Source organism: Lynx canadensis, chromosome B1, assembly GCF_007474595.2.
Source record: "Lynx canadensis isolate LIC74 chromosome B1, mLynCan4.pri.v2, whole genome shotgun sequence".
NCBI classification, from domain to species: Eukaryota; Metazoa; Chordata; class Mammalia; order Carnivora; family Felidae; genus Lynx; species Lynx canadensis.
In genome coordinates this window covers 201,467,463-201,531,352 of record NC_044306.2, presented here as the reverse complement: position 1 = coordinate 201,531,352, position 63,890 = coordinate 201,467,463, and the positions used below count along the sequence as shown (strand labels likewise).

Below are 63,890 nucleotides of genomic sequence, written 5' to 3'. Positions count from 1 at the left end.
GCCTTCTTCCTTCCTTCCTTCCTTCCTTCCTTCCTTCCTTCCTTCCTTCCTGGTTTTGATCCCACCCTCCCTCCCTCCTTCCTGTCTGCAGCTAGGGCAGGGGGGCAGGGAGCCCTCCTGGGCATATTATGGGAGGAGCCAGGTCCAGGTTCTTGATAAGCAGGAGCTGGGGTACTCTGCCTGGATGGCTTAGGTCTGTCATGAAAACGCTGTGCTGTCATGAAAACGCGAGACTCCCCTCCTGCGTGAGTCATTGCCCCTGTGGGTTCCTGTCCCAGCTCTGAAGTTGGACACCCTCTACGAGGCACACAGCACGCGCGATGGAGCCAGGAGGCCAGGGAGCAGAGTAGCCCTTTCTCCATCAAGCTCCCATGGAGAACGACCACGTGCCAAGCACGGGTCCCAGAGCAGGTAACCGGAGCAAACATGGACACTCATCCCGTCAGGGCCCCGCCCACGCGCACCTCGCACGACCCTGGGGGAGCCCGAGCGCACCTGTAGGGGTACTGCCGGATCTCGGTCCTGAGCTCCCCCGCCACAATCTGCATTCCCACTGGTTTCCGGGGGCGCTTCGCGGTCTCATTGGGTGCAGATGCGTAGTTATTAGAAATGGGCTGCAGATCCGTATCATTGTTGCGGTTACTCTCTCTGCAGAGACGGGAAAAGGGAAACAGTATTATGTTTGTGCACACGTGTCCCCAGCACGGACCTCGCCATCGGGGAGCAGGCTAACGAGCCCTCTCCGCAGACGCCAGCCTCGACCCGTGAACACGAGTGATCTCGGCAGAGTAAGTGACAGGCACGAGGCCGCTCGGTGAAGCTCGTGCACTTGCATCAGATAAAGCCGGTGAGACGCCCCCTCCTCCCCGAGCCATAGTGGCCTCAGATTCCTCCCGTGTGCCAGAGGGGACCCGAAGCTGGAGGGCGACAGAGGCTACATAACAGGGCTCTGAGAGCATAAGCCGAGGGGTAGCTTCCCGCGGAGGTGGTGCCTGCTCTCCAGGCGGCCAGCTGGGCCCACCCTACTCCTTTCCGCAGGACCCCAACCGGCACAAGCGGGGGCCTTTGTCCTGCTTACCCAGATGCCCAGGTGTCAGGAGCCAGCGCCCTCACTCACCTTACCTCATCAAGTTCTCCAGACGCCCGAGGGCAGAGAATATTAACCCATTTCACACTGAGTCACGTAAGGCTGGGTTTCCCGACATCACTGGCCTCAGACCACATGCACTGTAGACATGGTGTAGACACATATATGGTGTAGACGGGTATATGGTATAGGCAGGTATATGGTGTAGACGGGTATATGGTGTAGACGGGTATGTGGTATAGATGCATATATGGGGTAGACAGGTATATGGTGTAGACGGGTATGTGGTGTAGACAAGTACGTGGTGTAGATGCATATATGGTGTGGACTGGTATATATTGTAGATGCATATATGGTGTAGACGGGTATATGATATAGACAGGTGTATGGTGCAGACATGTATAGGGTGTAGGCATGTACATGGTAGATGCATGCATGGTGTAGACATGTATATGGTGTAGGCAGGTATATGGTGTAGACAGGTATGTGGTGTAGACAGGTATATGGTATAGGCAGGTATATGGTGTAGAAGGGTATGTGGTGTAGATGCATATACGGTGTAGACGGGTATATGGTGTAGATGCGTACCTAGTGTAGATAGGTATGTGGTGTAGATGGGTATACGGTGTAGACACGTATATTGTGTAGATGCATATGTGGTGTAGACATGTATATGGATTGTACATCTGTGTGTGTGCTAAGGCACAACCATGACTGGGACCAGGAGGTGGCCCTGCCACAAGGCAGTACGTGAAGAAGTGGTTACTTCTGACCGATTTCGAGAATTTCTGTGCTACTGTGGTGGGGATGGACAGGGAGGAAGAGGAGGTATCCAAGAAGGGGCCCATTCGCCCTTTGAAGAGGAGAGAAAGAATCCTTGTCATTAGTCTGGCCCCAAGGCCTTTCCCTTCTGGCCTTGGCTGCGTGCCCCCAACATCCCTTCAGAAACTCCACTGCTGTCCCCGCTCTTCACTGACCACCCACACTGGCTGCGCTCGGCCCGTCCTGCCTGCTCCGTGCTCTCTCGAGAAGGGTCTGTGCAATGACCAAAGGGCAGAGCTCCTGATGGGGTGCCATGCAGTGACTGCTTGGTTGCTCTGTGGGTGCACAGCTGTGGACAGCCGGCTTGGGGCTGAGCCCCAGGTACCACTCACCTCACAGCCGTGCTCCCCTTCCCTTCTCGCTCCTTCACTCTGACGTTCTTCCAGATATTCCCCCCAGACCTCCTGCTTCTCCCGCACTTCCAGTGCTGTTGGGAGGTCACTTCAAGAAAAGCAAGTGGCTGTTCTAGCAGAGGCAGGTGGGGTGGAATGAAAACTATCTGGATGTGGCCTGAGTATGGACAGGGCTGGCTCTAAACATCTGGGAGGCCCTTTTCCTGGAGGTCACCTGCCTTCTCTGCTGCCAAGAATTAGTTGCTGAATGAGTGGATATGTAAATAGATGGCTGGCTGGATGAGTGAGTGGGCGGAGGCGTGGATGGATGGACACGTGGTTGGGTCAACATATAGATGAGTGGGAGGGTGAGTGGGTGGGCGGGGCAGATGGGCGGATGGAGGGGTGGTTTGTGTGTGGATACATGGGTGGATACGGGGCTTAGTGGATGCATGGGCGGGTAGGTGGTTGGATGGATGCATGAACAAGAGGGATAGTGTATGTATGTAGGTAAGTATGTAGGTATGTATGCAACATGTAGGTATGTTGTATGCATGGATGGATGGATAGATAGGTAAACGGGAGGTAAGGAGATGGATGGATGAGTGATTTAGCAGTTGGTGGGCAGACGGGATGATTTATGTTGCTTTAAATTTAAGAAAATGCATGATGTGAATATCATATATTTTCCCGGAGTGGGTCCTCAACTTCTGTTAGGGACCGACAGCCCTGGAATGATAAGGTTCAAGAAGGGCTTTCTTGTACTGGTCTAATCTGACAATACAGAAGTCAAGACGCTAATGCAGGAAGGGCTTTCGCCACCTTCTGGTGGTTCCCATAGCAGGTGAGGACAGAGACAGGTGGGGAGTGACAGCTCAGGTCCCAGGACACGCCTCTGCCTCAGAACCAGCAATGGCTGCACCTCACCTCTCCCACATGCTGTGCATCAGGTTGGTGTCATGGTCCAGGAACACGGTGTTGTAATGTCATTCTTCACCCGCAACAGGTGCCTGATCCCTGGACCAGTGCACGTCCACGGCCTGCTCCCAAACTGGGTGGAACTAACTATGGTGGCAACTGGTTCGTGGATGCCCGTCTGGGCCCCCTTGGTACTCCTGATGCCGTAGTGCCGGCAACTGAGGCCCGGAAGGTGGTCAGCGCATGCAGGTCGTATGTAGGTTGTTTCTCCCTTGATTTCTGGACCTGCAAGGCCAGTGGGACAGGACACAATGTGGGTTTCAGGGCTGGAAAACCCCTCAGTCTCCTCCGTAACCTGTGGCTTGCATACCTCCTGGACTGGGTGCTCACTACCCACGAGTCAGCAGGGTCTTTCCGTCATGGACTGAGCTGACTTCCCTCCAGGCACCTCCCTGCTCGACAGGACCCGGCCCCAGCCTCATCTCCCTGCCTGGCCTCCCTCACTCCTCGGGCACCAGCATCAGCAACTGCCCTTCCTTCCAGGCACCCCTGCTGTTCCCTGCTCTGAGCATGACATTCGTGCCCAGGGGCTCAGCACTCAGCCCAGCTGGACCAGAATGTGCATTCGGAGGGTTTGCTGAATGATGTCAGCACCCCCTGCACATCCCCAGGAAAACAGTGGCCCCGGGGGACAGGCAGGGTACCCTGGGACACCCCTGCAGCTCTAGGCAGTGGAAAGGATGAGAACAGACCTCGCGCATCGGGTGTCTGGGTGTGCAGGCACAGGCAGCTGGGCCAGCCTGGAACACCAGCACCTCCTCGAGGCGCCCCTTTCAAGACTCCTGAGGGCCTTTCCCAGAAAAGGTGGAAATTTACATGAGAATATCAACACACCCGAGGGAGGGGGCTGAGGAGAAGCCGCCCAACCAGGTCAGACCAGCCAGGAGGTCCTACAAGGAGGGGACAGTGGGGGGCACTTCGGGCCACTTCAGATGCCCAAGGCCCAGTGTCTGTCCCATGGTGGATCCCAGGACCCTCACTGGATATGGGTTCCCATGGGGATGTCCTCGAAGCGAGGACCCCGTCGGTACATGTTTCCTTTAACTTCTCCCACTTCTGGACGTGCCCGCCATGAGCTGGTGTCACTCCCATACCTGTGCAGGCACCGGGTGGCCTGACGCATCGGTGATGCTGACCCAGGAGGAGTCCACAGTCAGGGTAATGATGGTGGTGACCGTCCAGGCCAAGGGGTTGAAGACCACGCCAACGTGTCCCCCACGTTCTGGGTCTAAACGCAGAGACCTGGCTTTACCTGCTGCCCTTTGACTCACCCTACACACCTGGGTGCCCTTGTCACAAGGAAATGGAGGCAGGTGAGACACAGCCCTGAGAGCTCCCAGGGGGCCTGTGTATCGGGACCGGTGGGCTAGTCGGCTCCTACACTCGGCACCCCATCCTCCGCTCAGGGCTCTGTTCCCGGTCCCCGGGCAGGGAAGGCTGGAAGGGAACACACAGGGTCCCTCCGGAGAGCTGAGGTTCCCCGTGCTCCTCTCACATCACTCCCTGACAGCCCCACTTGACTGATGAGGAAACTGAGGCCCAGAGAAATACAGTCACCTGCCCAACATGACCTGCTACTAAGATCTGGCTCCCAATTTGAGTGCTTGGTATCGGGAAGGACTGGAGAATTCTCGGGAGGCTGGCGGGGCCAGTCGAATCACCTAGCCCAGCATTTGAGCCCCAGCGATGCGGCCTGGATTCCATGTCTGTTCTATCCTTACTCCCAGCGAGGGCAGTTCTGGCCATGTCTGATGATTCCCAGATCCCTGAACACATCACACACCTCCCAGCCCCCGCCTCTGCCCAGGCTCTTCCCTGTGGCCGGGACACCTTTCCTGACCTCCTCTGCCAGTTCATTCCTCGGGGAGGCCACCCTGGTGAGGACATGGGAATGGATGGCCCCACCTGGCAGGGAACTCAGACCCCAGACTCCAGCTCGGCTGCCACTGCCTCCCCCACCAACCCCGTGATCTGTGGGCTGTGACCCTGTGTGCCGCAGGTCTGGTCCCTGGGGCCCTTCCCCGGTCTGACGGTCAGATGGCACTACACACAGACACGGGGGGAGGGGGGCGGCCAGGTGTGCGGTGAGGTCAGTTGTGAGGACGCACCGTGACCCGGTCTGGCTGATGTGTGGAGCTGGGGGAGGGGCAGCAGGCCTTGTGCACGGGACGCGTCGGGCACGTGAAGGGAGACCAACGTGTGCCGGTGCCCCCAGGACCTCCTGGTTCCAGAAAGCTCCTCGGTCCCAAACTGGCATCACCAGTTACTCTACACCCACAGAAGCCTCCCTTCAAACAGGCTGGAGATCCGCGCCCAAACCGAACTTCAGAGGGCGCTGGGGATCCAGGCTGGGCTCAGGCCCCTGAGGACCCCTGCATCCTCTGCAATCAGGGCAGCGCGGGGCCGCGGGTTCAATCCCTGCTCCGCACTTCCTGGCTGAGCGACCCTGAGCCCGTCCACAACCTCTCTGCTTCTGCCGTGTGTGCCCCTACACGGTGAGGATAGCGGAAGTTCCCAGCTTCCGGACTTTCCAGGCATTACGTTAAACCCTGCGTGATGCGTGCTTAGCAGATGCCAAACCAGGTTGCCGCTTATCAGTCTAAGGGTCACACATCGCAGGCAGGACAGGAGCCTCCGAGCAGTCAAGGCACGTGCCAAGTTCAGGGGCACACAAGGGCGGTGGTTCAAGACTGAGACTCAGGTGTTCCAGTGCCGCTCCGTGACCCCGCGGGCTCTCTGGTCAGGACGGCCACAGCCTCCTCCCAGGTCTGCAGAAGCATCCTGTGGGGGCCTCGTTTACCTGAGTGGGCTGGGGTCCTGTCCTGGACGATGGAGGCCATCAGCTTGTGCACGCCGTGCATCCCCGCGCTCAGATTCTCCACGTACGTGTCCCTCACCTTGGGCGTCTCAGTCCCAGGGATGGTGTCGTGGTGCTGCACCCGTAGCCCGACCAGAGTAGGGGAAGCGTGGGATCGGGACCCGCCTCTCCAGAGCACCCGCTCACCTCCCAGGTGCTGGCTCTCCTTCCCTCTCGCCAGGTGCCTGTGGAGAAGGTGAGGGTCCCTCCCACTTCTCACAAGAGGAAACTGAGTCTCAGAGGGGCTGGTGACCTTGTGGACACCCACTGCCTGAGTCCCCTGGCTTGGGCAAGAAACAGACATCTGGATGGGTCCCGTCCCAGGTTCGTCTCTGCCGCCCAGTCTTCCTATAAAAGCTGCTGGAATGCTCCAGGCACCCTCCCGTCTCTGTACCAAGGTGGGAACGGGCTCGGCTCACCTTCCCTGAGGGGAAATGGAGGCTCCACCTGGTGAAGCCACTTCTCCTGCCTGCTCTGATAGACTCTAAATTCTATCCACTTCACCCCCAGCACACATTCTGCCAGCAACTCCCTTTAGGTGAGTGTGCAGATGTCATGGCCAGCGTGGCTCTTTTCTGGCGGGTGAGGACAAGTTACAGGATTTCTTGGGCCTCAGGTTTCCCATCTGTACATGGGGGACAGGTGGAGATAGAAAGGTGGGACAACTTCCTCGGGGCAGCCGCCGTACCGGGCAGATCGTGTCCGCCATCGTATTCTACTGCCCCCACCCTGGGGTGGCCACATGCTCTCGCTGCCCTGGGACGAATTTGAGCTCAGCGAGGGCAAAGGTGCCTGAGGCCACACGGCTGAGCTGGGATTGAGCCCCGTCTTGCCCTTTACCCTCTGCATAAATTTGGCCCGAAAGCTTCCTGAAGCCCCCAGCTGAACACTGTCACTGTCCTTGCCTTGGCCCATGTCCACATGCACTTGCCTGTGACCACAGGCCTCCTCAGTGTTCTCATCTGGAAAGTGGACGTCTAGTGACCAGGGGTTGGGACAGCACACCGCACAGGGGGTTTGCAACCTGGTACCGTCACCGAGACGTGTGACGTCACCTCGCAGACCGCTCAGGGGGCCACTGCAGCTGCTTCAGGGCCCGGTCCAGGCCCAGGTGCTGCTGGGGGGCCGGCCACACGTAGCGAGTGGACACGGACTGCCCGGCATACAGCAGTGTGCTGACTCGCCTCGCCAGCCCCTTGAGCCCGCTGTAGGATGCGTAGAAGCCGGTCCAGGCCTGAAATGGATCTGGATAGAAGCGCTGGTGGTTGGCAAGAGTCTCTCTGCCCTGGGGTCTTGCTGAACCAAAGCCCCAGAAAAGCTGGGGAAGCTTGGGGCTGGGAGGCCGGTCTGCCTGGGTCACCTACGGAGGCAGCCACAGACCCCTGCTCTGGCCAGGCCGGGAGTGGCCCAGGATCCCTGGGAGGGGCTGGGGAAAGTGGGAGAATCAGGCCGGGCTGGGCCAGGCCTGGGTGCTGAAAGACTGGGTGGGGGACCTGAGAGCCGACAGTAGACCTCGGAAGCCTGGAACAGCATGTGAGCAAAGGGTCTGGGAGACTGGGGGGGAGAGGAGAGCGCGATGGGGGCCAAGTGGGCTGCCCCCGCCTGGGATGCACTCTGAGCGCAGGCAGAGGCCTTCGCATGGGACTCGAGGGCAATGGGGGGTCCCGGGACAAGCCTGCCATCAGCGCGTCCCTCTGGCAGACCTGGGAGGTGGGATGGCGTGGGGACCTGAGGGATCCGGTAGCTGCCGTCCTGACCTGCACAGAGGATGAAGCCTGACCAAGGCTTGGGTGGGAGCAGGGTGGGGCTGGGTGCCTCCGGGGGCGGCTGGGCCTCACAAGGTGGGTGACAGTTCCTACTGTTCTTGCCTCCCGCCTCCTCCCTGGCTGGGCTGTGCCTGCCTTCCCTGACCTTGCCCCACGGGACCCGAGCCACACCGGGAAGGGTAGCCATGCTCTCCGGGGAAAGGCCGCAGGCTGTGGGGACCGCTAGACCATGTTGCCCACAGCTCCTCCGGCAGGCTGAGGGTCCTGGTCGGGCAGGGGCACCCCACAGCCTGAGCTCTATTTTAGGCACCAGGCAGGCCTATTGCCTTCCCAAGGCCCCAGTGACTCAGAGCAGGGCCCAGGGTTCACCTCACCTGTCCAGTGTCCACATAAAATTGTCTCTGCCCGGGGGGCCTTCAGGGAGGGAGCCAAGCCGATTGAGTACGCCTGCAGGACTGTGCCATATCTCCGCCTCCTAGATGCAGCCCCGCCCACTGCAGCCACTCCTACCTGGATTGTAACCCCGCCCACAGGGATGTAGTCCTGAACTTCAACGATGACCACGCCCATACCAAATTTAACCCCTCCCACCTCTACTGTAACCAAGCACACACCCAGGAAGCCCTCCCACCTGAATGGAGCCCAGGCCTCACGGATGTGACCCTTCCATCTCACTATCTCCCGGCCCACTTCCGTGCGGCCACACCCACCGTTACAGTAACCACGCCCACTTGAATGTATCCCCTCCCACAGTGAATTAACCTCCCAGGTCAATGTATCCCTTTCCACTCAACTGTAACCCCGTGTACTTCAATATGTCCTCTTTCTTCTGGGCCGTAAACCCTCCCACAATGCAGTAGCCCCTCCCACCTAAACTGTGACCACGCCCACAGCCATGAATCTCCTCTCATCTCTACATTCAGCCAGCTCTCCAACCACACGCTCTGAATGGTAGCGTCCTCAGAACAATTTGCCCCACATTCTCACCACCCAGACAAGAGACCAAGGTGACAAGAGACTAGACCAACCCGTCTCATGGCCGTGTCAGCGCAGGGCTCAGCCCAGTTCCAGCCCCGCATGGGGCTGGAACCTGACATCTCTCTGGAAGGGAAGGAAATGGAGAGATGGGAAAATGGGTGCTATGGAGCCATTATGTGAGTATCCTGTCTATACTAAGATGTGTAGGTGGGACAGCCAGGCGGGACAGGGCCCTTCTCGGCCCCAGTGACCCTCACAATCTCCATCAGCAGGGCAGAGCCGACACTCAGGCGGGCGCCCTCCCTGGCACCAGATCTCCACCCCAACCTGCAGACGCTCATACCTGAGGAATAGGGCAGGAAGTCCCGTGGTCGTGGATGTTCCAGGTGACACTGTGAGTGTGCATGGCACGGAAGTAGTCAGCCAGTGTGGCGTGCTCCACAGAGATGCCAAGCTTGGAGGCGGAGAGTTAGAGTTGATGAATTCCATCAGAGGTCCATGTTGGTGAACTGGAGCGAGGCGTTGAAGAACTGCTTGTCACAGCCCTGCGGGAGGGGCATGGCACAAAGCCTTGTAATTCCGGGGAGAGCCCGGCCCAGGCAGAGCCTGCCCCTCATCAACGGCCATGAAGGGCCCTCCCACTCTCCCTAGAAGCCTCAGAACCCCAACCAGCTCCCTGACTGCAACCGTTGATCCTTTTTTTTTGTCTTGTCTTGTCTTTTTTCTTCTCTTCTTTTTTTCTTTTCTTTTGTCTTATTTTTTCTCTTTCTTATCCTTTTCTTTCTCTTCTCCTTCCTTTTTTCTTTCTTATATTATGTTTTTTTTTTAATTTTTTTTTTCAAAGTTTATTTATTTTTGGGACAGAGAGAGACAGAGCATGAACGGGCGAGGGGCAGAGAGAGAGGGAGACACAGAATCGGAAACAGGCTCCAGGCTCCGAGCCATCAGCCCAGAGCCCGACGCGGGGCTCGAACTCACGGACCGCGAGATCGTGACCTGGCTGAAGTCGGAGGCTTAACCGACTGCGCCACCCAGGCGCCCCTCTTATATTATGTTTTACATCTCAAGTATTTGTTAATCTTATAACTGGACTTTGGACCTTTTGAACACCATCATCCAATTCCCCCACTTCCCCACCCCCACACCTCTGGCATCCATAGATCTAATCTCTATTTCCATAAGGTTTTCCTCAACTCCACATATAATTGAGATTATATAGTGTTGGCATTTGTCTAAATTATTTCTCTTTCTGGGATTTTCTTAAAGCCTATCAGTATTATTGATACAAGCATAATAATTATTTTTAATAATATAGTAATTACGAATCACAGTGATCACAGCCACGACTCACGTTTACTGATTTGGAAGTTGCTTTCAAAAAGACGAAGTCAATACATTGATAAATTCCTAGAAATATACTACCTATAAGCACCGAATCAGTAAGAAATAGGAAATCTGAGCAGACCAAAGACTACTAAGGAGATTCAATCAGATTCAGTCAAAAACCTCCCAAGCCACACGTGTTCAGGACCCGACAGCTTCACTGGTGAATTCTACAAAACCTTTATAGAAGAATTAATACCTATCATTCTCCCACTCTTCTGAAAAAACTGAAACAGAGGGAATACATCCAAACTCATATCCTAAAACCATTACCCTGATACCAAACCACATAAAGGTGCCACAGAAAAGAAAATTACAGGCCAGTGTTTCTGATGCACACACATACAACGATATTCAACAAAAATTAGCAAACCAAAGTCAACCATCTATGAGAAGGATCATCCACCATGATCAAGTGGGATTTATTGCAAGAATTCAAGGATGGTTCAGAATCCACCAATCGATCAACACGATGCGTAATGTTAACAATAAAAGGATAGAACACCACGTGATCATCTCTATAGCTGTAGAAGAAGCCATTGACAACATACAACATCCATCGATGATAACACCTCTCAAATAGTGAGTATAGAGGGAATGTGCCTCAACATAATAAAGGCCATTTATGACAAGCCCAAATGTAGCATCATACTCCATGGTGGGAAGCTGTATGAGGAAGAAGACAAGGATGCCCACCTTGTACATATTCATTCACCGTTGCATTGGAAGGCCTAGCCAGAGCAAGTAGGCAACAAAAAGAAACTAAGGGCACCCAAATTGGAAAGGAAGAAGTTAATCTGTCACTATATGAAGACGGCATAGCATTGTTACATATAAAAACTTGCACACACTCTTCCTAGACACAGTTAGAACTAACAAATTCAATCAAGTGTCTGTGTACAGAATCAATATATGAAAATCAGTTGCATTTCTGCACACTAACACTGAACCATCAGAAAGAGAAATTAAAAAACAATCCCATGTATCAATGCATCAAAAAGAATAAAATATCTAGGAATAGATTTAAGCAGGGAGGTGAAAGACCTATACACTGAAAATTCTAAGACATTGATGAAAGTACTTGAAGACGACACAAATAATGTCTCACGTGCTCTTGTGCTCATGGATGGGAAGAATTAATATTGTTAAAATGTCCACATCACCCCAAGTAAACTACGATTTCAATGCAATCCCTGTTAAAATTCAAACGGTGTATTTGCAGAAATAGAACAATCTTCAGATTGGTATGGAAACACAAAAGACTCTGAACGGTCAGACAAATCTTGAGAAAGAAGAACAAAGCTGGAGGCCTCACACCCCCTGATTTCAAACTACATTGTAAAGCTATGGTAGTCTGAACGGTATGGTATTGGCATGACACCAGACATATAGATCAACAAAACAGAATAGAGAGCCCAGAAATAAACCCACACATATGTGGTCAGTTAATTTGTGACAAAGGAGGCAAAAATATACAATGGGGCAAGCACAGTCTCTTCAGTAAGTGGTGGGGGGAAAACTGGACATCCTCACGCAAAATTATGAGACTGGACCAGTATCTTACATCATGTACAAAAACTAACTCCAAATGGATTAGACATCTGAATATAAAACCTGGAACCATAAAACTGCTAGAATGAAACAGAGGGGATAAAGTCCTTGACTTCATTCATGGTGATGATGTTTTGGATTTTACACCCAAAGCAAAACCAACAAAAGTAAAAGTAAACAAGTAAGACTATATTAAAAAAAAAGCTTTCTGTGCAACAATGGACACCATCAATAAAATGAAGAGGCAACTTACTGAATGGGAGAAAATGTCTGAAAATCAAACATGTGATAAGGAGCGAATATCCGTAACATATAAGTACTCATACGACTCAATACCCCAAAGCAAAAAATCCATTTAAAAAATACGTCAGGACATCTGAATAAACATTGTTCCAAAGAAGACATACACATGGGCAACAGGTACATATGTGAAAAGGTGCTCCACATCACTCCTCATCAGGGAAATACGCTTCAAAACCACAATGGGATTTCGCCGCACACTCGTCAGAATGGCTATCGTGAAAACCACTAGAAATAACAAGTGTTGGCGAGGACGTGGAGAAAAGAGGATGCTGTGCACGGTGGGTGGGACTGTGCATTGTTGGAACCATGATGGAAAACAGTATGGCAGACCCTCAAAAAATGAAAAATAGAACCACCATGTGACATAGCAACGCCACGCTGAGTATTTACCCAAAGAAAACGTAAACGCTAATTTGAAAACGGGGGATATGCACCCCCATGTTCACATCCAGGCAACTCAACGTTCATTTACGCTCATTATTTACAATAGCCAAAATATGGAGAGAACCCAAGCATCCATCAGTGAGGGACGGCAAGTAGACTTATTGGGCCTGTCATTTTGCAATACAGACAAATACGGAATGGTGTGTTGCAGGCTGAGACAAGCATAATGTGATCTGCCAATTACATCTCAGTCAAAGGAGAGAACTGTGTCATTAAAAAGAAGGTCCCCCCAGAAATAGTCGCGGTAACCCTAAATGAGCCTTGTTGAGATTTTGCCATGGGGCGGAAGACATGAAATGACGTCTTCTGAGACTGCACGTGAGAGACGGAGTCCGGCCCAGGGGAGGTGAAGCCTGTAGTTGGGACAGAAGGAGAAGCGTGAGCCTGGATGAAGTTGTTCAGTTGCTTCGGATGTGCGGCCCGTGTGATGGCCGCATCCCAGCAGCGCTCTGCAGATTCTGCCGGAACATCTGAACACCTGCGGTTCCTGGTTCACCGAGGAGGGGCCCACCGAGCACCGACGAGACAAGAGGGGAACGAGGAAAGTTCTCACGAGGTCTGACGGGGGAGCCCAGGCCGAATCAGCCCCACAAGCTGCCCGTGCGATGAGGCCGCGGATGCGTTAGCTCTCGCGTCGCCCGAGGACAAGGATTCCTCATCATCCCGCCCGGGGATTTTGGTGTGAGCTCGTGACACAAAGTGATGGGGATAGACAGCCTGATGGGCAACTTCCCTTCGCTGTCGGACTTGCACAGACCCCTGGGCACAGGGCTGCAGCGGCCCCACAAACGCCTGCTGCTGGGTCTAGGGTCCTGAGGCAGAGTGGGGGCAAGGTCATGACCGGCCTCCCCGTGTGCTGACAGCAACCTCCACAGAAGAAGCATGGGAACGCGACATGTGTCAGGATGGCCTAAACTCACGCAGCTCTCTGAAAGGCCTCATGGTGCCTCTGAAGAAGGAGGTCACAGAGCAATCCTGACAGGGTTGTGTGATCCGGACACAAGTCATGTTAGGCGGGCCTTTCTGTTCTCCTTGCCAACAGCACATTCTGCATTTGAACTGTTGGGAAAGTAAATATTTCAAGTTCTTGTTTCTTTATCGTCTAGTTACGACTTCCGCTCTGCTTCAAGACCCAAGTGTAGTTATAGTATTTTGATTGAAATGCCTATGACATTTTGACTCCTGGCATGTGTCCAGGGCTGTGCTGTGGACCCCGGGGCCGGGACCCCGCAGTACCCAGGGCCAGAGGACGTGTGGTGTTCGGAACCAGGCGGCCCTCTCCTTCACGTTGTTCAGTAGGGCCATGGCGTAGTATCTGATGTGCCGAGAGACGGCACGAATCATGCCGGGATATATCCTAATGACAGGTGGTTCTGGGAAGATGGCTGAGCCATCCCAGGAAAAGCCCTCCCTGCAGGAGAGGGAAGGGTTAGGGGAGCCCCGCCCCAAGAAGGCAAGGCAGCTTGGCGTCCAGGATCCTGCACAGGCAGGCTGCGGGTGCAGCTCAGGGACTTCGGACTGTCACTCGGGCCTCCTCCCCCACCTGTGTGATGGGCAGGTCGGTGGTGGCAGACAAGACGGGGCTCAAATCCCCGGGTTACGGTTCGCCAGCTGTGGCACCTGAACACATCATGTTCCCTGGGCTCACACTGCCTCAGCTGTCTCGTGGAGCCCACACCCTGTGCGTGGCATAGCCCCCAACTAGGCACTCAGGGTCTGGATGCCCCTAGTTAGGGTCCTCCCTGCCTCACTCTGGGCAGCAGGGGGTGCCATGGGGAGATCGCGGGCCAGCCTCCAGGAGTGGCCGCTTGGATCCTCTCTGGACCTCAGTCTCTTCATCCGTAAAACATCCTGACCGGGGTTGGTTGATAAGATACATGAACGACATCACTGGAAACCAGCTGGAAACCAGCGTTGACACAGAGCAGGGCTAGACGAGTGGGGGTGACTGGTCGTGAATCCCACATCTGGCATCCACTCACCAGCTGCCCATCCTGGCCCACCAGTCTCTCCTGTTCAAGGAGTGGGGAGCCGGCTCCCCCACAGCCTCCCAGGTACAAAGGGCCAGACTGGGTGGGACCCAGGGACTCCCACCCCAAGGAACCCAGAGGCTGATGGCTCCCACGATGGAATTGGCCAACGCAACTGTCACTGACTCTGCCAAGCTGACCACAGGACCCTGGCTGAGTGGCCCTGCCTCAGTTTCTCTATCTGTAGCCGGGGTCCTGAGAGCTTCTCCCAAGGGGGTGGCTGGGAGGGTGTTTCTTTTTTTTTTTTTTTTAAATTTTTTTTTCAACGTTTATTTATTTTTGGGACAGAGAGAGACAGAGCATGAACGGGGGAGGGGCAGAGAGAGAGGGAGACACAGAATCGGAAACAGGCTCCAGGCTCCGAGCCATCAGCCCAGAGCCTGACGCGGGGCTCGAACTCCCGGACCACGAGATCGTGACCTGGCTGAAGTCGGACGCTTAACCGACTGCGCCACCCAGGCGCCCCTGGGAGGGTGTTTCTGAGGCGACGCAGGCAGAAGGCCTAGAACGAGGCCCCCCCCCCCCCAAGGAAGGTGCCGCTCACGAGCAGTAGCCAAACTGGTTCAAGACGCACGTGCAGATTTCCTGCTGAGCCAACAGGGATGGGGACCCTCGCTACATGAACTGCTGCCCCTGAAAACCCAGGGGACAGAGTGAGGCCCGACATGACAACGCGGCGGCCTTGGATCTGCCTCCCCGGCCACCCCTGGGTCTCTGTCAGTGGTTCACGACGCCATCCCCTCTGCCCCCTCGGTAGACCTCCTCTGACCACCCCAGGGCCATGTATGGTTGTGGAAACTGCCCTCCGGCAGGCGCGAGCCAGCTCCCTCACCCACCCCGTCCTCAGCGGGGGACTGTCTCTGCTCAGGCCCCAGGAGAAGTTCCTAGTGGCTGTGCTGGAGGAGCCCCTGCACGGGGAGCCGCTCATCTCCCACTAAGCGTGCGGTCTGTTTCTTAACAGTCCTGATGGTGCGAAAGCGTTCGGGGTTACCAAGCAGGGGAATCCTGGTTGTTAGCACTGACTGTGGTCCCCGCACTGCACCTGTTTCCTGAATCCTCCGTGACTCGGTTTCTGCACCTGAGATGTGCGGGGGCGGGGGGGGGGGGCGCACCCAGCTCACAGGGTCCGCCGCGGGTGAACCGGCAGCGACACGGGATGTGCGCTCCGCGTGTGGCGGGGCACGTAGTGAGGCTCAGGACGATGTCACTTCTCTTGCTCAGCTAGAGCCTGGTTCCACCCGCGGTAACGGCTACCGGCTGCGGCTAGCCTTTATGTCGCACGCTATCAGCCGAATACTCCCGGACAGAGTGCTCGACAGAGTGCGGGGGGGGGGGGGTGCTTTGTCACGTGCCCTGAACACGGAGGGAAGGAGGCAGCGGCCAGAGGCGGCAGCGGGTGTGACTCAGCACTCACCTGGGCCTCCTGCATGGCGTCCTTCAGGTCACGGTCGCTCAGGGAGACGACGAGCGCGTGGATGCCCGCCAGGGCAAATCGGGTGGGGGTCGTGGGGGAAGCACCAAAGGAGGCGACCTGCCAAGAGAAACGCGGCCAGACCCCGGAGGTTTCATACAGGAACCCGTGTCCTTCTGCAAAGAGAGCACGGCCTTGCTGGTGATGCCCGCTTGCCCAGGGCCCCCTGCCCTTCCAGGGTGCCGGAGTGCCATCCGGGCATTGGCTGCAATAGATCCGAACACAGAGGGCGCCACGCCAGGATCCCCCGGCACTTCATCTATTCATTCATAACTTGAGAGCCACCGCATGAGCCCGATGACAGGTTGAGTGCTGCAGGGGAAGGACAGCCCCAGACTCACGTCAGCCATTGATTCCTGATTCCCAGTCCTCCCCCCAGTGTTGTCTTGGAACCGTCCCAGAGCTGAGACCATGGCCTTCGATCACACTGCCTGCAACTACCCACCCCCGTGACTTGGGGACGCTGCCTGCGGCCCACATGACCCTGGGGTTCTGGGACAGAGCCATGAGCAGACCCAAGGCTGGATCAGGCCAGGAGAGGTGACTGCTGGCAGGCGTGGGTGGCTGAGGAAGTCGGGGTCTGCTGCACGCAGGAGGGTATAAGGACCAGCCAGGGGGGATGGATGTGGTGTGGGCTCCTCGCCCTCAGGGATGGTGGGGGAAGAGGCAGAGGGTGTGGGGGCAGCAGAGGAGACCAGGAAGGAGCCACAGAGGGGCTGGAAGACTTGTGTGGAAGGTAGAGTTAGGCCTGGACCATGGTTGGAGCCAACAAGTCATGTGGGTTAAGTCGGCTTGGCTCTCTGGGAAAGATTCCCCCCCTTCACTAAAAAGAGTCAGGACGAATGCCCCTTTGTCCCTTTTCTTGCCTTGAGTGGGGATGTATGGCAACATGATGCCTGGAGCTGTGGCAGCCACTTGGGACCTGGAGGGGAGGTGCCCAGAAGTCGAGGAAACATCAAAGAGCTGCCCAAGCAGACCCCACACCAACCCCAGTTTGGGCAGTGAACAGAAATGTCCTCAAGACTCAAGTCACTCCTGCTCAGGTTCTCTGAGCCTCCTGCACAAATCATCCCTGAGCCCCAAGTGAAGAGGTGATTAGTGAACGGAACCGCTAACTGCTCCCAAGGAACAGTGTCCCCTTCGTTCTTCTAGTGAGACGAGCACGCCCCCCTCTTAGCCTCAGCGAGTTGCAGGGACTCCTAGCTAGATCCTGCCTCCCATAGCAGGTGCCTCCAGCCTGACCAATGGGCTGTGAGCTAAATAATGGACTGAATTCCCAGCATCCCTTGGGGCTCTCTCAAGTCACATGACACCATCCTGCCCAATGAGACACGAGCAGGAATTGTGGACTCCAACCCCCAGCGTCCCCTGCATGCAGCTGACAGACCCCCAGGGTGCAGGGGGCTGCGGGAAGGGGCCGAGAGCCGGGGCTGGACTATCCCGGGACAGGAGTGCCCCCCTGACAGTCCCAGTGTGTCCTTCGTTCGGGACCGGACTTTCCGCTGCCCTCCACGGCGGTCGGTGGCGCCCCAGCACCCGAGGCGGGAGCCGGGCTCTTTCCCACTGGGGACCCGGTGGGGGCGGAGCTGTCCCTCTGGCACCTGCCTCTCCTTGGGCCTCCGCTGAGGGTCCCGGCTGCGGTGCTGGCCCCTCAGCGAAGGGGAGGAGGGCTGCCATCTGGCCACACTCAGCTTTTCCTGGTCACCGAGGTGCTGAGGACAGATGCCTCTCCCCGCAGAGAAATGTCCGGTCCCAGAGTAAGGTGAGTGTGGGCGGCGGTCAGAGCAGGAGGGAGGAGGAAGGGGTGAACACAGGTTGCTCACTGGCGGGTTGGGCGCCCCCAGGATCCCCCTGCCGCCAGAGGAACCCTGTCTGTCGTGCAGAAGAAACAGCTCAGAACCCAGCTACGCCCAGGAGAAGGTCAGAGAGCAGGGTGGAGGTCAGCGGCCAGAGGCCCCAGCCCCTAAGATTCCGTCCGTCCTGAGTCCCCCCCTCCCCGGGACTCATCTGGGCCCGCCTGGCCTCCTGGCTTCTTCCCTCTGGTCTGGGCCTGACTCGAAGCTGGGGACCCGCAACGGGTGGGGGAGGTTAAGGACCAGGAGCCGTGCAGGGCGGGTGGCCAGCACTCCTGGCTACTTCCGGAAACACTGGCCCCGGGTGCACACAGGTCACAGCCAGGGGATGCGGACAGCGGGGTCGGGGCTTTTGCAATGTTCCCCCCCCCCAACCCCCACCGTGGAGAGCCCTACAAACGCACTGTCTGTCCCCATCCTGCGGGTACAAGTTAGACACAGAGCAGGGCCCGGCCGGGCTGGCTGTTTGTTCTCGCTGGGAGCATCACGACCCAAACCCAAACCCGGGAGGTGTTGTCCTTGGAGCCGGTAAAGGACAGGGAACGCGAGGGGAGACCCCTGCAGGGCCAGGAGGGGAGGCGCTGAAGCCTCTGTAAGGGGACGGGGAGGTTTGCGTGAAGGGACCACAGAGGCGGCCACATTCCCGCTCACCTTGCTGTGGCGTCACAAGCGGAATGCGCGCTCAAAGCTTGCTGGGAACAGGGAAGAGGGGGGCTCGGAGGCAGGGATCCAGGCGCCACGCTGGCCGCGCGGGCTCCCCCTTCTCGGGGAAGGTTCACTCTGTAAGCCTCGCCGCCTCCGTGGCCACGATGGCAACAGGCCCCCCTCCTAGGGTGTGAGCGCGGGCCAGGGGCACAGGACAAGCTCCCCGCACAGGGCAGGGGAAGTCATGGTGAACAAGAGAGAGATGTGAGGGTCTGAGAGGAGAGGGTTCTGTCGGCAACACCACCTTCTGGAGGGAAGCCGCAAAGTCTAGTGTTGCGTGAAGTCTAGAAATAAGGCGTGAGAGCCAGAGGTGCGACAAGGACCCCAGGAAAGAGGGCAGAGGGGGGAGCCCCCGGGGAAGCGTGTCTTCCGCAAAAAGAAACAGAGAGTCAGGAGCCCCAGCAGCCTGCCATCGGGACAGGGGGAGGCTCTGCTTGAAAGCATTTGGTGAGTGGTGAGGAAGTGTCTCCAGGACAAATGTGGATGGTGATGGTGAAGGGGGCGGGGATAGGGAAAGCCTCAGCCTTCTGACCTATAAAATGGGAATTTTTAGGTCTATCCTTAGGGATGGTGTAAGTATTACGTCATCTGGCGGTGTAAAGTGACCGCCCATGTCTGACCCAGCGTGAGCACTCAGCTAACAAACAGCAGGTCCCCCCACCCCAGGTTGTGAGGCCAGCTGCTCCTTGGACATGATTTTTGATTTTCACCCATTAACATCCACTTGCGCTGGCTCTGTGCCAGGAGGCCAGAGAACAGATGTGCTGCTTCAGGATGCCCTTGGGTGGGAGCTAGGCAATGGTCTGGGTGGGGTGCTGCCCACAGGAGACGCTGCTCTGGCGCTTTGAGGTTCCTGGAGGATCCCCGAGGCCTTCTCGGAGGAGGGGGTGAGGGAGCTGGGTCTCCAAGTCCAGGAAGGAAGATGGGGGTAGGGGGATGGCGATGAGCTACGGGGGGAAGAAACAGAGTGATCTCTAGAGCTGGGGTGGGTGGCCAAGGGACCAGGTGCCGGGGAGATGGCTGGTAGGCCACCTAGAATTGGGTGGGGTGTGAAAGGAGAGCCAGGGCAAGGTGGGGTGTCTGCAGGGCTCTTTCCATTCCTCTGCTCCCCCCTCTTGCAACCCCTGGGTGGCCCCTCTCCCTGGCCATCCCCACTCCCCTCCCTTCCTGGGGCCAGTTTGAGGGGTGGACATCCCTGAATCTAGACACACTGGCGTCTTCGGGGTTATTTCTTGTGCCCATTTCTGGTGAGGTGGCTGCGACCCCGAGAGGGTCAGTGTACTTCTTGTCCCTCAGGATCACTGCTGGGGTCACCGTTTGTCCAGCCTTCTTGGAACTGGCTTCTCTGGCCTGGCCCAACCCCTGAGCTTGTTCAGACTCCTGGTAAGTAGGGGAGCAGTATCCCTGCCCCAGGTAGGGCCCAGGTTTGGGAAAGACAGGACACAGAAGGATCTCGGGCAGGACCAGCCCCATAGTCTGTGGCGCCCAGTGTAAAACGCAGAGCCCGTGTTCAAACAGTAGGCAGAATGCGGTTGAAAGCAGCCAAGAGAAAGCTTTTTCTTTTCTTCCGTGGCCTCACTTTAACCTGTCCTGCTATTTCTTTTTCTTTCTTCCCCCCTTCCTTCCCTCCCTCCCTCCTTCCTTCCTTCCTCCTTTCTTTCCCTCCTTGCAAGTTATTTATTTGTTTTGAGATTGAGAGAGAGAATGAGTGAGTGGGGGAGGGATAGAGACAGAGGGAGAGAGACAATCCCAAGCAGGTTCAGTACCACCAGCACAGAGCCTGATAGGGGACTTGAACTTGCGAACCCTGAGATCGTGACCTGAGTTGAAATCAAGAGTCGGATGCGGAACCCACTGAGCCACCCAGGCGCCCCCGTCCTGCTATTTCCATTTGCTAGTTAGTGTCACGTTGGCCACAGGGATCCTGGCGGCTGAGTGTGGACCGTCACGGGCTCCTCCAGGCCTCTGTGCCCCTCCCACCAGCCACAGGCTGATGTGTCTGGGCCGGACTGGGGAAGTCGCCAGCCATCGCCCCTTCCCCAGGGCCCAAGCGGCCCAGCGCACAGTGGACGGGCCCCACACAGGCTGCCGCAGCCTCTGAGCTGAGAGAGTGGGTGCCTGCACCCCCCAGCTGAGCTGCCTGCAGGGGTGCGGCCTGCTGAGGGCGGGTGGCCTCAGCCAGCCCCACCTTGAGACGCCGTGGGCCCATGCATCCAGCCCACCTCCCCCAGCTGCCACCCCACACTCTGGGCCCTGCCAGGGGCAAAGGACAAAGAGGTGCAGGAAGGGTGGGGTCCTGCATGCCAGGGTCAGGGGAGCGGGAAGGACCCGCGCTGGGACCACACACGAGCCGGGGCCCCCCGCACGTGCTCAGATGCTCCTTTGGGTTCACTTACAAAACACAGTCAATGGTGAAACGATGAGGTGTTTCCTGCCTGTGACCACAGAGCAGGAAACCCCAAGCACGGGCTCCTTCTGAGCACGGGGCCCCGTGTAACCACACAGGCCACACACGCTCGAAGCTGCGGGTGCCCTATCCCCATTTCCCTTCCAGCGCGAACTTGCTGGTGATGGGGCAGGAAGCGTCTGACACCCCGGGGAGTGTGGGGAAGGGAGGGGCCTTTCTGACGGCTTTCCCCATGTTAGCTGCTCCCACCCCCACGACATGCTACGGGACAGGTGTTGTTGCTGCTGCATTTTACTGAGGCGCCGAGAGGTTAGGTGACCGGCCTGAGGTCAAACAGCAAGTAAGTGGCAGATGGCCTTTCAGGCTGCTCCGGGTTCAAGGCCACACCCTGAAAGCGGGTGCAGTCCTACAGCAAGAACGTGGGCCATAAGGCAGGGGTGACTGTGCTGTGCCGTCACCTCCAGCAACGTGCCCCGATTGGAGAACTGGGGTGGGGTTAGAAGGGCCCCCTCCCGTTCCTAGGGGCTGGGGTGTTCTGTTCCCATCAGACACCCTGGGGTGCTCTGTGGGATGAAAACGGGTGACATTAGCAATCACACAGGGCGATCTAAGACATCTATCCGGTCGTGGTAGCAGCTTCCCGGGGCCGCTTGGACCAAGGTCTGCGGACTGGACAGCTTAAACAACGGGGAATGGTCTCACTGTTCTGGGGCCAGAAGTCCAAGATCAAGGTGTCAGAGGGCTTGGTTCCTCTGGCGGCTGTGAACAGAATGTGTCCTGGGCCTCTCCCACTTCTGGGGTTCTGCCGGTGATCTTTGGGGAGCTGCGGCTCGTAGATGCCCTCATGGCGTTCTCCCTGTACGCATGTCTGTGTCCTAGCTGCCGGACTGCCTGGTCGGGAAGGGGCACCGGGGGGTGGGCGACCGATCCCCATTACCAAAGGGAAGTTGGGTGCCGGCTTCATACAAACTGGCACCCAGAGGGCTCACTGGGGTGCCGCTTAGTACTGCCGCACGTGATGAAAAGGTCATTGGAATTGGCAGCCACCCTGCCTAGAGAAGACCTTCAAAGACCCGACCCCTCATCAGTGACAGATTGGGCCCTTCCCTGGGACATCCCCCCGGGAACTGTGTCTGGTGAAATAGGCGTGTTACAGCTGCAGTGATACAAGGACTGTGAGGGTGGGCTTAGTCATGGCCTCCACTCAGCAAGCACCTGCGGTGCGGCCGATCGGGTGCTGGGAAAGTAGGTCATCCCTAAAGCTCATACGTTAGCCAATTACAGGTCACGGTGCAGTGAGCCTCCTCTGCTCTCCTCCTGTTAGAGGGTGAGGCCAGAGGCCAGAGAGAAAGGTGAGGTGGCCAGCAGGTGGCCGAGCCAGCCCCTGAGCCCACGGCCCTTGGCTCCAACACCGGCAGTCCGTCCCCACGGCAGGAAGGACGCAGGTATCACCAGTCTCATTTTGCAGATGAAACAGCCGAGGGGTTTTCCCAGATGGCATGGCTTGTGAGTGGGAGGATGGGGCCCTGGCCTCCTGGGCGCGGTGGTGACCAGCACATCCACTTGAGATACGCACACGAGGTGCAGTCACGCATACTTGCTACAGCCCTGGTCCACCCGGGGCTCCTTAATCCTTCATCCTTCATCCGCTCCTTGATCCTCTGAGGCAGGTGCCATGACTACCCCATTTTGCAGAGAGGTTCAGCACTGGCTCAACAGCCCATAGCTGTGAAAATCAGGGCATCATTCACGTCAACCCGGAACCAGAGATCCTCTTCACCACCTGTGCGCTCACCGAGACGTGTCTCGGGTGTCACGTGTGCATCCTAATGACGACACTGGTGGGAAGCAGGCTTGGGGTCAATGCAGGAAGGACAGCAATTAGTAAGCAGCTGTGGGTCTCCTGCGCCTACTCATCCATCCATGTGTTCACGTGTTCACTTAAGAGGGCACTGTCGCAGCCCTGGGGACGTTGCAGTGAGCGAGACAGACAAGGCACCTGCTCTTGAGAGAGGTGATGAGCAAGTCGACCTATTAGATGGTTTCCAATGCGGGTACGTGTGATGAAGAGCATAAAATGAGGAGTAGGATCCAGGGACAGGCAGCTCCAGATGGAGGGTGGTCATTGAAGTCGTCTTGGAGGAGATGGGACATCGATAATAAGAAAGATGTTGGGGCGCCTGGGTGGCTCAGTCGGTTGGGTGTCCGACTTCGGCTCAGGTCATGATCTCGCACTCTGTGAGTTCGAGCCCCGCGTCGGGCCCTGTGCTGACAGCTCGGAGCCTGGAGCCTGCCTCGGGTTCTGTGTCTCCCTCTCTCTCTGTCCCTCCCCTGCTCATGCTCTGTCTCTCTCTGTCTCAAAAATAAATAAACATTAAAAAAAATTTAGGGGCGCCTGGGTGGCTCGGTCGGTTAAGCATCCGACTTCAGTTCAGGTCACGATCTCGCGGTCCGTGAGTTCGAGCCCCGCGTCGGGCTCTGGGCTGCCGGCTCAGAGCCTGGAGCCTGCTTCCGATTCTGTGTCTCCCTCTCTCTCTGTCCCTCCCCTGCTCATGCTCTGTCTCTCTCTGTCTCTCTCAAAAATAAATAAAAACATTAAAAAAAAATAAATCCATTAAAGAAAGATGCAAGGAAGGGACCCCCAGGCAGAGGGCACAGCAGGTGTGAAGCCTGGGAAGGAGATGCCCTTGGTGTAGTCTGGAGCAGTGAGGAGGCCAGTGTGGCTGGAGCAGAGACAGAGCAGCAAGGGCAGGGGTGAGGCTGGAGGGGGGGGGGATGGAAGTGGTGCAAGGTCCATCTCCCTGCTCTGTGGAGGGTGGCCTTTGGGGGTCAAGGTGCAAGGCAGGAGACCACTAGGAGGGCTCCAGACCGTGTGACCACTGGGAGGAGCTTCAGAGATCCGTACATTCATCCCTGACCACTGGGAGATAAGACGGGGGTTGGTGGGGGCGGGGGGGAGGGCTGCAGAGTGCCAGGAAAATTACATCAGGGACTCTGCTGGGTGATTCCGAGGAATTACCCTCATGTTGTCAGGCACATGATGGCTCTGTGCTGGTACAAGAAATAAGCATGCTGAAGTGAAGGGAGGCGGTTGTCATTTAAATTCTCCAGGAAAGGAAAATGATCCCGATGGAAAAGGGAGGGACGGGGCCAATGCAGCAGAATCTTGACAATTGTAGGATCTGAGTGATGCCATGGTTGGATGTGAGTAAATGTTTTCATAAACCAAAATCTGGGCCCTTTCATCCCCCACCCATGTTCTCAGGTGAAGTGAGCCGTCGGAAACATTTGGGGTGGCCGTCCCTGTCTGTGGTTGGGACCTTTGCCACTCATGTCCTCCTATCTCTCCTTCTGACGCCTTCCTTTCTCCTTTCCTACTTGGCCCCCCTCCCTTTTCTAGGCTGGGGCTGATTAGCTAGAAGAGCTCTTGTCTTGTCCTGCTCCTTCTCGTGAGGGCCACCAGAGGGCGCCATGGTCTAAGAGAGTCGCTGTCCCTGGTGCTGAAATTCGGACCCACAGACTAAGCTCATTATGGGTCCATGAGAGGCTGCTGCCACCTGTGCTGTTCCTTTGAAGATACGCTTACTTTCTGGAACTGTGGTCCAAGACCTTTGCGTCTCCGAGGGATGCATCTCTGAGGGAAGGGACCACTAAACCCACAGTGTTTGCCATGATTGCCTCCACTGCTGGGCACCCTCCCCTGTCCCCCATATTGCACCTCCACCCTGTCCCTGGTTTGTCACCTCACTGGTTTCCCAAAGTCCAAGGCAGGTGCAAGGGATAGGTAGAGCCCGAGTCACATGCCTGCACCCTCGCTGCAAGGGGGACTGGGGAACCAGTCTCTAGCATCTTCAGTCCATTCCTATAGTGGGAGGTGAGCTCAGATTTGTAAGGGAGAGGATTCCCAGACAAAGAAGGTTTAGATGCTGGGAATCCCCAAAAGTGGCAACTATCCCTTGTGCTTATGGGAGGCATAGAAGCATGATGCCTCAGAAGAGGTAGGTCTGGTGCCATGGGGCTGCAAGCAGACTTTGTTAAATGACATCAGATGGTGTTTGTCATTCCCTGGCCTCATGGAATCCTTGAAGCAATTCTGGGAAGCAGGAGTGAGTCCCATTTTACAGATTAGGAAATGAGCCAATGCAGCTGCAGGCCCTTAGCTGGACGGTGAAGCACAAGCCTGGGAGCACAGCCCAGACGCCAGCTGGGCAGTGTCCAGGGGGAAGTGGAGAGAGAAAATGGTGTGGCTGCCTGAGTCCACCTCCAGCATCTGTCTGCTGTGCAGGAAGCCAGTATGTGAACACTGAGGCTCATGCAGCCGCTGCCACTGTGTGGCATATGAGCGTACCCCTTAATCTGGTGTGGACTGAGAAGAGCAGGCAGGGGCAGCTGGGATTCCTACAGGAACCAGCAAGGAAGTGGACGTGGGGGCCTTAATTGGGTCAGGTACAGTGGCCCTCTGGGTGGTACCACATCCTGACTGGCTGTCATACCCACTGGCTTCCCCCTGCCCTCCACACTGCCTCCCCACATACCATGCTTCACAGTTTACATAGCATGTGGAACAGCCATACTCCTCAGAGCTTCAGCCCAGCCCACAAAGGTAATATCCACCTCCAGTGGGAGAATGAGGAGACATTTCCTGATAATGAGTTAACAACGCAGAATACAGACAGGCTTACAAAAGTGAATTTTGGAATGACCTCACCTGTGCTTGAAAGGTGATGCTCTATATTCAGAGGCATCCTTGGATGTACATGAAGAAATCACACACACACACACTCCCATGGCCTAGGAGAGCATGATAGGGGAAAAAAAAAGGACTAGGGGAATGGGGTGGGGGGAGTTTACCTATAAAGTCAGTAATGCCTAAGGTTCAAGGCCAGTGATGGCCACCGGGGACTATGGTCTATGACTGACATTGGTGTCCAAATGAAGGACTGGAGATTTTTAAGATTCTTTAAAGATGTTGTTTGTGTCACAAATACATTTCAAATATGAAATTGTTGCACATTATTTGTAACTAAGGACAACTGGAACCAGACTACATGTCCAACAATAGGAAGTGGGACTAATACATGTTGGCTTGGGGGTGCCTGGGTGCCTCATTCATTGGAACATGAACCTCTTGATCTTGGGGTTGTAGGTTCAAGCCCTACGTTGAGTGTAGAGATTACCGAAAAAGAAAATCTTTTAAAAAATGATGGCCTGCGTGTCGGGTGCTATAACCGGAGGGCTATTAATAGGCATGCTCTTCAGGGAGAAATTGGGACACTTCATGTACGGAAATATGCCCCAATACACACATAGAAATAGAGGTAGCGAGAGGGAGGGAAAAGGGAGAGGAGATGAGTGATGAAGAATACATGGGGGAAAAATAACTAGAACTGGGGTTTTTCAGCATCTGATGGGCCAGGCGCTGTACTTGCCATTCTGTGCTTGTTCACACTTAACCACCACAACGACTTGCAGTAGTGATGGTAGGTCCCCATTGACAAGTAGCCCCTTGGGCTCAGATCCCCCCAAGGTCCCACAACTTCCCAGGAGGACAACTCTGGGTCCTCACCATCAGGCCTCACTGCCCTCCCGGGGGAAGTAGAGACCAACCACATGGCAACTTGCCCCAGGCCCCACGGACAGTTCCTCTCTGCCCTGTCCTCCCCTCTGGGAACCTGGCTTGAATGACTGCAGCTTCTTGCTTTCCGGAGCTGGTGTGCCACTTTGAGCAACAGTTTGAAGCTACCTGGAGAAGCTTAACTCTCTCATCCTCTATGGGCCAGTGAGTGTGTCCCTGAGCATATGAAGTTCTCGGCATGTGCACCAAATTGGGAGCCTCCTGAATACTCATCAACAGTGAAACAGATAAGGGAAGTATGGTATAGTTAAAAGGCACAATGCCATGGGGCAGTGAAAATGAGTGACCTTCAGGGGTACACAGCATCACAGAAAAGTTTTCAAAAACACCGTGTCAGGTGGCCAAAAGCAAGACCTGCTCTATTTCATGTAAACTGCAAAAACAGGCAAAGCAAAGCAATGTACTCCTTGGAAACACTGACAATAAAGACAGTCATGGAACCTGATATAGAATCCAGTACAGTGGTTACCTTAGGAGGTGAGGCAGATGAAATACTGATGAAATCCTGCTTCAGGGGGAGGGTCTTGGGGGGCTTGTAATGTCCTAGAGTATTCTATCTCTTAACCTGGGGGTGGGCGACTGCACAGAAAATCATTTCATTACTTTTCTACACTGTCCATAAGGATTTTGCATAGAGAGATATGGATATATTTATGTTATGTATTGTTATATATGTTACATATTACATGCATGTATAGGACTGATCTAACAGTCCCAGACAGTGAATAAAGGGAGGATGACATCTGTGCCCAGGAAACACAAAAGCATCATCCTGTCACCTGTCCTTCATCCTTGGCTGGAAAAGGCATCATCATGGACCCTGATGCTAGTGGGGGTGTGGCTCAGGGTGCCAGCAAAGACGAGAGAAAGAGGTGCTGTGACATTGAGCTAAACCATTGCAGGAAAGCTTAGGGAGTATTCATGTAGCTAGAGCCTCACAGCTGAAGTCAAACCCACACTCTGTTTTGTATCTTGCATAAAGTTATCCTTTTCTCTCCAGGTCTGTTTGCCAGACAGAGCTTCCCTTTGTGGGGAGACAATTATGTGATAATCCCAAGGACTGTTGAACTCTAGGCTAGACTAAGTTAAAGGAGGTGGCATTTAGTGCAACACTTGTTCTAGAAAATGTTTGTAAACTCCCTATGCTTGTCTGCTGAGATGGGTTTGCCCACCATCCTGAATGGGACCTAACTCACGGAGGCTTCACTGAAGAGCTTGACTTGAATACAAAAGAACACTGCAGGATTCTCAACACAGACAAGGGCATATTTCTTTCTTAGCAAATATTTAACCAATGGAATAAGCAGTAGGATTTGGCAGAGCTCACGCGGTCTGTCAAGTTTTTTACTGGGGAAAGTGGGGAATGGAGGGCCATACTGTCACCCAGATGTCTGCCCATGTGAAAGTCACTTTTGGGTCTGCAGTGACATCCCCTGCCCCTGCTTCCCAGGGGTGTGAGGCCTCAAGGAGGCACGGTCTTCAGAAGGACTTTGACACTGCAGGGGACAATTCAGACCCTGTTTTCAACCAAACAGGAAGGACCCATCTCTGCTCCCAACTTTCCCCTATAGCTCAGCACCAGAGGACCGTATCCTTTCCCAAAGACCTAATTCTTCCTGCAGGGATGCAGGCTTTCCCAACAGACAGATGCCACAGAATCGCTCTTGGGCTCCCAAGGCCCCTCCAGGGGCCCCATAAATGCTGCCATGTTGGAGGAAGTGTCCAGCTTCACTGTTCTGTGGCAGGTTGGCTGCTGGAAAGGTGGTGCAGCCCCTTCCTTCTGGCTGTCAGCTGAAGTGAGCAGGAAACCGCCCACCAAAACCTCGGGAAACAGCAGCCTCTCCACATGGGGTGTTGTGGGGTCTAGGAAGCAGCCCAGATGACCCAGCTTGACTCATGGACATGAGCACAGGTGACAGAGAGCCTCAAGTGAAGGGCAAAGCCTTGCAAGGAGAAGGTTCATCTCACATGTGTGCACCTGGCCACCACATGGCTGTGAACAAGAAGGCCACACCTAAAAATACTGATTGGTGTTTTAGGGAACATCAATCGGGGCACATTTCTCTTCACATGAATGTGCCACCCCACAGGCTCACCTCCTATAGAGTTTCGTCTCCACCATCCTGCCTAGCACAGACACCTGGGGAGATCTGGCTCGGAAGGAAACCTCCATGTCTCCATGTAGATAAGCCCCCATGGAGGGGGAGAAGGAAGCCCGGTATTTCTCCCACCCAACCACCCCACTGGTTTACTGAGACAAAGAACCACTTTCAGTGGTGGAGTTCTGGTCCAGGGCCAAGCATGGAAGTCCCGGAAGACAGCAGGAGCCCAGTGTGTGATGATGCCATGGAGTCACATGACCACCTTTGGATGCAGACTTTAACATTTTGGGCTCAAGGTACTTTACAACCCTCTCTCCTTAGGCTCCAGCTCTCAGCAGTCCATCTAGCCAATTTTTCTGTTACTTGCCGCCCAATGGTTTCCTGAAAGATGTGCATTTATTTGCAACAGATGTTCCCACGTGTGCTCTCATAAGCAGACAAGGAGGAAGTGTGAGTGAGAGTCTCTCTCTGACAATAAACATCACTGGCCAGCCACATCCTTTCCCCTGTGGTCTCTAAGTGATGATAAGAACATGTTTACACAAACTAACAGAAGCAAAGAAACGCATACCTGAAAACTATGTCCCTGTGGTTGTGCGTTTGTGTTGAGTCCAGATTATAATTCTGCAGTGAGTATCTTCAGGCATACAAGCTTATTTTTCCTTCTTTTATAATTTACATTAGGGTAAATTCCCCCATATGTAAATGCTGTGTCAGGGAGGATGAAAGTGTTCATAGCTCCTGCTGCCTAGTGTCACGCTGGTTTCCAAAATGCCATATTGGTGTTTGCAGCTCACCCACCCCTTCCCAGGATCAGGAGATAGATTATTGGAGCTGGCTGTGTGTTGTGATTTGCCATAATCTATGAAACTCTGCTACTGTACAATCACACCAACGTTTTCTGGGGCAAGCGGCACCCAGGGATTGCTCGGCAAGACCCTCCCCCAGAGAGTCAACATGGGTCCAAGCTGTGGGGTCTCTGAAGAGTGAGGTTTTGAAACACAACCCCATCTGAGATAAAACTCTGGAAGGGGGTGCCGACTGGCAGGTGGACAGCTTGGACACGGACAGGGTAGAGGCTAGGAGTGGATGGAGGCTTGAGATGAAGGAGGGGTGCTTGATCACGGGTCAGTGAGAGTGTGAAGTTCCTGCCCCAGAGTAGGGAGCTGGCTGAAGCCATTTCCACCCTCCTGCACACACGCATGTGCACCCACTGATCCACCCCAGTAAGATAAGCAGTGCCACCTAGTGGAGAACAGAGCCATGACACCAAGCCCTGTCCAACTGCGCTCTCCAAGCACATCCCCTACGAGACCAGCACAAGTCACTCCACCTGCTTAGTGTACAGACTATAGAGGGCTTCATAGTTTCACTTCTAGGGGAAACTGGATATAACTTCATTCAGGTTTCATTCGGTTTGCTGGTTTGTTTATTTGTTCATTTTCTTTGCTTCTGTTTTTGCTTAAATTGTTTCCTTTTTCCTTTTTTTTCTTTCCCTTTCTTGGATACAGAAAGGGAAAATATTTTTACTATATTTTCTATATTTTTAAATCTTTTATTCTATTTAATTTTCTTTATTTTATTTTATTCTATATTGCTATATAATTTTTTTAGTTTTTTCTTACCTTTTTTCCCCTTTCCTTTCCCTTTTTTCCTCTATTCTATCAAGCTTCTTTCAACAAGAAGACCAAAAGACTCTTAGGATCTAGCTTTCTTTATCAGAGTTTTTGTTTCATTTTTAATGTTTCAATTTTTAAAAAAATTTTTAATATTCATTTATTTTTGAGTGAGATTGAGAGAGAGAGACAGACAGACAGAGCACGAGCAGGAGAGGGACAGAGAGAGAGGGAGACACAGAATCCAAAGCAGGATCCGGGCTCTGAGCTGTCACCACAGAGCCCAATGCTGGGCTCAACCCAGCATCTCAACCCTGGTCTACAAGAACCACAAGATCATGACATGAGCCGAAGTTGGATGCTTAGCAGACTGAGCCAGCCAGGGGCCCCTCATTTTAATTTTTTATTAATTTTTTTCTTCCTCCAAAATGACAAAATGAGGGAATTCACCCCCAAAGAAAGAAGAGGAAGGAATGGCAGCCACAGACTTAACACAGATATGAGTAAGATGTATGAACTAGAACTTAGAACTATGATAATAAGAATACTAGCTGGTGTTGAAAAAAAACATCAAATCCCTCTCTGCAGAGATAAAAGAAGTAAAATCTAGTCAGGATGAAATTTAAAATGCCATAATCGGGGTGCCTGGGTGGCTCAGTCGGTTAAGCGTCCGACTTCGGCTCAGGTCATGATCTCTCAGTCCGTGAGTTCGAGCCCCGCGTCAGGCTCTGTGCTGACGGCTCAGAGCCTGGAGGCTGTTTCAGATTCTGTGTCTCCCTCTCTCTCTGACCCTCCCCCGTTCATGCTCTGGCTCTCTCTCTGTCTCAAAAATAAATAAACGTTAAAAAATTTTTTTAAATGCCATAATCAAGATGCAATCTCAAATAGATGCCATGATGGCAAGGATGGATGAAGCAGAACAGCAAATCAGCGATATAGAAGATAAAATTATGGAGAATAACGAAGCAGATAAAAAGAGGGAAACAAAAACAAATGATTATGGCACAAGAGTTAGAGAACTCAGTGACTTATTAAAGAGGAAAAACATCTGAATCATAGGTGTCCCAGAAGAGAGAGAAAAAGGGACAAAAGTTTTATGTGAGCAGATTATAGTGGAAAACTGTTCTAACCTGGGGAAGCACATAGACATCAGAATCCAAGAAGCACAGCGAACTCCCACTAGATTCAACAGAAACTGACCATCACCAAGGCATATCATAGTCAAATTCACAAAATACACAGACAAGGAAAGAATTATGAAAGCAGCAAGGGAAAAAAGCCTTTAACCTATAAGGGAAGACAGATCAGGTTTGCAGCAGACCTATCCACAGAACTGTGGCAGGCCAGAAAGGAGTGGCAGGATATATTCAATGTGCTGAATCAGAAAAATAGGCAGCCAAGAATTCTTTATCCAGCAAGGCTGTCATTCAGAATAGAAGGAGAGATGAAGAGTTTTCCAAACAAAAACTGAAGGAGTTTGTGACCACTAAATCAGCCTTGCAAAAAATTTTTTAATATGAAATTTATTGTCAAATTGGTTTCCATACAACACCCAGTGCTTATCCCAACAGGTGCTCTCCTCAATGCCCATCACCCACTTTCCCCTCCCATATACCCATCTACACCATATACTTATCTGCACTATGTACACGTCTACACCATATACACGTCTATACCATGTATGCATCTACACCAAGTATGCATCTACACCATGTACGTGTCTACACTATATACATGCCTACACTATATACGCATCTACACATATACCCATCTACACCATATATGCATATACACCATATATGCGTCTGCACCATATGTGTCTACACCACATACCTGTCTACACCATGTACGCATCAACACCATATACACATTTGCACCATATATGTGTCTACACCATATACATACCTACACCATATACGTGTCTATACCATATACATGTCTGTACCATATAGCCATCTACACCATATACCTGTCTACACCATGCATGCATCTACACCATATATGTGTCTTCACCATATATGTGTCTACACCACATACCCATCTACACCATATACATGACTACACCCTATACATGTCTGCACCATATACCTGTCAATATCATATACCTGTCTACACCATATATGCATCTACGCCACATACCCATCTACACCATATACCCATCTACACCATATACGTGTCTACACCATATACCCGTCTACACTATATACCTGCCTACACCATATACCCGTCTACACCATATATGTGTCTACACCATGTCTACAGTGCATGTGGTCTGAGGCCAGTGATGTCGGGAAACCCAGCCTTATGTGACTCAGTGTGAAATGGGTTAATATTCTCTGCCCTCGGGCGTCTGGAGAACTTGATGAGGTAAGGTGAATGAGGGCGCTGGCTCCTGACACCTGGGCATCTGGGTCAGCAGGACAAAGGCCCCCGCTTGTGCCGGTTGGGGTCCTGCGGAAAGGAGTAGGGTGGGCCCAGCTGGCCGCCTGGAGAGCAGGCACCACCTCCGCGGGAAGCTACCCCTCGGCTTATGCTCTCAGAGCCCTGTTATGTAGCCTCTGTCGCCCTCCAGCTTTGGGTCCCCTCTGGCACATGGGAGGAATCTGAGGCCACTATGGCTCGGGGAGGAGGGGGAGGGGTCTCATGGGCTTTATCTGATGCAAGTGCACGAGCTTCACCGAGCGGCCTCGTGCCTGTCACTTACTCTGCCGAGATCACTCGTGTTCACAGGTCGAGGCTGGCGTCTGCAGAGAGGGCTCATTAGCCTGCTCCCCAATGGCGAGGACCGTGCTGGGGACACGTGTGTACAAATATAATACTGTTTTCCCTTTCCCGTCTCTGCAGAGAGAGTAACCGCACAGTGCAGGTGACCCGGGAGTTCATGGAGTACCACGTCAACAATGATACGGATCTGCAGCCCATTTCTAATAACTACGCATCTGCACCCAATGAGACCGCGAAGCGCCCCCGGAAACCAGTGGGAATGCAGATTGTGGCAGGGGAGCTCAGGACCAAGATCCAGCAGTACCTCTACAGGTGCACTCGGGCTCCCTGAGTCGTGCCAGGTGCGCGTGGGCGGGGCCCTGACGGGATGAGTGTCCATGTTTGCTCCGGTTACCTGCTCTGGGACCTGTGCTTGGCACATGGTCGTTCTCCATGGGAGCTTGATGGAGAAAGGGTTACTCTGCTCCCTGGCCTCCTGGCTCCATCGCGCGTGCTGTGTGCCTTGTAGAGGGTGTCCAAGTTCAGAGCTAGGACAGGAACCCACAGGGGCCATTTGGACCGTGGCTTTGCCACTCCTTCCAATGAGAGGTGTAATCCACCTCCCCTCTATTAGAGTCAGGGCCAGGGTGTAACTCATCTTGACCAATAGAAAGAGGCAGAAGTGACATGGGGTAACCTAAGAGGTTTCAAAGCTTCCGATTTGGTACTTTTGCAGCTCTGAGCCACCCCGCAGACAAGGCTGGCTACCTTGCTGGTCTCTCCACATAGAAGGGGAGAGACTCGGCCAGGCTCCAGCTATTCTAACTATCTGGCTGATGCATCTTGGATCATCTAGGCCCAGCCAGTGTCTGGGTGACTGCTGGAGATCCCTGAGTAACCCAAGGTTAACCAACAGAATCACCCAGCTGAGCCTGGCCCAGATTGCAGAATCGTGAGCAAATACGTGACTGCTGCTTTAAACCACTGAACTTGGGGATGGTTTGTTACACAGCAATAGCCAACTGATACACTAAGTAAGGTCTTTCTACCCACTCTTCATATCCTCCACTAAACTGGTCCCCTTGAGATCAGCTCTTGCTTTCTGGGCACATCATTCCTTGCTTAGAACCCAGTCTCCTCATCTATCAAAAGGGAGGGTTGGGGCACCTGGGTGGCTCAGTCAATTAAGCATCCAACTTTGGCTCAGGTCATGATTTCAGGGTTCGCAAGTTCAAGCCCCACATCAGGCCCTCTGCTGTCAGCATGGAGCCCACTTTAGATCCTCTCTCCCCCTCTTTCTCTGACCCTCCCCCATTCGCATGCTTTCTCTCTCTAAAAATAAACATTTAATTTTTTTTAAAAGGGATGGTTAAACATGATTACTGAAGTACTTTTGAAAAATGTTTTATTATATTTTTGACAGAGAGAGAGTGTGTGCATGAGTGGGGGAGGTGCAGACAGATGGGGGGGACAGAGGATCCAAAGTGGGCTCCGTGCTGACAGCAGAGAGCCTGATGTGGGGCTCAAACTCTCAAACTGTGGGATCATGACCTGAGCCGAAGTTGGATGCTTAACTGACTGAGCCACTCAGGCCCTCCTGAAGTACTTTTTAGCTTTGAAAATTCTGTAACATTGAAAGACCTGAAACAAGTTGGAATTAGTTTTAGGGCATAAGACAATGACATATGATGTTCGATTCCTAGGAAGGATAATCTATTATTTTAATTGCAGTGTTTAAAACACCTTGAACTTCTCAGCCAGGAAATTATATGTGAAACTGGTTTTCCTGTGGTTGGGAAAGGACAATTGCAATGTTAAAAAACACTCTAACTGGAAAACAAAGGATAAAATCTAAAGGCTTCAATCCAGAGCCCTTCTTGAAAAATGGTGAACCCACCTGTGTGTTGGTTCTCCCCATAATCATCCACAGGGCCAGCGCCATGTGTCAAAGATTCGTGAGTTAAAGCACAAGAGATATTCAGGAGGGAGAGTTGAAATGTCATTTAGAAATTAGCAAGTGCAATTAAAAATATCAATTGAGCCTCTGGCAAAAAAAAAAAATGAGTAAGGGGTGCCTGGGTGGCTCAGTCGGTTAAGCATCCAGCTCAGGTCATGGTCTCACGGTCCGTGAGTTCGAGCCCCGCATTGGGCTCTATACTGTGAGTTCAGAGCCTGGAGCCTGCTTCGGATTCTGTCTCTCTCTCTCTCTCTGCCCCTCCCCCATTCACACTCTGTCTCTGTCTCTCAAAAAATGAATAAACATTAAAAAAAAATGAAAAAAAAAACGAGTAAGAGGGATGATAAACTTTCACACCAGAGGAAATGCTATGCTGGGTAAATCTACTGGAAACCCAACCAGATGAATCCACTCTTATTTAATCACATTCAAGGGGTCTGTCTACCTCTGATCCAATGAAGCACTCTTGCTGGGAGCCCACACCTGCCCTCGTGTCCACCTGCAGTGGTGTGAGCAATGCCACCCTAGACCAACGTTTCCACCTTCTCTTGAACCTGGCTCCCACACCTTCCAGCTGCATGACCTTAGCTCTCTGTGACTTAGTTCCCTCTTCCGGTTTCCATGGGCCCCTCTCTTCCCGTCTATCCCCACAGTGGGCTTGAGTCGTGCCTGGCAGGGGGGAGTGCTCACTGTCATCAGGGTCCTCAGCGTCTTTTCCTGTACTCCTCATGTCTAGCTGACCAATTGTTCTTGTTGACTCCACTGGCACAACAGATCTCAAATGCTTCTAACTTCCTCCTTTCCACAGCCACCACTGTGGTCTGCACAGCGGCCATCTGTCACCTTGATGATCCCAGGCACCTTAAACTCTTGTCTCCATGTCCTTCCCTGCTCCCTTCAATCTATTCCCTGCACTGCAGCCCAAATGGCCTTCTAAATTAAAAAAAAATTTTTTAGTGTTTATTTTTGAGAGAGAGAGAGAGAAAGACAGAGTGTGAGTGGGGGAGGGGCAGAGAGAGAAAGACACAGAATCCGAAGCAGGCTCCAGGCTCTGAGCTGTCAGCACAGAGACTGACCTGGGGCTCGAACTTATGGACCATGAGATCATGACCTGAGCCGAAGTCGGATGCTTAACCGACTGAGCCCCCCAGGCGCCCCCTGAATTTCAGGCCTTTTAATACGTGAGAAAGATCAGGTCACCTATCTGCTTAAAACTTTTCCCTTCACACATAGAATAAACCCAAAGTCCAACCCACACCCACACGGCCTGGCTCCGCCCCATGTCTGAACTCCATCCCACCACTCCGTCCCCCATTCACCAGCCTCTTTCTGCTCCTCGGCCATGGCTGGGTTATGACTGGTGTGAGTTTTTGGCACTTGATGTCCCCTCCCTCTGGAATTTCACCCCCAAGACCACCCTTTCTTGTCCTTCCAGTCTTGGTTCAAATGTCACCTATTTCAAATATCAGATGTCATAGAGTCCCTGGCTATCCTGTCTCAAGAAGCTCGGCCCCCTCACTTTGTGTCCCAACACTCCGCTTTAATCTTATCTTAGCCCCAAATCTCTCTGAAATTGTCTCTGTTCACTTATTTGTTTATTTCTTCACTGTCTGTGCCCCTGCTTCACCCACATGCATACACATGTGCTTGCTTTCAGGCATGCACACACATACACACACATATGCACACACATTTGCGTGCACAAGCACAGATTCAACATGCAGGAGTACATACAAGCACATGTGCACATCCACGCACACACGTACTTTCAAATATAAACCTCCTGCTCCTGGCTTGTTAGCTCTGTGTTGCCCAACCCTGGAATGGTACTTGGCCCATAAGAGACCGTCTCTGAAATATTTGTCAAATGAATGAATGAGACCAGGAATCTGCCTTGATTTCCAGCTTTGACCCTCACTAGCTGCGTACTTGAGAAAGTCCCTGAATTTATCTTAATCTCAGTTTTAAATTGTTTCATGGGGGGGGTGGTACGTGAGGGTTACGTGAGAAAAACACGTTAAATGCTTAGAGAAATGCCCGAAATGAAGTGCCTAATAACTGTTTGTTCTTCTGGTGTTGATGGTCATGGTGGTGGTAATGGTGGTGAGGGGGACAGCGGTGGTGAGGGTGATTCCTGATGAGGAAATGATTGAGGATGAGGCATCACTGGGTCCCTAGTTCCGTACAATTATATAACGTATATAAAAGGCTTAAGGTCGTGCTGGACAAATGGGAAATACCTAATAACTGTAGGTTCCATTTCAGTTTAGTTTAGTTCAAAGCAAATGTGTCCTCTTATGATAAAACCCAGTGAAACCAGATTCAATAAAACCACACTCTAAAATTCTGATTTAACAGCGTTAGCTGGTCATATAAGGATTACACAAAGGACTTCGTTGTGTTTTATTGCATCTTAGGGAATTTTGTAAATAGAATAATTAATTCTGTTCTAAGTGTGAGGGCTTTAAAAAGATTTACTGCAGTTAGTATAATTTGATTACATCTTAGCGCTAGAAAAATTTCCAAAGAACACATGATCCACTCACTCACTCACTCACTCACTCACGAGTTCAATTAATAAGCATCTACTCACTAAACATGTTCATTTTTGCAGAGCTCAGGTCTTACTGGAGGCTTTTTCAATCCAGTGTAGCAAACAGACCCCGGGTTAGATGGAGTCTTTCCAAAGAGTGGGGACAGAGATGAGTTTTTCCAAGGAGCTGTTCTACAGGCACGGAGAGAGAAGGGTCCTCCCTGGATGAGAAGGAGGGTGAGGAGCGAGGGAAAGAAAAGCTTCTTCACAGGGACCTGGAGGGAGACGATGGTAAGCAGCCTGGCTGCACAGATGGGTGTCTATTTGTGTCGGGGCTTGGTGTAAGCCAGGTGAGTGTGAAGGGGACAGATTCAGGTGTGAGCGTGGACCGGCGTGGACCAGTTCGCAAAGGGCCTCCAAACCCAGCCCAGGGGGGCAGCTTGGACTCAGGGAAAGGTTGCACACAGGACACCTTGGAAGGGGTGGAAGGGGATATCTGGAGTGGAGAAGCCAGGGAGGGGGCCCCTGCAAGCCCCTACCTCCTCCCTACTTTGCTGAGTTTTCTACTCCGGGAGCACTTGCTCTGCCGACACTACCCGTCCTCTCCCCTAATGAATGGCCTTCCGGTTCGGAGTAACTTAGGAAAATATTTTGCAAATTTGTGGTGAAAATAATGAAATCAACACTAATTTTGAGGCATTCTAAAAATGTTCAAATACCGATGGGATGTATAAATCGGGCCTCTTATATTTAAGAAGCGGAAGAATACGGAAACAGAACCGTGTTAGTGAGCACCGAATTAATTTCATGTAAGGACAAAATAACTCTCCTCCCTCTGACTTTGTTTTTCTGTTTGGAAAGTACAAAACCTAGTATAATTGAGTTATTCTTTTCCTATGTATCTAAAATTTTTTAAATGTTTGTTTATTTTTGAGAGAGAGAGAGAGAGAGAGAGAGCGGAGGAGAGGCAGAGAGAGAGAGGGAGACACAGAATCCAAAGCAGGCTCCAGGCTCTGAGCTGTCAGCACAGAGCTCGATGCGGGGCTCGAACCCACAGACTGTGAGATCATGACCTGAGCTGAAGTCAGACGCTTAACTGACTGAGCCGCCCAGGCGCCCCCTTTTCTTCTGTATCTAAACAGCAGGTGAAAATATTGTGTAATTAATCTGTTCAATGTTGTGAACCTATGATACAGAAATTCAATTTCATTTATTGAATGAACCACTCAGCTGGGGGATCTGATATTCTGTTCAGTTCAAGAAGAATTTATTGGAGCCCAGGTAGAATCAGGTACTGCCCTGGGGTTTGCACATCTGTCCCACAGGGGTGCACATCTGTCACACCTCTCAAGGCAATATGGTTATGACTACTTTTGTAAGAACTTCCTGGGGGTCAAAAATGTTACCTGCTTAGCCCAAGGTCTCAATACTGGTAAGTGACAGAGCTGAGCACCGGACCCACTCCTGGCTGACCCCGGAGGCCCTGATTTTTCCGGAACTGCACCTCCCTGACCTGCACGCACAAGAATGCAATGTATCGACCTTGCTCTGAAGGGAGACTGTTCAGGTCACCTAAACTATTAAGCTGGGGAAGTTGAGATACCTGGATTCTAGAATGTGCTGGTAGAAGGTGGAATGAAGTCAGAACAGGATGAGCCCAAGTCAGCTTGTGGCAAAGCCTGGTGCATATTTGTTTGCCGTGGTTGCCATGGCAAAGCACCACAGACCGGGGCAGGGGCGGGGGACGGGGGTGGTTCAAAAAGCAGAAATGTATTCTCTAATACTTCGGAGGCCGGAAGCCTGAAAGCAAGGTGTCGGCAGTGCTATGCGCCCTCCGAAGGCCCTGGGGACAATCTGTTCCAGGACTCTCTCCCAGCATTCCTTGGCTTATCAATGCACCACAATAATCTGCCTCCGTCCTTCCATGGCATTTTTCCTGGTGAGTCTCTGTGTTTCTTCTTATAAGGACACCAGTTATTTTGCGTTAGGACCCACCCTAATCTAATATGACCTCATCTTGGCTTGATTCCGTCTGCAAAGACCCTAGTTCGAAATTAGGTCGTATCCACAGATACCGTGGGTTAAGACCTCAACGTATCTCTTTGGGGGAAACAATTCAATCCACAACGGGATGCTCATACAGATGGGGGCTGATCAGGGAGGGCCTCTGGGAAGACGTGACAATTTTAAAGGCAGAATCAAACCAGCTCTTACTCAGTAAATCTTAACCAGTAAACCAGAGGCTGTGGCAGACTGGTGTGGGAAGGCGAAACACTTCCCTTGTTTGAAAACTGAAGACTCTCAGGATCCCAGGACTTTGTCAGCACGCGTGGGGAAAAGCGATGAATTCGTATGAGGTAGCAGGGGGTCACCCACTGTGGGTTGGCCAGACAGCTGGGAAGCAATAATGCAATGCCACCCGACAAGGGCTCTGGGGTTAGAGCTGCTGCCTTAGGTTTGCATCTTAGCTCAGCTGCTTACGTGACCCCGGACAAGGGGCTCGTCGCTCTGCGTCTTGGTTTTCTCCTGTGTAGAGCGAGGACTGTAGAGGCACTCGCCCCAGAGGGTCGTCCTGTGGACCGAATGAGTGAACACCCCCTAGATGCATAGTGTAATCGTTCAATGACTTTTAACCGTCGTCCGGTCCTGCAGCCCGGTGCCTGCTCTATGGCAAGCACTCAATGCACATCATTCACTCAGCAAGCATTTATCAGACGCCTCCTGTATGCCGGCACTGTGATGGGCGTGGCTTTCATTTTCCTGGGGGCTCTGTGACCAAGGACTGTAACAGAGTTCTGGAGGCTGGGAGTCTGAAATCAGGGTGTGGACAGAGCCAGGCTCCCTCTGAAGCCTGCAGGGGAGTCCTCTCCCTCGCCTGCCCGAGCTGCGGGTGTTGCCGGCGATCTTGCTTCACCGGCTTGCATCTGCAACGCTGTCGTCCCATAAGGTTCTCTCCGTGTGCCTGTGCCTTCTCGTCAGGACACCGGTCATGCTGGGTTGGGGTTCGCCCTCCTCCAGTATGACTTCAGTGCAACTGACTGAGCCTGCAGTGACTCTATTCAAATCAAGGTCATGCTCGGGGTACAAGGGGGTAGGACTGGGCGGGGGCCACCCATATCACCATCGGTGACTTCTTTTCCTGGCAGTTGTGCTCAGGACCCGCTTCACTGTGCCCCTGGCTGCCCACCGTCCCTAGTGCATCCCCAGAGCCCTGCCCCAGGGTGCTCCGGGCTTTCTGGGACCATCTGGCTGTGCAGTTTGCAAAGAGGACCGTGACAAGGACTTCTTGTGCATTCAGCAAATGCTACCTGTCATTGGGGTGCTAGCCTCGGCTCCGTGCAGGGGCGGGCAGCACCAGCCTTATTTGCAGGTGGATCACCTGGGTCAAGGGCAAGACCGACCTCTTCTGGTGACGCCTACCCTCAGGGACAACTGCCGGGTACTTGCCCTATGCGACAGGCACTATGCTGGACACACGCTCATCTGAACTCAGCCCAACACGGAGGCCCTAGAGTCAGCCCTCGGGTGCAAAGCCAGGCTGGGCAACTTGGTAGCTAGGGGAGCCCAGGAAACCCCCTCTGCTGCCCCGAACCTCGCTCTCTCCTCCGTGAAATGGCCACAATGGGAGTGACGCCTTCCCAGGACGATGAGAAGGCGCTCCCTCGACGGTAGGCGCTGTTGGGATCGATCTCTGAGTGCACAGCAGCCCCATCCTGCAAATGAGGAGACGGAGGTTCTGAGAGGCTCTGTGGCTGGTCATCACTACGAAGTAGGAGAAAGAAGAAAGTACCTCTCGGGCTTCTTGGGGAGTCATCCCACATCTGCCCCCCGAGTGTCCGTTGTGCTGAGCTGGGGCCCAGACTGGGCCTGGGGCAGGGAGGGGGAACTATGTGGTTTTGAAAGCCAGGTGGGTCGGGTTGGCCCCCAGCTCCCACACTTCCGGGGTGGCTGAGCCCCCTCTCGTCCCCGCCCACGGGGAGGCTGATGGTGATCAGGGCTGCCTAGGCTCGGGGCGGGTCTGGCAGATTCTGGGGCTCAGCTCGGGAGGCCCCTCGTCCTCAGATGTCGGCCACATTTTTCACCATCATCTTGCTCAGTAACAAGACTGATATTTTGATGTCCCTTCTTCCTCTCTTGTCTGTCCATTAATCGGCTCCAGATCTGGGCGGAGAGGTTAGGTACTGGCCTCCTTGTACTCCACACCCAGCTAGACAACCCTGTATCCAGCAAGCGTCAGGCGGGAACCTGGATTTACCCTGTCCAGAGCAATGAATTGTCCCTCCCCAAACCTCGGCCCCCCCTCCCTCCCCACTGCTCAGGCCTCCAGTCAGCCCTGGCCCCTGAGGGCTGGCCCGGTCGCGTCTAACTGTCCCTGGCCCGGCCCAACCTCTGGGTGTCCTGCCACACCTGTGGCTTTAGCTGGGCACAGATACCTCGGTGGACACCCCTCGCAGCCCCGGGGCTCAGGGGGCCGTGGAAGGAAATGGGGTGCCCAAGAGCCTGGTCTCCCAAGCCTCTGAGGCGCAGGACGCCTGCATGACTCTAGGCCAGATCGTAAGGCTGGCGGCACCGGTCAGAGCCTGCAGCAGACTGACCGACGCGCCTCTGAAAAGACGCGTCCGTGCCGTCACCCCCGAAACTGGTGAGCGGGACGTGTGTGCACTCGGGTCTGTGAGATGTGATGGCGTGACACGCCTTGGGGTGAGGTCGTCACGAGAGAAAGGAGAGGAGGGTTTCAGGTCGATGAGGGTCGCCATGTGAAGACAGAGGCAGAGGTCAAGGTGGTGCTGGTTCAAGGCCCGGAGGACAAGGGTTGCCAGCAGAGGCCGGGCGAGAGGCGTGGGGCAGATTCTCCCTCACAGCCCCAGACGGAACCAGCCCCGGGGACACCTGTGTTCGGGCTTCTGGCCCCAAAACTGTGAGACCGTGGAGCTCGGCTGTTTCCAGGCCCCCGGGTGGTGGTGCTTCCTTATCACGGCCGCAGGAAGGAAGACAGCAAACTCAGCAGGTGCCAAGCATCCATCGGCAGAGGAGGCACGAGTGCCCATTCTACAGAGGAGCTCACCGAGGTGAGAGGCTCGAAGACTCGGCCAAGTGGACCCGACTAGGACGTGGTCACAGCGGGGTCCTCGCCGGAGTCGAGCTGACTGGTGGGAATTCATTCCCATTCCCCCTCCCCCACACCTTTGAGCAGACGTTCTGGTTCTCGGCTCGTTCCGAGCCCATCCCTTGCGTCCCGAGTGGCGGAAGCAGCCACGTTCCCAGCCACGGCACCAGCGCCCTCAGAGAGCGGTGCCCCGTGGGTCCCACAGACCGTTCTGGGGACCGACGGGGTCACGGCAGCTCCCCCTGACGACAACAGCTGACATCACCGTGGGGGCTGGCCTCCTCTCCATCCCGGCGAAAGACGAGTTCCGTCCTCGAGGGTCTCGCCGTCCACCCGCCTCTGGACGGGGTCTCTCGGGCGCCGTGTTGAGTAGAGTGATTTCTGTCTCACGTCGGCGGCAGCCAGGCCGGTAGAGTCACGGTGAGAAACACAGTCGCGTGCAGGTGAGGCGCGCCCGGGACAGACGGCGACAGGGCCATCCCGAGTGCCGAGCACAGCCCCTGACGAATGAAACTCGGCGGTGAGACTCCAGCCGGACACTTGGCTGAGCTTCACGATTCAGGTCTGACGGCACACACCCTCCTCTGCCACTGGACCCCTCGCCCCCACTTTGGGGTCGTGGCAGGAAGCAGGGTGGGGGCCACGAGAGGGCCCTGGACTCGGAGCCTGCAGACTAGGGGGTGCCACCGCCGCTTGGGGAAACCCGTGACGTGCCCAGGTAGGTTAAGAGCCTCCCCGCCATTGGGTCACATATTCCTCCCAGCAACCCTCAAGGCTAGTGTATTAGCCGCGTCACACGCACAGAGAAACTGAGGCACGAGAGGGGCGAGGTACGTTTCTTAATGACCCATGGCTGGCAACAGAAATCCACGTATACCCCGCTTCAACACCCTCTGGACGCCGCTCTGTTGCCTTCGTCTGGCCACCGTGTTGGTTTCACCCAGACTCAGTTTCTTCATCTGTGAAATGGGGAGAAGGAGCCCATGTTAGAAGGTTGTTTGGAGAAGCACCAGTTTAAATGAGAGAGAGCCCACAGGATCAACTCGGAAGCCCGAAATCTTTACTCAAATACGAAATGCCATTGCCGTGTCTCATGGGAGGCAGAAGATAGCAGGAGATGGCGGACTGTGGTCAAAATCCCACCTTCGCCACATACCGGCTGAGGATGCCAGCCGAGTGACCAGTTCTCCCTGGGTTTCCGTTTCCTCGTCTGCGAAATAGGCGTCATCACAGCGCCTGCCTTGCGGGGAGTTTTGTGAGGACTGGCTGAGAAAACGCACAGTTTTTAGGATGCGCCCGGCTCCTAACCGGTCCTCCGGGAATGTCTTCATTCTTATCACCATGGGGACCACCGGGGTTCAGAAACCTCTTTGTGTTGATGCGGCAAGACTCAAATGAGGAGCAAATCCAGCTCCCTCAATTAGCGGAGGCTGCGATGCACACGGCTTGGAAAGTAAGGTTCAGAAAGGTTAAGTAACTTGCCGCAGGCCACACAGCGTCCGTAGCAGAGCTGTGTTGGCCCCAAGTCGGCCTGACTCAGCGCCTAGCGCCCAAGTGCTTCTAACGCTGACGGGACACCCCGTTGCAAACACGCGCGCCACAGGAGGCTTCGCTGCACGGCTCCTGAGGGGTCTGTCTGACGTCTGTGTCGCCTCACACACAGTAGGTTCTCAGCTGGCGGCAGACTACCATTCCCGTTAGCCACCCCCGAGTCGCCGAGGCGGTCTGATCGGTAGCGGCCCCTTCACTTGCTTTAACACATGCAACATCATCATAAAACCTGTGGCACAATTTCATTTTTTACCCAGGTCCCTCCTCCCGTTCTTCGTTACTCAAAGAGCCCCGGGTTTGTTTGGGGTGCCTAAAAAAACTTCCCAGAAGCCTTTGCAGCTAGGACGAGACCAAGGTGAAGACTGTTGGGGGGATGGGGAGTTTTCCAGAAGGGTTTTTTTAAAATGGACCAACTTCAGGCCCTTTGTGTCTTCCTCCTTCCTGTCTGTAACACAGACGGGAGCACAGAGGTACAGCAGCGATTCTGTCACGTGAGGCAACGAGTATGAGGACAGCGGCTGCCCGCTAAGCGAGGCCGAGTGGCGAGAGTGAGGGTCCCTGGTGACGTGGCCGAGCTTCCTTCTCACCAGCCCTGGATGACCCCTGGGCCTCGTGGTGCTGGAACGAACAAACCTCTTCACGGCGAAGCCATGGTTGGTGGGTTGAGGAAGGAAGGTCTTCGCCGAAGAGGGTCCTTCCGTGGCGTCATTCTTGTCCCCTCTGAGGTCGCTTAACCCAAGACGCCCTGCTCTGGTGTCTGTTGTGTGCCAGACCTTTCCTCATCTTTCAGGGCGTCTTGCGGGCCGGCGACCTTGCAGTGGTCCCCTGCACTGCTGTCCCCCCCGCAGGTTTGTAACCCCAGGCCTCTTGCGGCTCACTGGCCCACTCAGCATGCCCCGCATCGAGGTGCATAGAAACTTCTGGGTCCTACTGACCATGTGGTGAGGAGTCATGCTTATCCCTGACTCCTGAGGTTTCTGTCCACACGAAGGGAGCTCCTTAGTGAAGTCCCGGCCTCTCCCTGCCCCGCTTCCCCTCCCCAGGAGGGACGATGGTAAAAAACAGCCTCTGCCCTTGACCATCTCTCTGGGCAACAGCGGGCCCAGAGGAAGCCTGTGTTTAGCTCTCCTCCTCTGGGCACAAGACGGACGGCAGAGGCCTGCCTTGCCCGCAGCGGAGGCCCTGTGCGTGACCAGGGGGTAGGTGTGATTCCGGGGTTCAGGGACAGCTGGTCCCATTGCGGCCACGCACCTAAGCCGTGCTCTCCGATGTCACATTACTGAGGCGGTGCTGTTCAGTTCCCCACGGTGATGGGCTGAAGTGTGCCCTCCCTCAGCCCGTATGTGGAACGCTTAACCCCAGCACCTCAGAATGTGACTGTATTTAGAGACGGAGCCTTTGTAAAGGTGATCAAGGTAAAATGAGATTCGTAGGGTGCGTCCTGATCCAATGTAGGACACAGACACACAGAGGACGACCACGTGAAGGCACAGGGAGAAGACGGCCGTCTACAGGCCAAGGAGAGAGGCCTCGGGAGAAGCCACCTGCCCACGCCTGGGTCTTGAACTCCCAGCCTCCAGAACGTGGAAGAATAAATGTCTGCTGTTCAAGCCCCCGCCCGCGGTGCTTTCCTGTGGTGGCCCTAGCGAACGAACACAGCCATCTGCCTTTCTTTAGTGTGATCACTTGGGTGGGTTAGAAGCTGGTGCCCTATGTTGAGCCCCCCTCAAAGCCCCGACAAGGGACACCCTGCAAGATGGCCGTCCCGGGGTCCATGTGCGAGCCTGCCCATCAGGCTTCCCTTCCCCTCCTTGTATGCCCTGTGGGGGTGAGGAGAGCTGCCTTGGTTCTACCTTTGGTACCCCAACCACTTCTTGGCCCTCTGAGACTCTACCCTTCTGCCTGGGTTGATATGACTCGGCAGGCATGAAGCTCTGAGAACGGACCAGTGCCTGCCATTATCGGTCCTTCTCCTGTGCCAGAGCTCCGTTCTCCAGCCGCGCCCTGCACCCCACGACAGCCGACACCTGCTGGGCACCACCATCCACCGACAGCTATCCTTCACGTAGGAATTACTGCCACCGCTCTATTACGAATGGGGAAACTGAGGCACAGTTACAGAAGAGCTGGGATGCATCCAGGTCCGTCTGCCTCCAGAGCCAGCCAGCTGTCACCGCGTACAGGGCTGACTGCTTTGCTCTCGCTGGTTCTGCCCTCCCTCCCCACAAGGCAACGAGGTCGCTGAGCCAGCCGGTGGGGGACTCAGGACAAGCGGGGCTAGTGAGCCCTGAGAACAAAGACATATTATTTCCGAGCCTTCCCCAGTGTCTCCACAGTGCTCGGTTCCAGCCTGTCACTCCCCGGCCCCATTTAAAGCTCCCTCTCGCTCCACGGTCCTCCCACTGGGTCCCGGTGCTAAGGCCACCCGGTCCCTCAGTCTGGGGCAGAAACCCAAAACGGAAGTGCCCAGGAAGGTCAGAGTCCTTCTACGGCTGCTCATAGCGAACACAGCCCCAGCCACAGTTGGAGCCCTCTCCGTCCCTGCTGATCCTCACTCTGGACACCAGACACTGAACTGGGGAGGGGGCAGCTGACACAGACCCTGTGGCCGACATTCAGAGCAGGTGCAAGAGAACCCACGTCTGAGACTCCAAAGCCCTCATACCTCCCATTGCATGTGGGTCCAGCTCCTCCAGGATGCTGTCCCCACGCTGTCCCCCCACCCCTGCGAGCCCCTCCTGCTCCTAAATTCCTGGGTAGAGGTGGGCACTGGGTGTGCACAGGCTGGTTTATGGGTGTGGACAGAGCATCGAGCTCTGCACAAGTGTAGGCCCAGCGGCCAGTGGTGGGAGCTCTCAGCCATGACCTCATGGTGGATGGAGGGACCAGGTGGCCGCTGGGTGCACCTGCTTCTGATGCCATAGGGTGGTCACTGGTGGGTTGGCCGTCTTGGGGTTTCATCACCTCCTCCCCCCCCCCCCACTCTTCTCTACTTGGCCCAGTGCCTCTGTCTCTCTCTCTCTTTTTAATAGAGGGACTTTGGACCACTTAATGATTTCATTTGGTCCTTTATTATTTTTTCCAAATTTTTAAATGTTTATTTATTTTTTAGAGAGAGAGAGAGAGACAGACAGACACGCAGAGCATGAGCCGGGGAGGGGCAGAGAGAGATTGAGACACAGATTTCAAAGCAGGCTCCAGGCTTCGAGCTATCAGCATAGAACCTGACGCGGGGCTCGAACCCACGAACTGTGAGATCATGACCCGAGCCGAAGTCAGATGCTTGGCCGACTGAGCCCCCCAGGCGCCCCTGGCCCAGTGCCTCTTGGCTAACATCCACTGAGCCAGCTCTGCTGTCTTGTAAATCTCCATCCCGGAAGGAGACAGAGACGTGAAAACAGGGAATGTCTCTTGATAATTCCTACTGGCTTTTCTAAGCAACGTGAAATTCTGTTCCTTTCTCGCTGCTATACAGACGAGGAAACTGAGGCTCAGCGAGGGGACAGCCATGGCCACGAAGCAACCTAGCAGGATGGGCCCAGGTGCGTCTGTACCCAAGCCCAGAGTGTACTTGGCCACGTGTTCTTGGGTCAAGAGTTGTATCTTTGCAGCAAACTGACACCGGTATTTCTGGGAATGTGGTCCAAAAACCTCCCAGCCACCTTCCCCAGAGATGCCTGGTACCCACGGGCTGTCCTCAGGGGTTCAGCCACTGTAGAGGTCACAGATACACCCCTGGGCAGCTGGCATCCCTCCCGGGAGAGGAACCCCAGGCCAGGGCCCTCGCTGGCCCCCTGTATTAGGGAGGAAGCACACAGGACCGCCATCAGGCCACTGGGCTTCTGTCACTGCATTTCTCCTCCCTGCGTGGCCCAAGGTAAGCACCCCCTCCCATCCTCATTTTCCTCATGTATAAAAGTGCATGATAAAAAGAGAAGATAAACAACACAATTTAAAAATGGACAAAGGACTTGAATAGACATCCCTCCAAGGAAAACCCACAAACGGTCAACAGCACAAGATGTTCGACATCAGCTGTCATCGGGAAAATGCAAAACTGGCTCCTCTCCTCTCTGCAGCCCCGTCCCACTGGCCAGAAGTTCATCAGCCCTGCCGCCAGAACGTGCTTGGAGCCCCTCACTCCTCCCACCTGTCATCAGGATCTCTTGTCTGACAAATCAGTGCCTCCTAAGCTCTGCTCCCATCCCTGTCCTCCACAGCACCCAGTCCCCACAGACGCCAGCATGATCTGTGAGCGTGCGGGTCCGATCACGTGTCAGGCATGGTGGCCTTCCAGGCTTGCCCATCCTGCCTCGTCATCCTTCCTCCAGGCTCGCTGCCTCCACTGTCACCCCATTCACTGCCCGCCGGGAACCCGGCCCCCGCCCTGTCCTCGACTCCCAGCTCTTTCCTGTCTGTGGCAGAGTCTCCATGGTGGCCACTGTCAGCTGCTTCTCACCCTGGATGTAGCGCGGTTCCTCGTGTCCCGGGGTGGAGTCTGCTCCCCTCTCCTGGAACCTGGGCTGCCTGAGCATCTGGCTTAATCAGCAGGAGGCAGTGGAAGTGACGTCTAGGGCTCCTGAAGCAGCATCACAAGAACCATGGATTCTGTCCAGGTCTATTGAGTTGTCTTGAGTCCATCAGACTGGGAGCACCCAGCTGCCCTGATGGGAGAATCCAAGCCACATGGAGAGGCCATGTGTAGGCACCCTTGTCACCCGCCCAGCCGAACTCCCAGCTGACAACAGGCATCAACCACCAGCCGTGTGATAGAGCCTTCTTGGGCGTCCAGCCCGGTCGGACCTTCAGATGAGTACAACCCCAGCTGTGTGGAGATCTGGGGAAAAGCATCCCCAGAGAGGGAACAGCAGCTGCGAAGGCCCTGAGGTTCTGGCTGGCTGGAGTGGCCCAGGGAGGCAGTGCCGAGGTGCGGGAAGTACCGGGGCTGATCACGGGCAGGTGGCACAGGGCTCAGGGCCATTGTAAGCATCTTGGGTTTCTCCAGGTGGACGGGAGGCCGTGAGGGGTCAGGCCATATGTTGTGAAGAGACAGTCGTGGGAAGGACAGAGACGTGGGGCACCAGCGAGGATGCCCCCGGGACACCCAGGCAAGGTCGGTGCGGGCGCAGTGATAGAGGACAAGGTGGCCCATGCGGCCGGCCCCGGGGTGTATTTTGCAGGTGGAAACAGCAGCATTTCCAGCAGAGGAGATGTGGGTGTGGGACAGAGAGGCGTCCGGGACCCCTCCAGGGGTTTCCGGACTGAGTGGCTGGAAGTGTTGAGTGTTGTCGAATTAAATTGTTGACCCAGCAAAGTGGCGATAGTCCCTTGCTGAAGGTTGGGGACAGGGAAAGGCTAAGTCAGTCACTCTACCTATCCTGCTCTCTGCCTACGCTTCCCAGAGCGTCTCGTAATCATTGAATGTCTGATTTGCTCCTTTCCTGTCTCTGTCCCCGACTGGGAGAAGCTCCAGGCCCCAGGGCAGGTTCTGGCAGGTGTACAGGAGCTCAAAATTGTCCTGGAGTGACAGGAAGGAAGCACGGAAGGTGGAAGGAAGCAGCTGAGAGGGAAGGAAGAAGGGAAGAAGGGAGGAGTGGGGCGGGGAGCCGGAGAACAGGAGGCAGGAGGGGGAGACAGGGCCTGACCTTCCCAGGCTGAGCCTCCCCGTCAGCCTCCTTCAGATCCCGAGGCGGTGAGCGCTCCTCCCTGCGGCCCCGCGGTGCCCACAGAGCACGGATGTGCTGTTTCCTTTCAACTCATTTCCTAGGGGACTTGCTTCCATACAGGTGGCACCGTGGGCTTCGGGTTTTAGGCTCAGGCTTGCCCGTGGCTCGCTCGTTCCAGCACTGAGAAGCTCTACAGAAGCAGTGTTCACCCCTACGTGGAAAGACGCCCGTTCTCTCGTCTGTCCTCAGCCGCAGAATCCACCCCACCCCACGCTGCTCGTTCCTAGTGCTCCGGCCGCCCGGCAGACCAGCGAGGACAGAGACGGACCCCAGCCGCCTCTTCTCCAGCCCAAACTTCCCCAATTCCAATTCCTCATTTAGTCATCCGAGAAGTGATTTCCGACCCCCTCTATGTGCCAGCCCCGGGCTGGGGCCCGGGACCAACCGGACAAAGAAGTCCCAGTGGCCCACCCGATGGAACCCGCCTCGGGAGCACCTGGACCAGACGTGCCGCAGCCACACTGGAGGCCGGCATCAGCCTTGAGGAGCAGACCGGGGGGGGGGGGCAGTGTGGAGGGAGGAGCGACTCCACAGCCCCCTGGGATGCCCGGAGCCTCAGCTTCCTAATCTGTGAAATGGGCCAGGGACCAACCTCCCTCACGATGGCCAGAACCACGGATCTCTCCCCCATAGCTTCTATCTCTGGAGGCTAGCCTGGTGCGGGGACAGCCACCTCCTGAAGGAACGAATGAATCAAAGTGTCATGACGGTTAATGGCGCTGATATATCACCCGTGTGATTCCTGTAGGGGCTCTGAGGGATTCTTCTGGGGGCACCCCAGCTGACCTGGCATTGCCCATCCCAAGAGCGGGTCCTGGTGACCCTGAGGGTGTCTGTCAGTGCGTGCCCGATGGCTCGGGGCCCAGATTCCGGCCCCTCGCCCGCAGCTCCAAGGCCCGGTTGGCAATGGCTCCGTCGATGGCAGCAGCTGGGCTGATGCATCGGAATCAGAGAACAGCATCCCGGGCACGAGGCAACGGGGGGCAGAGCGGGGCTTCCGTTCGCCGGAAAACAGCACGCGGATCGCTGAGTCATTTATGGTTAAAGATTCCCGCTTAAAAGAGGGCTTGGATCCCTCAGATGACTGCAACCCCAGCTGTCGCTGAGATGGCTTTCAGAAAGAGACGGAGACAGAGGCAGGGACGGGGAGATAGAGAAAGAGACAGAGAGAGACAAAGCGAGATTGTCATCTAAAAGATGAGCCGTGTTACAGGATCTAGATTCAGCGACACTTTCAACACCAGCCCCACCAAGAACCATGAGGAGGTCCCTCCGAGGTTGGAGAGGGGTGATGGGGAAAACTCAAAGAAGGCTCAGGGAAGAGACCCTCTCCCCGTGGCTGGCTGTTTGAGCCGCCTGTGTCCCCCCTGCCCCTGGGCCTTTGCACAGCCTGGGAGCTCGTGGGGCTCAATAGGCATTTGCTGCACGAGTGAATGAGCTGGCCGCTCCACGCTGCTCGCCTGCCCCTGGCTCCCTGGGGTCAGCACAGCGCCAGCTCCTCCTCCCGGGGGTGTCACCTCCCGCGGTCCCCTCTGCAAAGTGCTGTCCCTCATTAATATTCCACAGCACACCTGGTGAATCATTTCCACCTCACTTCTCCGTCTTAATCCTTCGCACCTTAAGTTTCTAGTCTTCAAATGATGGAATAGTTGGTAGGGACAAAAGAACCTAAGGTAGAGGCTGTGCAGATTACGGAGCCTAGAAACATCTGCGGGCTCTACACCAAGCACCCAGCATTTTCCTCTGCCCGCTTCCTGCCCAGACCCTCCGCCTCCCCGTCTGCACAAAGTAACCGCCATCCTATACGTTCTACGTATCGTTGCCTCGTTTCTTCACGGTTTTATCACAAAGCGATAGCCTGAAACCACCCAGTGCGTAGCCGAGCACGGCTTTTGAACTTTATATAAATAGACCAGGCTGGTTTTTTTATGCAGCCATTCCTCATTCATTTTCACTGCTGGGCACTGTCCCTCCACGTGGGCGTACCAGCAGCTACCCAGCCCCTTGTGAATGGATGTTGGGGTTGTGGTCCTTGCTCTGTTCTCCCGACAGTGTGCCGTGACCGTGACCGTATGCATCTCGGAGAACACGGCTGCAGGTTTCTCTCTGCGTTTACCAGAGAGAAATTGCTGGGTCTGGGGTGTGGACGACACCCCACTCTACACTGGCAGCCGGTGTTCTGAATCCTTCGCACCCGTTCACCATCCCTCAGCAGCCTGAGACCTGGTCCACTGTTCATATACACAGAACTTTCTAGATTGTGCCAATCTGGTGGGTACGATCTTTCACGTGATCTTGATTTCTGTTTCCCTGGTGATCTTTTCATACATTTCCAGGGGCTTCTCGTGACCTTGTGTATGAAATACTTGCTCTGTTTTTTTTGCGAAACGTCGTATTGAGTTCTTTGGTTTCTTGTTGACATTCAGAAGTTCTTTGTACGTTTCCTGTGTTAATCACTTGTTCATTTCCTGGGTAGCAAGTGCATTCATTCTCCTCGCGCCTGGCTTGTCTTTTCACTCTGTTTATGGTGTCTTAAGTTTGTGATTTGGTGCAGTAAAATCCGTCCTCTTTTCGACCTGTTTAAGAAATCCTGTCCTATACTGGGGTCATAAGGATAGTCTCCTATAATGTCTTCTAATAGTTTTCAAGTTTTGCCCTTCACATTTTCTTTTTTTTTTTTTTAATTTTTTTTAAATTTTTTTTCAACGTTTATTATTTATTTTTGGGACAGAGAGAGACAGAGCATGAACGGGGAAGGGGCAGAGAGAGAGGGAGACACAGAATCGGAAACAGGCTCCAGGCTCTGAGCCATCAGCCCAGAGCCTGACGCGGGGCTCGAACTCACGGACCGCGAGATCGTGACCTGGCTGAAGTCAGAGGCTTAACCGACTGCGCCACCCAGGCGCCCCTTTTTTTAAAAAATTTTTAATGTTTATTTATTCTTGAGAGAGAGAAAGAGAGAGAGAGAGCCAGAGTGTGAGCAGGGGAAGGGCAGAGAGAGAGAGAGAGAGAGGAGGAGACACAGAATCCGAAGCAGGCTCCAGGCTCTGAGCTGTCATCACAGAGCCCGACGCAGGGCTAGAACTCACAGACTGTGAGATGACCTGATCGGAAGTTGGACGCTTAACCGACTGAGCCAGCCAGGTGCCCCCATGTTTTTTTTTTTTTGTTTTTTAAGTAGGCCACTGCAGAGGCCACTGCAGGGCCTGAGCTCACGACTCTGATTTCAAACCTGAGCTGAGGTCAAGAGTCGGAGGCTTAACTGACTGAGCCGCCCAGGTGCCCCTTGCCTTTCACATTTAAATCTCTAATTTGCTCAGAATTGATTTTTGTGTAGGGTTTGAGGTAGGGATCTAAATGAAATGTTTCCCCGAAGGGAGAACAACTCATCCAGCACCACTTAGTGAACGGTCTGCCCTTTCTCGCTGGTCTGACCGATACCTCCTCTCCGTGTCCCACCAGGTTCTTTGTGTGCGTGGCCTGGGTTCTGTCCTGCTCTGCTGACCGGTGTCATACTGCCTCAAGTGTTGGAGCTCTACAATAGGCCTTGCGATTTGATAGGGCAAGTCTCTACCACCTCCTCCCCGCCCCCCCGGCCCACCCCGGCTCTAAGATCTTCTCCTCCTAAGTCGTTCTTCTTCTACGAGTAAGTAACTAGCTACTATGCTCCTATCTCTGCATTCATGGACACACGCAGTCAGCTCTCGCATCTTCCCTTTGCCCCCAGAGTTGATCCATTTCTCTGGGGTCCCCTCTCCCTCCTTTCTCTGGGTAAGTCCTGCTCGGTCATGGACTCAACTCCAGCATCGTGGCCTTAAAAGCTTCTGGAACAGTCCCGCAGAGAAGAGCTAGGTTGTTGTTCTTTTGGTTCGATCGTCCTCACGTGCTGTGTTGCCCTTGCTTGCTGTTTGCTCAATGTTCCCCCAGCCCGGACCCCCCAGAACTTTACCTCCACCAGCCCCGCATCCCCCGCATTGGCTGATGCACACGGGTGCTCAGGGAACGCCCATCAGAACAAACTGAACGTCCGCTTCGCCTTGCCTCTCTTCCCCTACAACTGCTCCTTTCCTCATTCCTCCATCACGTATTCGTTACGGGTGAGTTTTCTCAGGGGCAACGAAAGGGACAATGTTCAAGCAAAACCTTTCTTGAACCCATTTCAAAGATCTGTTCTCAGAGAACCCTCAGATGCCCCAGCTGGCTGGTGACCACACGGGATCATGGTTGGTTTGATTCTTTTCATGCTATGAATGTTTTATAAAGTCAGAGTTTTCTGTGGTGCCTGGGTGGCTCAGTCAGTTAAGCACCTGACTTCGGCTCAGGTCATCATCTCACAGTTTGTGGGTTCAAGCCCCGCGTCGGGCTCTGTGCTGACAGCTCAGAGCCTGCAGACTGCTTCGGATTCTGTGTCTCCCTCTCTCTCTCTGCCCTTCCTCCGCTCACGCTCTGTCTCTCGAAAAAAAAAATGTTAAAAAAAATTTAGGGGCGCCCGGGTGGCTCAGTCAATTAAGTGTCCGACTTCAGCTCGGGTTGTGATCTCACAGCTCATGAGTTCGAGCTCTGCGTCGGGCTCTGTGCTGACAGCTCAGAGCCTGGAGCCTGTTTCCGATTCTGTGTCTCCCTTTCTCTCTGCCCCTCCCTCGTTTGTGTTCTCTCTGTCTCTCTCTCAAAAATAAACATTAAAAAAAATTAAAAAAAAATTTAAAGTTAGAATTTTCTTTTCACGGGTAGTGGGTTGAATTTGTTTCCCAGAAAGATATGTCCATGTCCTAACCCCCAGTACCAGTGAGTGTGGCCTAATTTGGAAACTGGGTCTTTGTAGATGTCATTTAAGTGAAGGATCTCAGGACAAGGTTATCCTGGATTTGGGAGGCGGGGCACAAATCCAATGACCGGTGCCCTCATAAGAGAAGGGAGACTAAGATACACAGGAGGAGTCAGAAATGTGCCCACAAACCAAAGGACCTCAAAGATCGCCAGCAGCCACAGCCAGGGCAGGCATAGAATGGATTCTCCCTTAAAGCCTCTGGAAGGAATCAGCTTACTGACTCCTCAGTGTTAGCCTCGTAAGACTCATTTTGGACTTCTGGCCTCCAGAAAATTCTGAAATAACAAATTTCTGGGGTTTTCAGCTAAGTTGGTGGTAATTTGTTGTGGCAACCCCAGGAAACTAACACACCCTGAAAAAGTCATCCGGCAGGTGACAGCTGGGAAAGCCAGCCTGGGAGCCTTCCCTCCCTCCCAGACGGCGGTGCTGTGACAGGTCGAGCTGACGGTTGCCACAGCCTTGGGACGAGGGCTCAGACAAGACATGCCAGCGTCCTCACCCCTCTCTCATCCCAATTCAGCATTGCTTTCCTTCTTTTTCTTTTAATGTTTATTTATTTTTGAGAGAGAGGGAGAGAGAGACAGAATCCTCAGCAGGTTCCACGCTGTCAGCACAGAACCTGACGCGGGGCTTGAACCAGGAAATCATGAGTTGAGCCGAAGTTGGACACTTAACAGACGGAGCCTCCCAGGCGCCCAGCTTTCCTTCTGAATCACTGCCAGAGCCTGTATTGAGCCTGGACCAGACCCTGTGTCCCCTCCCTAAGAGGACTTGGGGGGCAAGTAGGGGTGGTGCTCGGCTCCCTGGGACCGGCCACCTCTCAGCGTCACGCACGACCTCAGCGCCCCCTGCTGCCACGTCCTGAAGCCCAGCTTCCTCCCTGGTTCATGCGGCATTTGCTGCACACATACAGACTTGCTGTCGCTCGGGCTCGGGCACGGCCGATGTGCCACTGGCAGGGGTTCGGGGTGTGGGGTGGCCTGTCCACCGCCTGTACTTGGAGAGCTGGTGGCCAACACCGTGTCTTGAGGACTTTCCTTCTGGCCGTGGAGGGCACTTGGCGGGGCAGGCTGAACAGCTGGGGAGTTAGGGCCTCTGGCCAGCGGGGAGCTCGTGGGTCGTACCCTCACCTGCACTTTGCTCCTCCTTGGGGAGCACCTTCTCCTGTCAGGTGGGCAGCCGGCTGCTCCCTCTCCCCTCCTCCTTCAACCCTTCACCGCTTGGCCGCTGCACCTGTCCCGCCCCTTCTGAGACACCCGGCCTCTCCCGCCTCCTCCCTGAAGCATGGCCCGGCCAGGCCCCCACCGCCTCGGCCTGGACCACTGTGACGGCCTCCGGCCTGGCCCCCACGGCAGCCCCCGTCTACACGGCAGCCAGAGAGCGGTGTCTGAATCTAACCGTTCCGATGGAGTTTCCCTCCTGCTTCCAACGCTCTCGGCAACAGCTTGGCACCCAGCTCTTCGGCTCACGGCCGCCTTGGCTCTCCAGCCACTCTGGACGGCTGGTGGCCGGGAAGGGCCCCGTGTACCGTGCACCCCTGTTTCCTGTTCCCGGAACCCCAAGAGGTGCCTTCCCACTCCGGACTCTGCACGAGCGGCCCCTCCTCTCCGGAGGCCTGTGGGTTCGTGTGGCCCTTCTCTGGCCCGCCCTGCCCCTCCCCGAGCGCCATGGCACGGTGTCCCTTGCTGCTCCGTATGCTTGCTGGCCTCCGCCACGGCTGTGAGCATCGCGAGTCTGGGATTGGGTTTGTCTCCCTGCCTCTCGCAGTCTGAGCGTCTGCATCGAGTCCGGCCGGGGTGGCCCTCGGTCTGGGTGGGGGGTGGGGGCGGGGGCGGTCCTGCTGCTTCTGTGTTTCTGTGTTCTGGTCAGCTCTCCCCGGTAGAACGAAGACTCTCCTGGCGGGGAACGGACCTTCCTCCTCTGTGCCCGTGTGGGCCTGACAGAGAGGATGTGCTCGGTGTTTGTTGAATGACTGAATGAGGGAGCCGGTGAATGAGCGAATGCAAGGGCAGGCTCCAGCCCACCTTCACATCCCTACCGACCCACTATGGTGGGTCATTGTGGGGCCTGTCCGTCCAGACACCCCGCAGTTCCCTGGCCGTAGGGTTGGAATGGAAGCACTCGGGCTGGCTGGACAGGGCCGGTTCTGCTCCCGGGCGCTGCTCAGAGTGCCGCAAGACGCGCTGACAGATCAGACGGGCCGTAAGGGAGCTTCAAAATGTACAAACCCAGGTGCTCCGCGAGGCCAGGTGGCAGAAAGGTGGGCGCGCATGGGGCACGGGGGCAAGTGAGAGCGTCTGGATTGAAAAAGGCCGAAGCACCTACCAGCCAGGGAGGTCTGCTCTAACATTCCAGCGTGCACCGGTGATTTATGGCTGTTGCTAGGTAACAGTACACCGAGGCGGGTGTGATTTTAAAACCAGGGCTCCCAACCAAAGAGTCGACAGAAAGAGAAAACCATTAATCGGGCTGGTGGGGGGGGGGGTGTGTGCCGGGGGAGGGTTTAAATGCAGCCCAGAGGACCGGATGCTGTAAGAAGCAATTAGAGCGAAGCCGAGGGTATCCACCCCTCCGTGTTTGCAGCCCTTCACGGGGGTATTCAACTGCAGGAGGGGAGAGCCAGCTGCTGACACGGGCTTCTCCTTCAGAAAGGCACCAGCGTGAATTTATCTTTTGTTTTGTTGTAAATCAATTTAGTACGTGTCGCTTTCTAACACGGCACCGCTAGGGTACGAAATGCACGAAGCATGTAATCCTGATGGTCAGGATAAATCTCCTTCGTTTTACATCACAAGCGGCCCCCGCCTCTCAACAGCACCGTTCACTTGCCGAACACATACTGATGCCCACTGTGTACCCGGCTGGGGTGTAAGAGTGAGCAAGACAGCAGTCTCCCCCCACCCTGCCCCTGCCTTGTGAAGCTGACGTTGGGACATCTGGGGGGGGGGGGAGATAGACACTAAACAATGGTCATGATTTTTTTTTTTCAATTTTTTTTTTTATTTTTTTATTTTTGGGACAGAGAGAGACAGAGCATGAACCGGGGAGGGTCAGAGAGAGAGGGAGACACAGAATCGGAAACAGGCTCCAGGCTCTGAGCCATCAGCCCAGAGCCCGACGCGGGGCTCGAACTCACGGACCGTGAGATCGTGACCTGGCTGAAGTCGGACGCTTAACCGACTGCGCCACCCAGGCGCCCCAACAGTGGTCATGATTAACAAGCAAATTGTATCTTACGTGAGAAAGAAAAAGCAAAGCTGAGTAAATGGGAACGGGGGTTGGGGAGGGTGTGCAGGGGAGGGTGGCTGGTTGTAATTGTAAGTAAGGGGATCCTGGTTGGCCTCATGGAGGAGGTGACGTTTTAGTAAGGTCTTGAAGAAATGAGGGAGTGAGTCTTGGAGATATCCAAGGGGAAAGCAATCCAGGTGGAGGGGCAATCCAGCAGGTACAAGGGTCCTGAGGCAGGAGAGGCAGCAGGGAGGCCGGTGTGGCCGGCGTGGAGTGAGCTGGGGGGAGAGTGGGAAAGGGAAGGAGGTGGTGTAGAATCCTCAGGCCACTGGGAGGACTTCGTGACAAGAGCCAAAGTCTTGGTGGGGAGGGGGAAGCGTGGTTCACTGGGCCATTCTGTACCAGGTGCTGTGCTGGGGGGTCCCCTGCCCCCAAGAGGTAAGTGACCCATTTATCTGGTTCACAGGCAAGCAGGCTGAGGCACCTGTCCAGGCCGTGAGGAGCTGTGAGTCACGCTGGGGCTGGTACCAGATCCAACAGTTGATAAATGGCTGAGCCTGGATTTGGACATTAAAAAAAGCATTTTTAATGTTTATTTTGTTTATTTTGAGAGAGAGTACGAGCAGGGAAGGGGCAGAGAGAGAGGGAGAGAGAATCCCAAGCAGGATCTGAACTGTCAGCACAGACCCTGACATGGAGCTCGAACTCATGAACCGTGAGATCGTGACCTGAGCCAAAATCAAGAGCTGGACGGGGCGCCTGGGTGGCTCAGTCGGTTAGGCATCCGACTTTGGCTCAGGTCATGATCTCGCGGTTTCAGAGCCCGCATGTGCTGACAGCTCGGAGCCTGGAGCCTGCTTCGGATTCTGTGTCTCCCTCTCTCTCTGCCCCTCCCCTGCTTGCTCTCTGTTTCTCAAAAATGAATAAACATTAAAAAAAAAAAAAGAGTTGGATGCTTAACCGACTGAGCCACCCAGGTGCCCCTGGATTTGGACTTTTACTTGCTGAGTTTTTACCTGCCGGCTTCTCACCCGTCAACCGGTTCCACACAGGGAGGGACAGGTGAGGAGCAGAGGTTGACAGCAGGGGCTGGACAGCAGAGCAGACAGCCCGTGTGATCGGGGACGAGTTACTTCGTTTCCCCACTCCCTGTCTTCCTTCCCAATCCATAGAGCGGAGGCAATGACAGCCGCCTCGCAGAAATAACTGGTTATAGAAGGAGGCCAGCTGGTCCAGCACTGGGCACGGAATAGACACTCACTGAATGAATGCAGTCTCCTTCCCACGAAACACGCCTTCACTGAACAAGTGCATTCGTGTGGGGCTCCAAACCGTGGAGGCGAGCCCAGGCCCCCGCCGCCCGCAGCTGGGTTGGCCAGCCGCTTTTCTGGGCTTCCACAGCCCCTGTGATTTTTTACCTGCACAGGTATGGCAAATACATAGGAACCTCGACGCTGGCCCCTGTCATGTCCCGATGCCAGGGCAGACATCACTGTTGATCACTGGTGGACTCAGCCTCTGGATTCTGTTCAGGCCAGCAGACACTCTGGAAGGTGCTTGATCGCTGGCACCGTACCTTGTGACCCCTTCTTGCCATTTCCTCCCACAAACTCCTACTTATTCTTCAAGGCCCGGCTCAAAGGTCTCCTCCCCCTGCTGCCTTTGCTGACTCTCTGTGTCCCCCTAGTGTTTGGAGCCCCTGCCCCTCAGTCCTTCCCTTGTATTAACGTTTTGGGTCCCCTCTCTGGACTGTGGGCTCTTGAGGGCCAGGCCCTGGCTGATTTACATCTTGTCCCCAGAGGCCGCTCAGCGAGGGGCTGTTGAACAAATGAATGATGGGGGAGGGGAGGAAGGGAGGGAGGGGTGTGTCCTGTGGGGACCACAGGAGATGGGCTGGGAGGGATGGCCCACCGTCCAGGCTGAGTGTTTCCCACAAAGGACCTCGCCTCCTCCTACGCCCTTAAGAACCCCTGGACACCCATGGTGGCCAAGTGCTTTTCAGCTCGTGAAGGGTATATTCTAGACAGATGGAGAGTGAATGAATAGACAAGTGGACAACAATATCGTGTCAACTACTTTATTCTGAACTACTACACAATCATGGAGCCGGCGTTTGGGATGCAGTCACATCGGGGAAGGCCTGTCTGAGGAGGGGATATTTGAACTGAGGCCCCAGGAAGAGAGGAAGCGAGCAGAAGAACCAGGGGAGAGTGAAACTTCGAATCTGGTCAGCCACTCCCAGTCGCCCGAACGCTCCTCTTAACTGCCAGGCGGTCCCGTGACACCCGCCTGGGCAAGTGCCAGCAAAGCACCCCACACCATGTCTGGCACACAGTAGGTGCTCATCATGTGGCAGGGAGGACAGCTGTGAGTGCCCCCCCACTTCTGGGAGTGGGCGCCTGTCTTGCATCCTGGGCCGGAGAGGCTCATCCAGTGTCCCAGGCTCTCTGTGACCGCTCGATGCCCCTCTTGTATCTACCACCTCTGGATGAGAAGCCCGACGCTGAGGTCCAGTCCCACATCTGGGGCCCGTGCCCTGCAGACAGGCCCTCCCTGTCCCTTCCCGAATGGCCTGTAGCTCGTGCCCAGGCTCCAAGGGGCCCCCTCTGCAGCGCAGCTACGTGGGTGTAGGTGGTTTATATGTGGGAGGGGATCCCAGGGCACATCATCTGGTCCCTGCTGTGGGGGATGGGGGCTCCAGTCCCCGGAGATGTGTACAGAAGGTTCCGGAACTGATTCCTGGGAGGCAGGGACAGAGGCAGTTCTCCAGGGTTTCGCCTTGTAAATTGGGAGACCGCACCTTGGGTGGCACTGATTCTCCACCCTGCACTCCACGCATGCCCAGGACCCAGCAGTATCTCGAAGGCCTGGGGCTAGAACGCAGCAGGATGCCGGAACTTGAGGTGAGGCTGGGACCTGGGCTGATGGTCCAGCACAGCTGTGGCTAGAGCCAGCGCTGTGCTGGGGCTCTCAAGGTGTCTTTCCTAGCCCCATTCTCATTCTGCTCACCATGACCCCAGGCAGGCCAAAGACAGGACCGCCCTGGCTGCGGGGACTGGCCCAGGGGTAGGCAGGTGTCTGGGCTGATGCCATCAGGGTGCACCCTGGGGTTTGTAGCTGTGGTGGGTGGTGAGGGGCTCTCCTCCTGCTCCGGCTGAGATGCTAGGAGATGTAATCTCCAAGGTGCTGCTGGCCATGGCCAGAGAAGTCAGCCTGCAGCAGGGGAGAATGAGGCCACTGCCCGGGAGAAACAGAGAGGAGGGGCAGACAGGGTCCTGTGGAGTTTAACCCCCAGCTTCCACTTACTCCCCAGGCTGGGTCTGTCTTCAGAGGCTCGGGTTTACGTCCTCTTTTGCTAAGCGAGTTGGGCCTGGCTTTGTGTCACTTGCTGCTCCGTGCTGAGTGCACCACCAGGCCCTCCAGGACAGTGGTCCTCAAGGCCTGCAGCAAGGCCAGCAGATGCAGCCAGGTCACGGCCACACCACCCCGCAAGCCCTGCTCCAGGACACCCAGCTCCTCTCCTGTTTGAACCAGGCTGTCCAAAGCCCTCTGGGTTCTAACAGCCCCGCTGGACTTGCCTCTCTGGTTCCCAAGGGATGCTTGAGATAGACGTTCCTGCAGCCCGCATGACTCCCCGGCTCAACCCACCAGGACACCCATCCCCCCAGCTGGCGCTGCACCATGTGACCATGGCCCAGCCTGCATCACCCCCACCCCCCCGGGTTGGGGGGAGGGGAAGGAGGAGCAGCTGGCCACCTGAGCTGCAGGTAGGTTCCCTAATCGTCCACTCACTCACCAATTCACCGGACACATACCGAACGAGCTCCTGCTGCTTGCCAGGCCCTGGGGGTGCTCACAGCGGTGACAAGACACAGAACATCCACCCCCATGGAGCCGATCTGGGGGAGATGAAGAAAACCAAGGTAAGTTGGTAAAATATATGATGTATTGGTGGTAAGTACTAACCAGGAGAATGAAGCAGAGCAGGGGGGATGGAATGTTGGCGTCGAGGCTGGGATTTCAGACAGGGTGGTACCCCAGTTCAGTACAGGGAGGGGCTTGCAGCCGGCATGGGAGCCGAGCTGCCTGGGCCCCAGTCTCCTCCTCTGTTCAGGTGTGATCCAATGGAGGCTGTTCGACCTCTTTGACCTTCAGCGTTCCCATCTGTGAAATGGAGATGCTAACAGGCCCTATCCCTGGGGGTCCTGGAGGGGGAGCGAAACAACGCATCTGGAGTGTTTGCACAGTGCACAGCATGTGAGTGGCCCCCAACCTTAGTGTCCCTCCACGGCTAATATTCCTTCCCAGGCCTGAGATGTGCAAATCCCCTAACACTCTGTGCCCTGACATGCTCTCTCTCTCTCCCTGGAATGCTAAGCTTGGGAGATACAGGGAGAGCAACCCTCAGGTTTGAGGTTTAGCGCCATTATAGTCCGTGATCGTCCGGCTTCCTGTCCATGTGTCCATGGGCACTGTGGTTTCCTTGAGGACTTGGGGGCAGGGATGGGTATTATTCATTGGTTTCTGTTCCTGTGTCTACTACAGGCCTGATACTTAATGAGGGACCGATGATGTCTAATTAAATTAATGAGTGGTGAATATATAAGGACCTCGTGATGACACTGAGCACCAAAGCAATCGAGCAAGGCTCCACAGAAGAGGTGTCATGGGAGGAGGGCTCGGAACTGCCAGTGGGAAAAAAGAACATCACCTCACTTGCGTAGGCTGGGGAGATCTCTATTCATTGCAGTGCCCCCCCCCCCTTAATAATGAACACATGTCCCCAGAGAGTCTGGCTCTGGGCTCCTACACCGAGGTCCTGGAGCCTACCCATGGGAAGCTTGGAGTCTTCTTCCCTTCACATGGCCAGGCCCAGGTGGGAAGTAGGGATAGGAGGTGGGTTTTCAGGGTCCTCTTGAATGGTCTGGGGTGGCTGGTCTAGAAATAGATGAATGGAGGGGACACATTCAGTCAGCAGTGCTGTGAATTATTGATCACCAGAGAGTAATGTGTAGGCAAGGTCATTTCCCTCTTAGGCCAAACTGCTCAATCATGTTTAATTGTCTGTTTTCCAAATTTCCCTAGGGCTTGCCTAGGGGACGGATTTGCTCTGTGCCCATTTATTTTGCTTCAATCCAGTAAAAAGGGATGCCATCTATTTCCCTTTGATATTAAGTTTTAAAACTGTGGCTGGGATTAATTCAAGTGCTAAAGGGGGTTCCTGTCCTACGTGATATTGCAAAGCGGTGCTACCCTGGATGCCTCCATCCCCCAAGACTTGACTTACTTGTTTGAACCACGGGATGGCAGAATCTGAGCAAAGAGGAGCACTGTATGCTCTGTGCCACCTGTGGTATGCCAGGCTCTGTGTATGTTGTCTCCTTTCATTACCACTGTGACATCCCAGTAAAATACATACAACACGCCAATGTGGGGAAAGAAATGAAGAAACAGATTTTCAAAGAAAATTATCCAAAGCTGGTTGCAAGGATTCTCCCACTCCTTACCGATAAAGGGGGTGTGAAAGGGTAGGGTGGTGGGTATGAAAGGAGGTGGTGGGGAGTATGGCTTTGGCGACTGTATGTACTAGGAGTCCTACTCTGTCCTAAGCAGGAGGCAGTGGAGGTGCCTGCCCCTTCTCTATAGTCAAGTGTGGGTTGATGACTCAAAACTTCAAATGTAGCTGCTGGGCTTCCAGCCAAGATGGAATAACAGAGACCAGATTTACCTTCCCACTAGAAACAACAACAACAACAACAAACAGGACAAAACATATGAAATAACAGTTTTCAAAAGATTGGACATGAGGCAGTAAGGGACAGCAATGACTGAGAGATAAAAACAAACAGGGAAAGCTCAAGGATTGCTTCAGTTTGAGAGTTTCCTGCTCACATTTCAGGGAGAGGTTGTCCAAGCCAAGCCCAGAAGAATCCCCGA

At 54.5% G+C, this 63,890-nt stretch overlaps 1 protein-coding gene across 1 annotated transcript; it reads right to left on the bottom strand.

Annotated features, from left to right (window-relative positions):
* Positions 1–3,187: 3,187 nt before the first annotated feature.
* On the bottom strand, positions 3,188–20,033 carry MAN2B2 (mannosidase alpha class 2B member 2). Its single transcript, XM_030314515.1, is given in 12 exon segments — positions 3,188–3,390; positions 3,393–3,444; positions 4,314–4,447; positions 5,933–6,261; positions 7,132–7,321; positions 9,164–9,187; positions 9,190–9,314; positions 9,316–9,365; positions 13,738–13,912; positions 15,076–15,164; positions 15,946–16,118; positions 19,772–20,033. Coding segments are annotated over 12 exon segments (1,806 nt in total).
* Positions 20,034–63,890: the final 43,857 nt, after the last annotated feature.